Source organism: Petaurus breviceps, unplaced genomic scaffold (genome assembly GCF_028583685.1).
Source record: "Petaurus breviceps papuanus isolate PSGF00001 unplaced genomic scaffold, PetGlider_PUasm1.0 90977, whole genome shotgun sequence".
Classification (NCBI taxonomy): domain Eukaryota; kingdom Metazoa; phylum Chordata; class Mammalia; order Diprotodontia; family Petauridae; genus Petaurus; species Petaurus breviceps.
The window spans coordinates 60,006,616-60,078,704 of record NW_027187391.1 but is presented as its reverse complement, the minus strand read 5'-3'; the positions used below and the strand labels follow the sequence as shown (position 1 = coordinate 60,078,704).

Here is a 72,089-nt window from a genome sequence, read left to right as displayed (position 1 = left end):
CTGAAATGTTGTATGATCGAATACTACTTCAACACTTGGTAAATACATTGTTTTCTCAAATCCAATATTTGTCAACACACTTGTTTTGGCAGGTGGGGGGACATTTGGGTGAATATTTGTTGTTAACAGAAGGATAAATTAGTTTCTCAGCATGAGCTGGCATTCCATAAAATTCATTCACAAAATAATTGCTTACTGGAGGTTTTCATCATTGTAGCTCAGAATGAGAAGCTACATCTGTGTGCTCTACAAGGCAAGGCGCTCATCTTTCAAGAAAATGATACATACCAGGAAAGATTTGTATATAGGGATAAAAAAGAAACACAGCAACCATGCTTGAAAAGTCCCTGCAATCTCAGACATTGGATACAGAATTGAAAGTTAGCTATATAAAAAATACCATAATTCTACCATATAAACCATTTGAAGAACATATACTCCCCTGTACTGAGTCCTTATGCTTGTTTTAATATTCATAAGGTTAAAACGGTAACAAAGAATAAATATGTGAAGATATCTTCTTTGAAGAGGTAGGAAAACATAGGTTTTAAATACTGCACATGTCAGACATTTTTGCTAAGCTACTTCTTTTTGTTGAATTTTTTCATCTTTCTAAAAATACTTTATTATGATAGATGATTGGAGAAGAAAATGAAGTGATGTGGTGGGAAATGTAGGTGAAATAAAAACAAATAATATCAATAAAATGTACTTAATTTTGAAAATTCATTTGATTACTTAGGTGAAGAAAAAATATTTTTAAAACTTGGCGTATTTCAAGCCTTGAGAATTATTTGGAGAAAATTAACCTTAATGTATTGATTTTTTCCCATATTAGCAAAGGTAAGTGTTATTTCTCTATTGTGTAATCATTTTCCCCTCGCGTTGCTTTACTAGGCCCAAGATTTTTTTTCTTGATTATTTTTGTTCATCTCCATAACAAGAAAAAGGAGAATAAAGAGGAAAATCTTTGTCAAGAGATCATTCGTGTAAGGTTAGGATTAGGGTTAGGAAGGACCCAGGGTTGGAGCAATCTAAGAAACCTAGAAAACAGCTCCCAGGAGTATCCCTATTACTTCTCATGGTCTATCACCCCTACATATATATACATATATATATACACACACACATACACTGTGGCCTAATGCAGACATAGAGATATGGGACTCACTTATATGGGAAGCAATACGGAAAGAACAGTGGCTTTGGTGTCAAAGGAACTGGATTCAAATTTGAGTTGTTTGATTGGTTACTATCCTTGTAACCATGGGTAGGTCTTTTAACCTCTTTGGGCCTCAGGTTCCTTATAAGTAAATCTCAGAGCTAGATGACAGAGTATCTCTTGTGGCTCTAGATCTATGAGCCTATCATCCTAACTTCCATTTATTCTTCCTTCATAATGTCTTACACATCTTACCCTACTGCCTTATATTTTTTTAGCATTTTATTTTCCCTAATTACATGTAAAAACTATTTTCAACATTTGTTTTAAAATTTTCATTCCAAATTCTCTTCCTTCCTCCCCACCCCCCCGAAGCAATTTGATATAGGTTATACATATGTAGTTATTCAAAACATTTCCATATTAGTCATATTGTAAAAGAAAAACATAGACCAACATAAAAACCCAAGAAAAAATTTAAAAGTTTTAAAAAAGCATGCTATCTGTATTCAGACTCCATCAATTCATTCTCTGAGTATGGATAGCATTTTTCATCATGAGTCCTTCAGAGTTATCTAGGATGATTGTATAGCTGAGAATAGCTAAGTCATTTACAGTTGATCATTATGCACACACACATATATGTAAATATATATATACTGTGTACAGTGTGTAGCACCAACGCGATATTCACAGCACCAACAGTGACTATGACTTGCCAGCATAGTTCTCAGTTGCAAAATATAACAGATTCTCCCTATAGAAGAGAGAAGCAAAATATTTATTCAGACACCAGAAAGCCAAATCCCAACACCAGGAAACCAAATTCATCATAGCAACAAAGAAGTTAACAAACCATAACATAGCAGGGAGCCACACTAAACTTTAACCTTCCCACAAAAAAACACTCGGAAGCCTAGCTGTCATAGCAGGGGGCAAACAAACACTCACAAGCCTAGTTGTTTCTTTGGATGCATCCTCTCCTCCTTAAAGCAAAATTGTTAACCCATTTTGAATTGCTTTCCTTTAGAAAAGCATATCTAAGAACCTGTGTTGGCAGCCACCCTGGGGATGCTGGGGTGCTTGCTGCTACACTGCTCCACAATTTGTTTTAGAGCATTATTTAAAGATGTTCAGAGGGATTTGGAGGAGAGCTCAGGGGAGTGCCTGCCCTTTCTCTGCCATCTTAACTATACCACCAGTCCCCACCGCTGCCTTATTTTCACTCCTACCATCCAGTTCAAGCTGCAATCATCTCACATTTCAACTATTTATCGTTATCTGTCTATAGACTCCCTCCCCCCTCATTCTGATCAGTCCTAGTCAGTACTACCAAATGAATGATTCTAAAACAACATTTGGTCATGGGATTCCTCAGCTCAAAACTTTCAGTGGTTCCCCTGCACACTTCATAGCCTACTAGTCAAGTTCCTCTATAATATGGTCATTATTTATTTGTGCTCACTCCTCTATGTATTTTTTTTTTGTTCCATCAAGATTGATCTACTCTCTTATCACCCCTACATGCTTTGTATATTCTCAGACTTGGTTTGTAAAGTTCTTCTTCCCAGTGCCCCTTCCTTATTCCTCTATGTTTACTGAATTAAATCTATTTCAAGACAGTTCAAGACCCAGCTCTTCTATACAGCTTTCTTTGTTCACACTACTGAACATGAACTGCCCTGAAATTTGGTTAGCTTGTCATATGTGAATATATATCTACATAACACATACACACACATACACAAATACAAAATACAAAAAAAATCTTATTTCCTCAACTAGATTACAAACTCTTTGATAATAGAGACCTTGCTTCTTACTTTTTAATGCATTGTACAAAGTAGTTGCTAAATAAATATTTGTAGCTTTCTTGATTAATTTATTCAGCCCTACTGTCTGTCAGTGCAATCACCAGCCTTACCCCCTTCCCAACAGATGTGAAACATTTTTGTTTGTTTATATTTAGTTGCTTGCAACAGCCACAAATATGTTACTTTGTCTTATCGAACACATTTTCATTGCCAACATTATACCAGATAGAGAATGAGACACAACTCCCTCAGTCTAAAAATGTAAATGTAAATTTGGCAAGCAAAGCACAAACTTAGAAAAGTAAGAAAAATCAAGAATATGCTTAAAGGAAGAAAAACATTTCTTAAAAATGTCTTTAAAATGCTCAAAATGATGTGATATTGTTGTATTTCTTTCAGTTGCTCTTAAAGGCCTAGATTGCATCCATAATTCTCAAAGCAGGTCTGAATAACCAAGACAGAGTGAAGAGATGGACAATTTTCCTATAAATTACTAAGAAAAGTCTTCTTTTTTTGAGGGCAGTTGAGGTTAAGTGATTTGCCCAAGGTCACACGGCTAGTAAGTATTAAGTGTCTGAAGCTGGATCTGAAATCAGGTCCTCCCAACTCCAGGGCCAGTGCTCTCTTCACTATACCACCTAGCCACCCCATTCCATCCAATTCCTGATTGTAGTTGAGCATCACAGAGCCAGGCTTATCCTTTATTCACTGTGCTAGACATCTTGCTTCAAGTTGACACTCACTAATGATTACATTTTTGGTCTATTCATTCCAAAAGTTCAAAATCTACTTACCTAACTGTATTAACATCTAAATCATATCTCTCCATCTCATCCACAAGCATAGGATGAACAACTTTGTCAAGTGTCCTGTGGATATCTAAATAAACTCTACCCACTGAATTCCATTTATTGACCTATTTATTAATACTTACAACAACAACAAAATAGTGAAAAAGAAGTTAGTCCTACACAACCCAATCTTAATGAAGCCATGCAGGCTCCCAGTGATTCACATATGCTACAAATCATCTGTTTAATAATGTCACAAAGTAAAGTCAAGCTCATTGATCTGTAATTTGGTTATTTCACTCTATTTTTTCCTAGCACATTTGCTTGACTCTAATCCTGCAGCACCTTCTCTCTTTACTAGTGATTTTTCAAAGGTCACTGATGGAGATTTGGCAGTCATATCCAGCACATCTTTCTGTATTAGGAGAAGGAGTTAATCCAGGACTTGTACCTTAAACTTATTTCCACAGCTTGTTAACCACTATCCCTGCCCCCCACTTGCTGTCTAAAGAGTATTCTCCATGAGGGGTGTATAGGGTCTTCCAGGAGGACTAGAACCTCTGATGTAAGGGCTTTCTAGCCTTTTCCAGAGCTGCTTTTGGTGTCTACATTCACCCAACTCTCACCTATGGCTCCAAGAAGCTGTAGCATGTACAGTGGCCACACCCTGGTATAATGGTCTCAGCAGATGGGCTAAACCAGGTTGAGGGTTGCCAACAGGCCTCAAACCAATTGCTAATTTAGGGAGATATCTACCCAAAACATGTGAAGACTTCCCCTAGCAGAATGGGTGATTGAGAACAGTTTATTCCAATGTTCATGAAGGAAGCTAAAGCAAGCACTGTGGAGCACTTAGAACTTGGTCAGACATGGAAGAAACCAAGGTCATCCACTGCATCCTGGTCCTGACTTTTGACTTTCCACTGGACTTTAATGACTGGAAAAGAAAATAAAGCTGATGACTTTGTGTAACCCTGCCTCACTTAAATCCAATTCACCCTCAAGTCAAAACATCACCCTGAGTTGTCATCAGTCATCTCCAAAATGAAAGACAAACAACAGATTCTCCATGTCAAAAAAAATGGAGTCAAATGAAAAGATGGAAAGTTTTGATTTGTTTCTATAGTGCTTTACCATTAACCCAGAGCAGTGGTCTACTTCATCTTTAAAGTTCTTTTTACCCCCAAAATAACTAAAAATAATCGCATTTTGTTAAAGACAGAAATTGAGATTCTTATATTTTTGAAGTTAGTGCAGTAGTTAGAGAGCTAGACCTTGGAGTCAGGAAGACCTAAGCTCAAATCCAGCTTCAGACACTAACTGTGTGACCCTATGCAAGTCACTTTTACTCTCTGTGTCTTAGTTTCTTCAACTGTAAAATTTAATATGCTTTGCAGAATTATTGTGAAGATCAAATGGGATTATATTGTAAAGTGCTTAGCACAGGTACATAGTACATAGTACACATAGTAGGTACTTAATAAATGCTTATTTCCTTCCCCTTCACTTGTTCTTAGAATTTACCACCAGTCTAGACTCAGTTTGAGATTTAGCAATCCTGATACTAGTTTTACAATTCTGATGCTTATTTTAATCTATCCTACATTATGTACTTTTGTTCCTATCTTCTTCCATATCTTTAAAATTTTTTTTTCTTGTTTATAACAAACTTCATTTCCCAATATATCAGTGTTCTTCCTCCTCTCCTTCTTTAACCTGGGAGGCTTCCCTCATGACAAAGATTTACAAAGGCAGCCCAGGTAAGCTAAAAAATAACAATCAAGTCCACAAAAATATACAGTATACACACCCACGATCATATAAACAGAAAGAACAGCAACAATATTAGAAACTAAATGTAGTTTAATGTCCAAATTTAGCACCAAAGAAAAGATATAAAAATATACCTCTTTCTCTCTCTTCATAGGACTGTAGTTGTGGAATTCCATATATCTTAAATACTGAAATTGATTGATGAATTCACTGCACAGCTATTGGACTGATTTTTTCCATTTACTTCTTCACAGAAAGTCTTCCCAAACCCCACAATCCCCATGCCAGCATGGGGTCTTTGCCTTTCTTTCTGAATCAGGACAGTGCTAAGCATATAGGTCCTGAAGATTTCCAGGTCACTGAGGATTTCTAGATTCCAGGGTAGGTCCTATGTGAATTAAAAGTCATTTACAGGATGTAGTGAGATGCTACCCCAAGGATCCACTTCATAACACTCACTTCTGTCAAGCTCAAAGCATCAAATTGCTTTGGTTTACCTTGAGCCTCAGTCTACACTTGTCTACTTTCTCCATAGGTGCCCTGCCACCAGAACCTCTGATCTCCTCCAGATCAGCCCTCCTGAGCTCCTCCAGGCAAATCCTTCTGGGTTTTCCTAATTCTATTAATGTATTAAAATAATAAAATAAACTATTTCCTAGAAAGTGTTTTTTTTTTATTTCTGCTTCAGAATTTTAGTCTTGAGAACTTCCCTTCATCCTGGGCTGACTTACCTATGAAATTTTAATTTTTTTTTAAATTTATGGACCAAAACAGACATTTCCATAATATAGTATAATAATAAAAAATTGCATATGAAACTGCAAATCTATTACATAAAACTTGCTATTCCTTTTAAATATATAATAAAATTATTATGTAAATTTATTTTTCTTCTTCCCTCCCTTTCCCCCTCCCTGCCCTAGAGATGGCTACCATTACACACACACACACACACAATCATTCTATGTACTTCAATTTATCAGTTCTTTCTCTGGATGCAGACAGCATCTTCATATGTCCTTTGTAGTTAATTTGTGTATTTTTAATAGTCAAAACGATTTACTCACTCAAAGTTGTTCTTAAAACATTATTGCTATTACTGCATACAATGCTCTCTTGCTTCTGTTCTTTTCTCTTGCAATTTTAAACTACAGTAGTATTCCATCACAATCATATACCACAACTAAGATGGAGGGGAAATTCACCTACAGAATTTTAAGCAGAATTCTCCAGGATCTGTGTTTTTTATGGACAGTTTGAAATCGACTTCTTACAAATCTGGGGTGGACATTAGATTATTCCTAGATTTCCTCTTCTCTGTCTCAGATTCTAAGATGGAAGAGATAATTTCCTCCCGTAGTTCTCATCACTTCTGTTTCAGCAGTCAGTCCCTACTTGCTGGCCAGAATCAGGCCCAAAATAAGAGTACCCTTTCTTTTTCTATCTACCTTTTGAACAATGAAACGAAGAATTATCAGCTGTTTGGTTTCGGACAGTGAAACACAGCTCCAGAAAATGATTAAGTAACTGAAGACTGACATCAATTCTACACCATGCATCTGTTTACTTCTTCTGACTTTTTGTTCTGTACTATATTCCTATGGCAATATTTTTTTTCCTTTCAATTATTCTTCACTCAACTGCCTCCCAACTCACGTTCCTGGATTTTTCTCACATGAGTAAATCTTCTTAATATACAACACTAATCTACTTACCATTTTTTTCTCTTTTCTGCTACTTTTGAATACAGTATTACTAGCTATGTGACCCTGAGTAAGTTACAACCTCTCTCAGGCCCAGTTTTATTAACTGCATAATGTGAGTAGTAATAGCACCTAACCTGTATCTATTCTGTTTTTATCTCGGATTTTCTGATTTTGAAATTTTGCTTCCCTCATTAGTCTTTAAGCTCCTTAAGGGCTGTGATTGGTTTTGCTTTATCTTTTTATCCATAACACTTAGCACATTGCCTGGTACATTTTAAATACTTAATAAATACTTGTTGATTATTGATTAAAAGAGAATATACGTTCAGTGCTATGAAGACTTTAAGACATTATATAAATGTTATCTATTATTATTATCATTCCCTTTCTACCAGTTTGTTACAGTAATGAGTCTTATCCTATTAAATCTCAGTAATATCTTTGAAATCAAATTTGCCTCCTTACCTTAGAATCTCTAGTTCAGCTTATTTGTTGCCTGTATGCTCTTTATATGTTGAATGAAAAGCACAGAAACCTGGTCTATTAAAACATGTATGTTGAAATGGAAAGAATAATGAAAGAAAAGTCAACACTGTAATTAGAATGATTAAGTTTTGACCTAAGAGTTATGAAAAAGCACCTCCTTCCCTTCATTGCAGAGGTGAAGGATATTTCATTCTTCAATTTTTCACATAGCGTCAGATGCAGTCAATGTTATGTTTGGTTTTTTTTTTAACTGTTTTCCCCCTTCTCTTTCATTTTTAATCTGTGCTACGAAGTAGGGCTCACCAGGTGGGAGAGAGGGAGGGATATATGCAGAGATTAATGTTATACAAAAACAAAAGGCATCAATTGTAATTTTAAAAAAGGACATTAATCTTAGCTAGACATTGAACATGGATGGTCAAGCAACTGAGCCCAGAATTGAATAGCAGGGAGAGACTCAGCTGGATTGCATTTGGGAAATTATGCAGTGCTTTTTTATTGACCCTGTTGCAATCTGTGTCACTGAAGAACTACCCCTTTCAATAAGATAACAAATCCATCAAAGTTTTGCTGTATGTTCTGTCTTTACCTATAGAGATTTGAGGCCATGAGTTTATTGCTAATTTTTTTTTATATTGTATCCCATAAATTATTGGTCTTCTCCACTGCTATACTTCTTATTACTTTGTATCTACTATTCTCCATGGTATCTAGCATGGCAGATCTATGTGGGAAGTTTTCTCCCTCTCCCTCCCTTTTTACTTTAAAGCCCTCTTGATAAGATTCACAAAACTCCAGAAAAAAAATTTATTTTTAACAATCCTTTTTAGATGTTGGACAAGCTTATGTTTTAATCCATTGTCTACAAACAAAAATCTTATTCTCAGATACTTACCAGTTGTTCATTTCTTAAACCTGCCTTTCTCTTCTTACTCCCACATGACCAATCTATATTAGCAAGTAAAATACAATTTGTTCTCCTAAGATCATCAGTTTCTCACCCAGGACTCCCTAAACTCTAATACTGCTTTCTAAATTCCTTCTGAAGGTATCATTCGCCTTCAAGTAATGAACCAGTTATAGTCATGAGGCTTAATGTATCTTGGGTGATTCTCCATCACATTCTGTATATGGGCCCAGAGAAGAAAAGAAGCCTATATGTAATTAACAAATAGCCTTAGTTTCTCTCACTGAGTAGTAACCAACCATCACTCCAAAGGATCACGGGCCTAGCTCTGGAAGGGTCCTCAGGTCATTTGATCAAAACTTCCCCATTGCCTAAAGACATACACATTTTATAAATAAGGAAGCTGAGGCCCAGGAATTTTGTGATTTGCTCAAGGTCACACATATAATAAGTGTCAGAGGTGGGATATAAACCCAGGTTCTCTGCCTCCTAAACTAGCATTTTTCCACTACTTTCCTATTCTTCCTGGGGCTAGAAATAGATGACCTTTCTCTTAATGATACCTATGGAAGTTGTGTCATCATTTCTTAAAGCACAAGAGTCTTATTTCTTCTAAGAGTATCTTTCCCCCTCTCTAAGGAAAAGTCCTCTACTATTTCTTAGCTCTATATGTTCAGTGATCCTTCTTATCTTTTTTTCCATATCAGATTCTCTTATTTTCTAGCCTCCTGAGAGACATTGTATATGATAATCTTTTCCCACGTTAGATATGTTTTCTTCATAACTTTCTCCTTGAAATATCTCTTCCATTCTCCATAGAATGTTTGATTTCCCTCTTGATAACTTGGGAAGTGGTGCAGGTAGGTGGCACAGTGTATAGAGTGCTGGGACTGGAGGCAGGAAAATGAATCTGACTTCAAATCTGGCCTCAGACACTTACTAGCTGTGTGAGCCTGGGCAAGTCACTTAACCCTGTTTACCTCAGCTTCTCGTTTGCAAAATGAGATGAAGAAGGAAATGGCAAACCAATTGAAAAATGACTCGGCAACAACTACTTGGGAAGTAAGTAAACATTTCTCCAACCTTTTCACCTCCTTTAGAAGGGAAAATAACCTTCTTTCTGTGCATATATTATGTTACTAGACACAAGAAGAGACACAGAAATAATATGCTCTCTTCAGATCATTGCAAAATTCTCCTCGCTCTCCAGACATTCTGGGCATGAGTGATATATAACACATCATTCTTCTTGGCAACTAATTTCTCTGGTTACTCTGTCATTCTTGTTGATTCTCTCCCATGCCTTACTCTTGTAGTAAATTGGTAGGACAAACTGTATGTTTTCCATACCTGTTGGATAAACTGGGGATTTTAATCATGGAGATTCTCAGTCACTGGGAGCTCAAGAAGGAGACCTTTCTTTAAAAAGTTTTTTTTAATCATAGGCTTTCCATCTTTTCCTTTGATACAGTGCTAACTAACACTGAGCTGCCTTTGATTAGTAATTAGCAGAATCCTGCCAATATGTAAAGCAAACAGAAACTGCCCCTAACTATCCTCTGTGTATTGACATCAAGAAGAAATACAATTACCAGTGAGGTTTTGAATTTTTTTAATTGGTATGGGGAATTCTTACTGATACAATGCAGATTCCACAAATTAAAGTCTTGAAATGTTATCTTGGGCTCTGAGAAGTTAAGATATTTTTCCAGGATACCAATCCATGTATCAAAAGGAGATTAAACTGATTAAACTGATAGCTCCAAGGCCTACTTGTTATCCACTTTTTCCTATGCCTATGCTAAGCTACTTCTCAGCAAGAATTTAATTAAATCTAATTACCCATGTCTTCTCTTCATCTTGGTTGTCTCTTTGGACATCACTTTGCCCTTCCTTGGTCTCTGACAAAAGAAAATGCTGATATACACAAAGTTGACCAAAAAGACACTTAAGCAAGCAGACTCTGCACTGTTTTGCCATAAAATATCTCATCTGGCTCTCTTGTTCCTCCTCTTGCTAACATTTTTAGGTCTGTAGCACCAAGGCCAATTTAAGAATGCTAGCCCTAGGTAGATTTTTATAAGCTGCCTATGTTTACTTCAGAGAGTAACCTCATTAACGTTTTTGACAGTAGTTGCTGCATCCCCACCTCAGAGATCAATTGCCCTGCCTTGACTCACTTTGTTTCTCTGGACCTCAGTTTCCTTAAATGTAAAATGAGAAAGTTGGATTATATATAGATAAATGTATGTATGAATTATGCATGTATATGTATATTCTCTCTCTATATATATAACATATATATGTGTGTGTGTATATATATATATATATTTAGGTTCCTTCTAGACCATGACTACTGTGATCATAGGTGATAAGAAGTCATAAACTATATCAACATTCCAAACTACTATCTTCTGGGTCCTATGCTAATGCATTAAATACTTTCCTCAATGAACTGAGTACCAGTTCATTTTCTTCCATGTTTTGAGTTTGGTTTGTTGTTTGAACATTCTCTTCCCCCAGTTACACTGACAACTTGCCTGTCTTTCTCTTTCTGTTTCTTTTTAGTCACTCTCTGATTTATAGCAAATTAGCATTTATAACTATCTCCTTTTCCAATTAAATATATAACATGGTCCTAGCCTACAGCAAGAAGCATCTTGTCTATAATAAATATACAATTGAAGGAGGGGAACTACTCTAGACATATTGAAATCAATTAGTTTTCAAAAGCCTCAATAAAGAAATGATTCCTTACTTTGAAGTAGAAGAAGTATCCTAGGCATTGGAGTTAAAAGATTATGGGATTTGGGCATAGAAATAACCTTTCATGGAACTTCCTGATCAATGCAGATTTTTATTCTCTACTCTCCATCCACTTACATTACCTTGTGTTTACTTTTTTATACTTGGACTCAATGGCTTCTAAGGTCTCTTACAGATTGAAATCTGCACACTTAAGATCCCATCATCTCTTTTAATTAATTAATTAACTAATTAATTAATAATTCTGTCATTCAACAAGCATGTATTAAACACAAATATAAAGTTAATAAATTATTGTTGTTGTTGCTTAGTCATTTTCAGTTGTGTCTAACTCTTCATGACCCCTTTTAAGATTTTCTTGGCAAAGCTACTGGAGTGATTTGCCATTTCCTTCTCCAGTTCATTTTACAGATAAGGAAATTGAGTTAAGTAACTTGCCCAGGGTCAGTATCTGAGGACATATTTGAACTCACATCTTCCTTACTACTGATCCAGTGATCTATCTAAATCTGAGGCCAGACTTGAACTCAGACTCGCTGATTCCAGGCCTGGAGCTCTATGTACTTATACCATGTAGCTTCCCCCAGTGTTAATAATAGTAATTGAATGAATTAGTCAAAACAAGGTAGTTTGGGAGGGAGAACACTTAAGTAGTTTGGGGAATTAGGAAAGGCCTCATGAAAAAGATGGTACCTGAGATCTTTCCTAAATGAAGAGAGGGATACTTTGAGACAGATGTAAGGGAGAAGAGCTTTTCAGGCATGAAAGACAGCCAGTACAAATGCCCAGAGACAGAATGAAAACTCTAAAGAGGTCCTGTTTGACTACATTACAAAATGGGAACAGGGAATAATATTCAATGAAGCTGGAAAGGCAATTGGGCCCACTTTGTGTAGGGCTTTAAAAGCTGAACAAAGAAGTTTATATTTTATCCTGGAAGTAATAGGAAGCCACTAGAGTTAGCTGGGTAGGGGAATGACATGGTTAGATTTGGTATTGTATATAGGATAAACAGGAATGGAGACTCGAGGCAAGGAGACAAATCAGGAGGTTGTTGTAATAATCTAGGTGAGTGGTGAGGAGGGCCTGAACTAAGATGGTAGCTTTGAGTGAAAGAGTAAGATGAAAGAGATGTTGTGAATGTAGAAACATCAAGATTTTGCAATATATTGGACATGTGGGTAAGGAGAATGAGGAGCAGAAGATAATCTTGAGGTTATAGACAAGAGAATGGAAGGATAGTGGTGAGACAGAAATAGAGAAGTCTGGAATAGGAGAGGGTTTAGGGGAAAAGACACTGAATTCTTTTTTAGATATATTAAGTTTAAAATATCTCTAGGACATCCATTTTGAAATGTCTGATAGGCAATTGGTAATATAAGACATGAAGCTCAGGAGAAAGACTCGTGCTGGATATATAGATCGAGGAGTCATCTGCATAGAGATAATAGTTAAACCCATGGGAATTAATGAATTTACCAAGAGACAAAGGCCATGTCTGAATCTTGGGGAAAACCCACAGTTAGGGGATATGATGAGGATGATGAAGCAGCAAAGGAGACTTAGAAGGAGCAGACAGATAAGAAGAGAAGCAGGAGAGGGAGTATCCCATTAGACTGCAAGTTCCTTGAGAGCAGGAACTATTTCATTTTTATCTTTTTATCCCTAGAACATGGCTTAGGGTCTCAAAATAAATCAACAATTAATAAGCACTTATTAAATACCTACTATGTACCAGGAACTGTGGTGGAAAACAAAGTAAGACAGTCTCTGCTCTCAATGAGCTTTAGACAACATTTACTTATATAAATATTCACAAAATAGATAGAAAATAAACCTAAAGTAGTTAAGGCAGGAGGAACACTAGTAATTGGAGGGAATCAGAAAAAGTCTATGTAGAAGATAGAGCTTGAGTTAAATATCAAAGGAAGTAGGAGATTCTATGAGGTGGATGTTGTCAAACCCTGAAAATAAATGACCAAAGAGCCGCAGTAGTTGTACATCAACTATTAACTCTAAAAAATAGAATGAAATAAACCCAAAGAGCTCACAGAGATTATAGGCAAAAAATACTTTTTTTCTGTTGGAGCAGACATACTTACTGAGGTTTCCTCTAAGACCTAGAAGACCCAAGTCCAGGAGGCTAATTCTTGATATATATATATAGCTGTGTCTGGACAAAGAATCAAGCAGAGTTGTAACATAGCAGTGAGATGTAACAGCAACAATGAGGCAAGTTTGTCTACTGACAATAAATCTATTCATTGTAGGGTTTCATGACCAGAACATGGCTCCTGTAGGTACTTGTCCAAGTTCAGGGACCACCTGGGGTTGGTTTGAACCAATTCTGTGACTTGACTACAGTAGAGTTCATCCAGAGGGTGAATGAAAGGATTGTTGTTATGCCAAGCTCAGGGCACAGCTTGTTTGCTGGGCCTTAGCTCTGGAAAGCAATGTGTCTCCTTATAGTAAGAAAAGAGAGGAGTAGTCTTGGCATGTCCTGTCAAGGTGATAAGAGAATTTCAAGGCATGGGGGCAAGGCCAATGTAGATGCACTTATATAGAAGATGGACTGCTCTGTGTAATGAACAGAGAAACCCAGTTTGACTAGACAACAGAATATGGTGAGGTTGAGTAATGTGTAATGATACTGGAAAGGTGAGTTAGGGTCAAGATATAAAAGACTTTAAAAGCCAAACAGAGAAGTTTATCTTTTTCTCTAGAGGCAATAGGGAGCCACTGAAGTTTATTGAATAGATCAGAGAAGCACTTAGTAAATGCTAATTAAATTGATTCTGGCTCAAGCCCCTCATTTTGTAGATGAGGAAAATGAGACCAGAGGTTAAGTGACTTGTAATATATACAGCTAATAAGTAGCTGAGCTAAATTTCAAGCCTTTGACTCTAAATCCCATGTTACTGCCACCATGCTTCCTGGTTCTGCCACCAACTATCTAAATCACCTAAACCGAATTATTTAATATCTCTATGCCAATTTTATTCTATAAAATGGAAGCAATAGAACCTATATACTGAGGGAGGGAAGAAGTAGGGTGTTGTTATGATCAGATGAACTAATAGACACAACAATGAATTGAAAAATCAAAAGCAATTACTGTTATATTCTATGAAAAAATTAAAAATCCTGGTTATTATGTCTTTGTAATAATTATTATGACAAAGTAGTACATTCCTGTACTTGACATCTAGATAACCCACCATTTTAATACCAGAGGCCAATATCTCATCAGGTTTCTCTCTTTTAGATATGAATGTTATACAATAATGATTTCTTAGGTCTTATATCACCCCATGCCCCCATGTGTGGAACTTCTGAGGTGGAGATAGTGGGTCTTACACAATTATTCATCCTCTGAACTTTTTCCTTTTACTTAGATCTGAATAAAAATGTCTGTGAGATATTTCAAACTGGATATCCCAATGACAACTGAAATTAAACATGTTGGGGGAATGGTGGATAAAATGTGGACAAAGATATAAAAAAAAAATACTAGTGTACCTTAAGAAAGAAGTGTGAAACATTCAGAGACATGAAGCAACTTGTATGAACTGAAACAGAGTAAAGAAAGCAGACATGGAAAACGATAAACACAATACTTAAATAATGTGAATGAAAACACTAAACAACAGCAGAAATTCTGATTACACATCTGACTAGTCTTCATACTAGAGAACAGATGATGATACACACATCTCACACGTACAGAGATTTAGGGCTATGGGCATGAAATATTGTATATGTTGCCCAAAACAGTTTTGGTGGCAGTCACTTTTGTTTAACTGCATTTCTTTCCTATAAGGACAAGTTCTATTAGGGAGGAGGAGTAGAGGAAGGATTAAATCCATAAATTATTATGATATAATGACAAAGGGATTCAATAAAACTTTTTTCAAAGATAAAATACACTTGAGAACTCCTCTAATAACTCAAACTGCGCTATACTAAGATAGATAACTCAAATTGTGCCTGCTCAGGGTCTCCTTTTTTATATCATTGCTAATAATGACAGTGATGGTAGTTGAATAGCTTTGCATGCTCAAAAAAGCAAACTGCCTTCCTAGATTAAACTTGATGCAGGCACTAGTTTTTATCTTTCTTTGTATGCCCAGAGCTTAGCACGAAATCTGACCCATAATACTCACTTAACAAATGTTTATTGATTGACTGTGATGCATTTTATCTAGAAAAAGAAAAGTCACAGAATCTTAAAATTTTCAAGATCATCTAGTCTAGCGTCCAAAAGAACTCTCAGGCCCTTGACTCTTCTTGCCTTCACAAACAATTATTAGGCAAGAGGAATGAGGCAGATCTTAAATATCTTGCATGTAAACAAATCAGTCAAATGAAAGTCTGGACATACATTTTAGAGTACAATCGAATCTCCTGCGTTGAAGCAAAGATAAGACCAAAAGGATGGCTGTTGAAGTACAACTGACCCTGCATTAGACTGTGAGCTCTTTGAGAGAACAGACTGTTTTTTTTTCTTTCTTTGTATCCCCAGAAATTAGCATTGTGCCTGGAACAGGATAGGTGCTTAAAAATGATTGTTGACTTCACTTTCACATCTGTAACTTCAAAGATACTTTTGCCTTTCAAATAGACTAAAGAAGAGGCTACCTACCCTTAATTTTAACATTAAAATCTCCTCAGAATGAAATCTAGGAGGATGGATTTGGGGGTGCCAGATGTGTCCTGACAACTCCCAGATGCTATCATGGCTACTGCTATTAATATAACATCTGTGGCAAGCTCTGTGTTCCTTTAAGACAAATAATCTCGGTGTGTTTAATAGTAAATTTAGTAAAGAAAGCAAGATTCAAGTTGGTACTAAAGATATTGATCATTTTGTTATATTTTCCCCTTCATTTGGCAGGTAGTATATTTCTTGAGAATATATTGTATTCCTTTGATGAAGAGGACCTCAGCAACACACCATTGCCTCTGCAGTGATAGGAGTTGGCAGCACTTTCCTTTAAATCACATTTAATTGATGAAATAGAAGAACTTGAGGTCCTGTGGGAACAGACCCACAGCACTGACTAAGAACATTAACTTGTTCCTCTGTGATACTGCTTTTTGTCATTTTGCCGGAGAGGAGGAGAAGGATACATAGGAATACAAGTGGTGCCTGGAGCTAAATAGGTCTGGCTCTTGTTGCAACACTGGAGAGAGCTGGAGAAAAAATAAAACCAGTGGCAGAGGATTTTGCTCCCTTGGAAACACAAGAATACTTAGGAAGCTTCAGGAACAAAGAATGCTAAATTTATTTGCAACCCAATTCTCAAACACTGTGTTGCTAACACACACACACACATACAACACACTACTCCATACAAAATGAACATAATCATAAGAGATCTAGGTTTGATAAAAAAGAGGGTGGTAGCTGAAGAAATTCAAATAACAGTTCACTAATAAGCTCAGATTTAAAAAAAAAAAAGACAGGATAAAAGATGAAAACAGTAGCACTTAACCTGAAACAAAGCAAAAGAATATTCTAGACTTATAAAAATAACAGTAGAAAGGCCTAAGCCTAGAATTAGCTAACACATGTGAAAAACAACAGAGAGTTTGGAAGAACAAAGAAAGGATGGATCATTCCTTGTATATTTAGTATAATGCCAAAAGATAAAGGAGTCAAAGCAGAAATACTGAGACAGCTAGGTGGCGAGGTGAATAGATCACTGGCCCTGGAGTCAGGAGGACCTGAGTTCAAACCCAACCTCACATACTTCACACTTAACTAGCTGTGTGACCTTAAGCAAGTCACTTAACCCCAATTGCCCTGCCTTCCCCCCAACAACAACAAAAAAAAAAGCAGAAATACACAGCTCCTATTCTGTTTCAGTCTTCTCCATCATGATACATGATCTTCAAAACAGAAAAGGTAAATAAAACCAGCACCACCATGGGGGAGAAGAAAAGGAGAGGTAGAGAATATGGAACTGAGAATAAAATAAAACTGAATTTTAAAAACGATTTAATTAAAGCTCAGGTTAGTTATAGAGATAGTAAAAAGAACATTAGCTCAAATGTACAAATGAATTTGTGACCTTATTAGTGAATGTCACTTCTAACGATGCAGGAAACAACCCATAGACAATTGCCCATCCTGGACAACTACTGTCCACATCCTCCCATAAATTCATGATGGGGGTGAGGGATTGGGGGATGGAACAAACCCACATTCTAGGAATCTTCTTTGTTTTCTTGCCATAGCACGAGGATGCCAGTGGAGTACATGGGCAATCTACTGGTGGTTATCCCTCATTCTTGCTGCAGAATTAAGAATTAATTTAATCTCAGACCAAGTAAATTTCATACCAAGGTACAGAAAGAACTTTTAGATGTCATTAATCTTTGAGGAACCCTAGCATTTGAGAAAGATTCCAGAATGTGGGAAATGGGTAAATATTATCCTGATTTTCAAAATGTCAGGTTAAGTAGATTCCAGAAATTAAAGATCAGTCAATTTAGCATGGATCCCTAGTAAAATTCTATAATTGATTATTAAACAGATAAGTGAACACTCAGGAAAAGAAAGGAATTATTAGGAGCCAATGAGGGTTAGCATATTTTTATAGGATTATGGGTAGATCAAGGAATCCCATAGGGATTTTTACTTCATTGATTTGGCAAGACATTTGACACAGTCATCCTTGTGGACAAGAGGAAGAAGCATGGACTCAAGAACTGTAAAAATGATGAATTAACTGAACAAGAATTCAACCAGATAGCTCATTATACTCTCTTCAGGGATGATGGAGTTAATATATGGGGAAAAAGTTTCATTCAATCATTACAATGTAGAGCAAAGCAATCATCTATCTATACTAGCTGTGCCCCAAACTTCTTACCTTGAATTTGGCCCCAGTTTTCTATTGCTTTTATAATACCAAAGACTTTGCCACTTCCAATATTATCCTACTCTGCTCCCATGTTTGCAAAAGAAATGTTATTAAAACAAGACAGAAAAATACTTAACTATGTAAATGAGGCAACCAGATTATTTTGAAAGCATTCTTACTAGGAATCATTTGTTGTTATTCTTACCATGGTTAGAATTTTAAATGACCACAACTACATAAAAATCCTGTTCAATTTTTGTGGCTATGATGCTTTTTTAAAATGAAGTTTATGTTACTATCCTATTTAAAGTATTATGATTTCTAAAAGGAAATTATATTGGAGATTTTTCTAGTGGGATTAGCCCTTGACCTAAATTCTGTTTACTCATGCTGTTCTTTGATATCTGTTTTCATTAAATTGTTTTATCGTCCTGTGTGCTGCAGCTTTTGATGATTTCCTATTCGGCTTGCCTTAGAACTACATTTCCCAGAATGCCTCCTGCTGATTTCTGGCACAAGGATTCAACTTGAGTTCATATACCTACCTCTAGGCGGGACGTCCTGCCTTATTACTTTAGCCAATAGTTACAGAGCATGCGGTGGCTTAATTTACGTGCAATGGAAGTTGAAACAGATTCCAAGAAACTCCAAGAGGGGCCACTCAAACCTGCAGGCTGGTCTTTTCCAGCTACACCACAAGGATGGTAACCCTGCAAAGTCACTTAGCAACCCTCTGAAATAAATCTAGCTCCAGGAGCAACAAGAAGAGACTTCTTTTCCTCAGCCTATCTCATCAGATCATATGAGAAATTCTCCTGGCATGCCAAAAAATCAGTGCAGTCCAGAAGCACATAATCAGAAACAAATGCCGTTCAAATCCTGTATCTAATTTTTCCTAGAACTCAGATCCCAATAACCAGCTCAAAGTGCCATTTGTTTTCTCATGGTTTTCTGGGCAGTTGACCAATAGGTCACCCCATACATGACATAAAACAGCCTACTTCAGGAAGACCTTGAAGGTTTTTTTCTGTAAGGTCCAATCAACATTTGGCCACATCCTATGAAGAAGAGTATCCCTATACTCAGTAACAGTGGTGAAACTCATTGATTCATGGATGACAGCCCTTCTCAATAAGGCTAAGTATGAGGAAGGCATGGTCGTTGTAGATCCAGGTAAGAAACCAGCTCTTTGTCTTTCTCATTGCTATCAACATCTCATTGGCTGGCATTTCAAGTTCCTATCTTGCCTAGATCATTTGGGGTATTATGTGATGTTTTCTCTTCTGTTTCTAAAAATGCTTTGGATCACTCTTTACAAGAGGAACAGTTACCAGACTAGAACTCTCCAGAAAATACAGTGAGTTCTGAGTTTTCTGCTCATGATTATATAATAGACATGGTCCGTGAGTCTTCCCATTCCAGCCTGCCACCTGTACTGCTAGATGAACCAGAAATCTGGGTTATCAGATCAGTGCTAGCCAACATTCTGCTAAAGGAGTTTGTCTATATATTTTCCTTGGGAGGACACTAGTAGTCTCCATTAGGGAGAAAAATAAAAGAGAGCTTCTTGTGGTACATTAACAGGCTCTTAAGATGATTACTTTATAGGACAGGTGTCTTAAACCAGTTGTGGGAGGCCAGGGTATAAAGCTGAAACTCTAGGAAGTATACAGCTTGAACCCCTTCACAGGAGTAACTAATGGAAGAGTGTCTCCCAATCTCACTAAGGAAAACTGAGCGCCCTCCAGGCTTGGTAATGGTCTGGCCAACTTACACAGTTTCATTAATTTCATTTCCCCAAACCTGCTGGATTGGGGTTCAGTTGAAGGGATATTTGGACAATATTTTAATATATTTTCAAAGCCTTTAACCTCTTATGTAGTAGAAACCTACCTCACAGAGTGGTTATGAGGACAACACTTTGCAAACTTTACAATGTTGTGTGAATGTCAGCTATTACAATTGTTTTTCTCTAATGCAGCAATTAAGAGTTCTCTTCTCTCAGCTTGATTTGAAATATACCCTGTGACGTCCACAGCAAATTTACAACTACTACCTCAATGGAGTCATTTGACTATTGGTACCATTTGGTGACCAAAAAATATACATTACATTTCCCTGAAATGCTAGACTAAGGACTTTGGAGCTTATTTTAGTAAGAAATAGAGAGCTATGGAAGGTTTTTGAGCAGTATAATTACATGATCATATTTGTGTTTAAGGAATATTAATCTGATAGCAATTTGATAAAAGGAGGAGAGTCAGAATGAGGTCAGGATAGCCAAACAGGAGATCGCCGCAATAGTCCAAGGGAATGACAATGAAGGACTATACTAAAATGGTGACAATAGGAATAGAAAGGGGAAGATTATTTCAACGTGTATTGTGGAGATTGGATTTTAGGGAAGAGAGTGACAGGACACACCATTTTCAAACTATGAAACATCGGAAAAGCAAAGAAGAGTATTGCCAGAGGAGAGTTTAGAAAAATAACCTCCCTCCTCTCTTTGAAAAGGTAGGGCACATGAGTATAGAATACACAGGTGAGGTGTTGGTTGAACTTTTTTTTCTCTTTCTTTTTTAGATCTTTGTTTCAGAATCACTGAATCACAGAACACGAGAATTGAAAAGTTTCACCAGCCTTCTCATACATTCCATAAAAGAAAGGACTCCCTACAATAACACACCTGTCCAGTTTCTTCTTGAAGACTTCGTAGAGTGGGAACCAATAACCTCTTGAGGCAGCCCATTCTGCTTTTGGACAGCATTTGGGCAGGTTTTGTTTTTGCTGTTTGTTTTGTTCCATGAGGTTATTCCTTGATCTTATTTATTCCTCTAAGACTGAACTATTTAAATTGTTTTGTTTCTTTCAGTAATTTACATATTTTCTTGTGGTCAATCATTGTAGTGGCAAGCACCCCAGCTTCCCCAGGGTGTCTGCCAACACAGGTTTTTAGATCTGCTTTGATAAAGGAAAGCAACTCAAAATGGGTTAACAAGCTTACTTTAATCAGTCAAATATGTATCATTTACCTAGTTCAGGGGGAAAAGGTCAGCACCCCGAACTTCAGAATACACAGACAGAATTATCAAGACAGAGAAACAGATCAAGTAGACAGATTTCCAAACTGTCAAACCATTACACCCATACCAAACAACATCTGGGTTGCAAAGTGCGGGGGGGGGGGGCCCCTCTGGACAACAGCTTTCCAGAGTTTTATCTCATCATATCACAGAACCCTTCTCAAAGTGAGCCCCGAAACAAAGCTACACATCAGGGCTTATATAGCCTTCTCCTGGCTCAGAGAATGTAACAACCTTATTGACTCACTGGCCAATCAAGAAGTATCTACTGAAAAACAAGCCTCCCACCCCAGACTCCAGGTGCACTTTAGCCTAGGGGCAGGTAAGATCTTAAAAATTTACATTCCCATTACAATCATCTATTTCTTTTAAGATCTATAATCATTAGCATATACCTGCCCATTCTATTCCATATGTAACAGGGAACTGGAAATAGAGATTTTAGTCCTGGGAGTGTGGGCTAAAGACCCATACTGATGCTTGGTGGCTTTCTTCTGGACACGTTTGATATTCTCTATTTCCCGTTGGCTTTTCATGATGACAGTCTTTTGATGGACTTCTGAGCTGGGAGTGATTGTGCATAATTAAAGCACTAAGTGGTGAAATTTAGCCCTGGTTGTCAAACAGGGCAAGAATTGATGTGGGCCTCCTGGTGGGGTAGGAATCTCTCCCTCCCCAAGCACAATGTGGGCTGAAACATGTAGTGACTATGCTGGTTCTTTCCCTGTTGTGTTTATTTTTCCTGTTGTTAGAAGAAGGAAGATTGTAAGCATAATAGGGACTTTGTGAGCTTCAAAAGGTTGAAAGAGCTAAGATGGCTCGCCAGAAGCTGTAGTCACTACATTCCTAAGGGGCAACCTGCTTAACCAAGCCCAGCAGTAGATAGACCTGGAAGCCAAGATCCCTTGTCCTACAAGCAAGGAGACAAGTTATCCAACAGCAATATTGTTCCTGTAAGTGAATTTAGTGGGGAAATGATTTAAATGATTTAAAGCAAATGCTTTAAGTTTGAGCCCAAACTTCAAAGGGACTGAGGTTTTGAGGTATACTTCACCTACCCCACCCCAGTTCATGGAAGTGTGTTTATAACTTCTGTTCGTGCTCTGTCTTCTAGGTAGATATCCCTTTTGTAAAATATAATTGATTATCATTGGTTATTCAAAATTGAGGAGATATTGTTGCGGGCGTTTGCCTTCACAACAGATCTAGACGACTAGCCCCACGGCCCTCTCACTTACCCATCCCGGGTCTTCGGTCGTCACCGGCCCCTCACGGGGAAAAAACACCAGACAGAAGGCGGAGGAGTGAAGCGGGGTGGTTTATTCTTCAACAGTTACATGGCGGAGGGAGAGAGAGAGAGAGAGCGCCCTCTCACACAAGAAAATATATAGCGAATCCGAGCCAATCACATCGCAGTTTTACATTTATGGCCTCATATGGTGATCACCCCCATGGCCTTATATGGAGATCACCCCATCAAACTTATACATATTCATTTAAGCAACCATGGCACTGCCCATAAACCCCTCCCCCTCCCCCATCAAGATATGAACAGGTTAAATTAGTAGTGGTATGCTAATCAATATTATCAATGAAATTGTGAAGATATTAAGTGGTGATTGATATTGGGGTGGGGGATACTAGAATGGGGACCCAAACTAAAAGTATTAGAATAATGCTTCTACCCTTAAGGGATACCCCCAGAAGTCTAGGGAGTGAATGTAGCTATCCACATTCTGAGCACTGGTCAGGTTGAGAGAATAGGCCCATAGCCTACATGGACCACATCTAGTATCCTTCATTTCTTTTGTATATATTATAGTTTTTCCTTTTTCACTTAGAATTTTGTTATTGTATATCTTTTGCTCTTGCAACACACAAGAAATTTTTTTTCTCCTCCTGTGCATGCATCAGCCTTTATCCTTTCCTTTTCAGCATGATGGGGAAAAGGCCACCCAAATCTTATCAATATAAACCTTCATTATTATTAGCATTAAATGAAAAAGGCCATTTTTCATAGAGAGTGAAATAAAGAGAGATGGCAGATAACATGAGCAAACATTTCAAAGAATTCTGTTTTGTACTTGTATCCAGATTATTCAACCATGTATAAATAACTTACCAGTAAGATAGTTTTAGGTAATTTCTATCTTCATTGACAATGATCCATTTGACCAAAAAGGCTGTACTAACTCTCTGAGGCTCGACACTCTACACTGGTATGCTACCATTATTCTGTAAGCAGTATATATGTGCATTCCACTGTAGTCCAAAAATAGGGATCTGTGATACTTTATGAAATTTCTTCTGTTGTTGAACCTCCTATAGTTTCAGATACATTTTAGACATGGAGCAGTCTTAAGTTCTGATAATAGTGTCTTGCACATTCTGGGACACTGAAAGGGTAGCTGTTGATTAATTATTGCAGTTTTTCATTATTGAGGGTATCAATCTAGAAAGCATTTATTAAATGCCCACTATGTTTCAGGCACTGTGCTAGGCACTTTGGATACAAAGAAAATAATTTGCAAAGAGGTAATATTCATTCTGATGGGGAAGCATGTTAAGCATATAAACCAATTCCAAATATATATCTAAGAAATACAAAATAATTTTGGCAAGCCATGGTCAGTCCTGTGCTTTCAAAATACCATTTGTAAGCTCTATCAAGAATAATTGGAATGTGAGAGAACCTTAAGCCAGGGAAACCAAGTAGGAGATTATTACAATAATCCTAGCAAATAGAACCTAAACTAGGCTTGTAGCCTTGTCCCTGGAGAAAAGGCAGACAGATGGGAGGTAGAATCCACAAGACTTAACAACTGATTGGATGGGAGGGGTGAGAGAGAGTGAAGACTTGAAAATCCTCCCTCCCTCCCTCCCTTCCTTCCTTCCTTCCTTCCTTCCTTTTCTCAAATGATCCTCTTGATCTTTGTATAAGCATTAAGGCTTCTGGGCCATGCAAAACTGAATAGTACAGTGGACAGAGAGCAGGAAGATCTGAGTTGAAATTCTTGGCCTCAGACATTTACTAGCTGTGTGTGACCTTGGGCAAGTCACTTAACCTGTTTGCCTCAGTTTTCTGATCTGTAAAATGGGGATAATAATGGCATCTACCTCCCTGGGGTGGTGTAAGGATCAAATGAGATAATAATTGTAAAGAGCTTAGCACGGTGCCTGGCACATATTATAAATATATATATATATATATATTTATATTACATATATATATTTATATAAAAGCTATTATTATTGTTGCTGTCGGGTCTTTTTTATATAAAACCTAAGATTTTTGTGACAAGCAAAGCTAGATGGTGCAGTGGATAGAAAGCTGGGCCTGAAGTCTGGAAGACCTCAGTTCAAAATCCGAGAGGCAGACATTACTAGCTGTGTGACCCTGGACAAGTCAATTAACCTGTTTACCTATTTCTGGATCCTTAAAGTAGGGATAATAATAGTACCTACCTCTTTGGGTTGTTGTGAGGATCAAATGAGGTAGTACTTGTAAAGCACCTGGCACATAGTTAAGGCAGTATGAGTGCTTATTATTAATTATGTTGCCTTACTTTTTTTAAGACAGCCTGAACAAATTCCAGCCCCTGATAATTATCCAAAAAGAGGAAAAAAAATTTTCATTCTTGAATGTTTGGTTTTTTATAAGTTCACCAAAAAATAAAATTAAATTAAAAGAAAAAAAAGCTTTAAAGATGACGCCTAGATTGCCCACGTGGGTGACAGGTGTGGTCTTTTCAACAGAAATAAGAAAGTTGGGAAAGAAGAAGTTAGGGTTTGGTGCCGAGGGGGTGGATAAGTTCTGTTTCGGATATTTTGAGTTTGAAAGCCTACAGCACAGCATTAAAATTCGCTTCTTCCAAAACCATACCCCGACGTTTTAAGCGACCCACAAATACTCAGCGGCGCCCGGACGCCTCCTTCCCAGCGCCGGGGAGGGGCGGGCCGAGCCGTGCACACGTGAGATCCGGCCCGCCCTCTCTCCAGGCCCTCCCTCCAGGCCCTCCCCGCGCCTTTCCTTCCCTCCCCGCCTTCTTCCCCACTAGACTGCGCGCGCTTGTTAGAGCGGAAGTGTTTGTCCCTCGGCGCGGTCTGTCCTGCTCGGCGGCTGTAGAATTGGGCTGACGTGTCAGCGGTTGCTGCGGTGGGTCGGGCAGAGCCGAACCGGGCGGGACCAGCGCCGCGGCCGCTATGGCGGAGGCGTGGGATGAAATCCGGCGGTTGGCAGCCGACTTCCAGAGGGCGCAGTTCGCAGAGACCACGCAGAGGTGCACACTCTGACCCTGACCCTCATCCCCGCTCTCCTATTACAGGAAGCTCCCCAAATTCGGCTCGCGTCAACGTCTGGGCCGCCGGGGTCCCACCTCCCCCGACCCTGCCTCTGGGACCCCGCTGGCCCTCGGTACGGCCCGGTCTCAGGCCGTCCGCTAGTGGGTCTGGAGGCCGCTTTGGGGCCCTTCTCTCCCCTTTACTCCCCTACCCCGCCACGTTCACACCTGTCATTTCACCTGGGGTGGGGGGAGGGTCCAGTTACGTCATTGACTGTTGTCTCTGCGCGCTCGAGTACTGTAAAAGTTTCCTTCCAGACCTGTGTGTGTAATGGACAAAATGACACAATAATAAATAGCCATAATAGTAATAGTAGTAATTCATCTGCACTGGGGCAGTGGGTAAAGTGCATCTTCCTGGATTCATCTTCCTGAATACAAATCTGGCCTCAGACATTTACTTACTAGCTGTGTGACCCTGGGCAAGTCACTTAATCTTTTTTGCTTCAAGTTTCCTTCATTTGTAAAATGAGCTGGAGAAGATGACAAACCTTTCTAGTATCTTTGCCAAGAAAACCCCAGATGGGGTCATGGAGAGTCACAGGAGTAAAACAACTCAACAACAAGAAGTACTTTCCCTAAAGCAGTCTTACGAATATAATTGCTTTTGCCCTTATGTTAGAATTAAAGAGACCAACTGTCAGAAAGGCTTGAGTATCCAAGCCCAGCCTCCAGTCTATGCCTTTTGTCTCTTACAACCGTCCCTCTTTTCACCACTCCAACCGAGCTGCTTCAAAGAAAAGCATCATGGGACTGGGCACTGGAAGCAGTGGCCTTGTAGGAGATTTAGGCTCTCTTAACTGTACAGATAAGGAAACTGAGGCCCGGAGGGGCCATTAAGGGGAAAAAGGATGACGTTTGTTCTGCTTGTCTCCAGATAGCAAAAGTAGGAGCAATGCTGGTGGAATTGACTGAGGCAAATTTAGATTTGGTGTGAAGGGGGCACCTAAGTGGGCTTGGCTCAGAAGCCTCACAGTGGGGGGTCTTCAACCAGAGGTCGGATGCCTGCTTTCCAGATTTTTGTCATGGGTTCTTTTGTCCTTCTGTTGAAGCCTGTGAGCCTCTTCTCAGAATGATGTTTTAAAAATATATTTTTGTTAATATTATTAATAACAGATAAACATAGATATCTAAATACATTAATGTAGAATATATTAAAATGTATCCTTTTTATATATATGATATATATAAAACATCACCAAGGAAATAAATTTTTTGAAATATAGTTATCAAAATATTTTTGTAACAAAAGTTCAATATTCCCAAGCTAAAAACCTTTGATGTAATAGAATCAAATTTACTTTTCTGTTTTTATGAACTCAAAAAATTGAGTCACAGATGATTAAATAATTTTACCAAGCTCACGTAGCTAGTTAGTAATAATATTGAAGGTGGAAAGCCTATAGCCCTAAATAATCTACTTAGCAATGCTGTAAATACCTAAGGACTCAGAAATTGCTTAGGTAATTAAAACATGAACAGTATTATTAGACTTGAGTTTTCTACATACTGGGTGACATAAAATATAAGAACATATAATGTACACTTTTAATTTTGGGGACAATTTGTATTTTCAGATAAACTGAACAGAAATTCCTTTTCCCCTACAATTATCCAAAATATTTGGAAAAATAAAAATATCTTTTTTTATTCTTGAATTGTTTTATCTTGATTTGACATTCTACTTTGAATGAAGGGAACAGAGGTAAACATCAGGTTATGGAGAGAATTAATTTGAAATGTATGGTAGAATTGACAGGTACAAATGGATCAAGTAAATGATAAAACATTTCAACTAGCTTACTTGAAAGAATTAAAAATTTTGAATTAGCTATTTTTGAGGGTTACTAGTTACTTTTTTTAAAAAACCTTATTGGTAGAAATAAGAATGTAAAAATAATGAAATATTCAAATTGTAAAATTAGACTAATAGCTATTATCTAGAACAGGATTGTTAGTATTTGTTATTATAAGTACATCTTAACAAAAGTAATTTCTATTCAAGACATGGTATCAAAGTTATTGAGGACAAGTATGCAAATATAGTATAGAGTAAGGGCCCAATGATGAAAAGCCCAAATAATTGTACTTGAATCAATGAAATGTAAAACTTAGAGGAAGGCTTCCCTAGTATGTTGGGTGTAGAGCCTCTTAAAGAAGATTTATGGAAGGCCATGGACAAGAATCCTCCAGGATGAGAATACATGGATAGCCTGTGATTTGCATTGGACAATATAGTACCAACACCAATGAGATTATAGGTCCATCAAAATATCTTTTTTAAATGGACATCTTTGCCTCTTTTTCACAGGTTATCAGAACGGAACTGCATTGAAATTGTAACTAAATTGATTGCTCAGAAACAGTTAGATGTGGTTCACACACTTGATGGTAAAGAATATATTACTCCTGCTCAGATAGCTAGAGAAATGAGGGATGAGCTTCATGTTCGTGGTGGTAAGTGTCCTTAAATTTTACTTTCTTCTCTCTTTTAAAATTATTTCAAAAGTAATTATGAAATAGTCATTTAGATCTTATAATAAATTTTCCTCAATATTTGCTAATGTGATAGTTACATGATTTGAAAAAAACCTTATTGGTAGAAATAAAAATGTGAAAATAATGAAAGTATTTTAAATAATCATTACAGAAGTACAAAATAACATCTACTTGGTAAATATAGTTGTGTATTTTAAAAGCTAAGTTTTAATTTACTTTGCTTTTTTTTTCTTATTTCACTAATTTGTTTTGTAGCTGAAAGTCATTCAACTACATTCTATCACTGTATTATCTATAAGACAGATCTTACTTGTAAGTTACTTGATAATTGTGAGAAAACCAATGATTTAAGTAATATTGGAAAAATAGTCTACTAAACATGTCAAGAACATGATAATAACTTTTTTTCACCTGTGAATTATATGTCTGCAGATAAATGTACTGGGAGGTAATATAGTAGAAAGAACATTGAATTTTGGAGTCTAAAGTTCATAACCTTTGTTATGTACTATGAGTTTGGACAAGTCACAGCCTCCCTGAACCTGGTTTAACTTTTTTTGTGAATCAAGGGGGTTTGAATAGATGAATGGTCTCTGATGTTTTTTGCATCTCCAAGCTTTATTTCCTTATAAATTCACTGGCAAAGTATTTTATTCTAAGAATATCACAATATCTGTGCAAAAGAACTTACATTTCAAGGATTGAAAAATGTTGCCTTTTCCCTTTGCTTTTCATTTTAATTTCAGCCAAACAGTGGTAAAAAATTTAAAAAAGAAACCCTTTTCTCAGCTACTTTTTTAGCCTTGGACTTATACTTTTCACAATTCTAAGAAAAGGCCAAAGTGTGCCCTTCAGATTTTTATTGCCCTTTTATTAGTAGTAGTGATAGCCAAGGCTTTTTCTCCTTCCCAAAAAACTGAATTTCCTACTGTCACAAAGAAGTTAAAATAATATTTAATATAAACACAGTATTAGTCATACATATTTGTTGTAATTTCTTGAAATTTCTTCTTGAAGAGAACTAGAGGAATATTTACATTCTGAAAACTGAATTCACTGTTCCCTCCCCTACTTGCTGCTTTTCCTTACTTCCCTATTTCATTTAAAAGTACTATCATCCTCACTTTCCAGTTGCCCAGTCAGTCATTATTGACTTTTCCCTCTCCCTCATTAGCTTCTTAGTTTCTAAATTAAATTAGTTATTAAATTATTTTGCTTTTTCCTGCACAATATAATAATAAAAGCTATCATATACCACTTAGAGGTTTGCAGAGTGCTTTACAAATGTTTTGTTTTATCTTCACAACAACCCTGAGAGGTAGATGTTTTTATTATCCCTGTTTTACAGAGGAAGAAACTGAGGTAGACAGAGGTTAAGTGACTTAAACATTTGTGGCTGGGTTTGAACTCATGTATTCTTTACTTCAGTTCTTTTGCTCTATCCAGTATGCATCCTGGTTGCTCTCAATATGTTTCATATCCTTCCTCTCCTTTCTACTCTTTCTGCTACTGCTCTGATTTAAGTTCTCATCACTTCTCACCCGGACAATTACCTTAGTCTTAACTGCTCTCGCTACTTCCCCATTGCCAATATTTCCTTTTTGTAGCTGCCAAAATAGTTATTTCTAATGCACAGGCCTGACCATACTATTCCCCTGCTGAAAAACCTTCAGTAGAGCTTCATTGCCTAGTCTTGTCCTAGGTCTTGGAGTCAGAAGCCCTGGGGTCAAATTCAAGCTGACACTTCCAAGTTGTGTAGTCACTTCATTTATTTAGACCTTAGTTTATTTATCTGTAAAATGATGAAGCTGGCCTAGATCAGTGGTGTCAAACTCAAATAGAAACATTACTGCTGGCTGCACATTGACTTAGAAAATCACAAATTAACATTACTTATATTGTATTTTTATTTATTTTGTTTAATTTCTCACTTAAACGACAAGTTTCACTCCTCTCACCTAGATGAGCTTTGAGGTTCATTTGCCTCTAATGTGATTCTGTGAATGCCAAACTAAAATAGTTAATCCTTATTTTATTGTTTTATTGGTTCAATCTAACCTCTTCATATTAGGTGCATTAATATTGTCAGTGCAGAAACTTCAGTTTTATATAATCTTAGTTATCTATTTTATAAGGGCAGCTAGGTGGTACAGTGGGTAGAGCAACAAGCCTGGAAGTCAAGCAAACCTTAGTTCAAATCTGACTTCAGACACTGACTACCTGTGTGACCTTGGCAAGTCACTTAACCCTGTTTGCCTCAATTTCTCATCTGTAAAATGAGCTAGAGAAAGAAATAGCAAACCGCTTCAGTGTCTGTGCCAAGAAAACCCCAAGAAGGGCTTACAATGAGTTGGACCCTACTGAAACAACTAAATGACAGCAGTCTATTTTATCTTTCATAATTGACTCTTTCTCTATTTTGGTTAAGAATATGACTCCTACCCATACCTTTGAGAGGGAGATAATCTGCTTCTCTTCTAATTCTTTTTAATAATATGATCTTAAATATTAAAATCCCTTATCTATTTAGAATATATTGTGGAATATGGTGTATGATTTCAGTCTAAGCCTAATTTCTGCTAAAACACTTTCCAGTTTTCCCAGAAACATTTTCTTTTTGTCTTTCTGTTTTTTATCAAATAGGACATTCTTTCCTAGGTATTTTTTTTTCTGCTTTATCAGACATTAGATGATTGCATTCCATTGTTTCTGATTCTCCCATGTCTAGTCTAAACCTTTGATCTACCTATTTCTAATACTGGATGGTTTTGATAACTGCTGCTTTATAGTTTGAGGTTTGAAATTGCTATTCCCCCTTCATCCCTGTTTTTTTTCATCATTTACCATGATATTCAAGATCTTTTGTTTTTCTGAATGAATTTTGTTATACTATCAAGTTTTATGAAGTATCCCCTTAATAATTTGATTGGTGCAGCATTAAAAATGTAAATTAACTTTAGTAGTGAAGAAGTTTGGGGGTGGTAGGACCCCAAGAATGTCAAGGCAGAGTTGCCTGGAATGAATTCACACACTCAAGCCTTCTCTTAGTCAAGTGACAAAACGTTTATTGCAACACTTCAGCAAAAGCACACAAGGGTCCTTATGGAACCTTCCAGAGACTGAGGATAGTGCTGGGGTTTATATGGAAAAGGGGCATGGGAAAGGAATGCCAGGGATGCTAATTAGGTAATCTAAGGGTCCCGGTGTCTTTGGGAGATGCGGATGGGAAAGTTTTGAATGTACCATACATTGATTGAGTTGTCAGAGGCAGAGACCTTGGGAATCTGGCTCAAGGGAGAGTCCTTGGGCTAGCCAGGGACAAAAATCCTTGGGCCAGGCACCCCTCTGTCTGTTCTGATAAGAGAATGTATTCTGCAACAAGAGAAAGTTTTCTCATAGAACAGGGGCCTGCTGAGAAATTGGGAGGCTTCCAGAGACATGATCTTAGGACTGGAGCTGGAGCACACCATCAGTAGTACTGTTATATTTATTATGTTAGTATGGCCCAGCCATGAGCACTGTTTTCCTTTGGCTATTTAAGTTGTTCCCTATTTCTTTATGGAGAACTTTGTAATTGCATGTATGTCTGTGCTTTGTATGCTTTGGCAGATTGGTCCTCAGGATACTTTTTGCACTTTGAAGTGATTTAGAATGGAATTTTCCTTTCTATTATTGATTTTTGGATTTTATATATGATAATATAAATATTAGAAATGCAGTTGATTTTTGAGGGTTTATTTTGTAGAATGCAACTTTGCTGAAACTATTATCACAAATAGCATCTTTGCTGATTCCTGAGAATTTCCTGAATATACTATCATATCAGTAAATAGGGGTGGTTTTATCTCCTCTTTACCTATCATTATGCCTTTAATTTCTTTCTCCTGTTTGATCGCTCTTGCTAGTGTTCCTAGAAGGCTATCAGATAATAGTAGGAAGACTTACTATGCTTGCTTGTACTCTTGTATTTTTTGGGAAAAGGTTCTACTGTACACTCATTGTATATAATGTCTACATTTTATAGAATTTATAGCAAATATGATTGTTGTACTTTGATGTTTTGGCTTTAAATATGATCAATTATGTTAATTGTTTTTCTGGTATAAGCCCTACTTGGTCATAAAGAAGGATTTCTAAGATAAGTCATTGTAGTCAGTTTGTCCGGATTTTGTTAAAATTTTTTAATCAATATTCACTAATGATATTGGCCTGTAGTTTTCCATCTGGGTTTTGCCCTCCCCTGGTTTCAATATCAGGATTAAATTTGTCTCATAGAAAGATTTTGGCAGGCTGCTTTCTCAGTTTTTGAGAATAATCTATTTATTATTGGTACTAATTTATCAGTGTTGTCTGTAGAGGTTATATGAGATGAAAGTTCTATGAAATAAACAGTTGACTGACTTTTTTAAGTGTCCCATTTAAAAGTAACTGCTACTTTGCTTTCTTCTAACCATTCTGCATTTTCATTGAGAGAGGGAACTCAAGTTGATGATTTAATATTAGATTAGAATGTGGTCTCTAGTGAGTGCCTCAGATATCTATGCTTGACCCTGGGCTGTTTATGTGACTCAGATAAAGGCAGAGTTGGTATGTGATGTCCATTTCATCAGTTTAGGGGTCTTAAAAGACCTTTTACAAAAGTATCAGACCATCTAATACTTAAAGCACAAAGCCTTTATTAAGTGAATTTTAGTTCAGAATAGCTGACGCATGGGAACAAAGAAACTAGGGTTCAGGATAGAAAGTACAAAGGAGTTTCAATCAATTTAAGGGAATGCTACAATTGAGTCTCAGGTGCCAGAGGGGGATGGATGGTTGTAACCAGCTCTCCTTTTGCTTGAGTTCGGCTCACCTCAAGTACAGTGGTTTTGAGGTTATAGTTAGTGGAAGAAGGGAGTTCAGCACTGAAATAGTAGGCTGCCCTTAGATTTAGCTCACTCAAGTTAGGGTAGGCTTTCACTGTTCCTTATAATCAGTGAGTGTAATGCCTGGATTATTTATCCCCTCTTTATCAAGGCCAGGAAAGGTTACAGCTGGGACATTTGATGACACAGGCTATGGCCATTGGTTTCATAGGGACAAGTTGAATCTCACTCAAGTAGATGGCACTTTTAATTTATTTCTCCTCTCTAATTTAGGAAGTACTAGGTATTGATTATCTAGAGGAAGGCCTCCTCTAAACCACTACAAAAGCAGGGAACATTTCTAGCATGTGGAATGACAGTTTTTAGAACCTTTTTGAAAAAGGAAGATGGAAAGATATTTCTGGAGCAGAGGTAGCCTATCATAAGAGAGGCTATCCCTGGAAGACAGGTTTTTGGATTACCAAAATATGTTTATCACCTGTGTGGATTATACTACCCTTTAAATGACAGGTTCAGGGTTTAAACAGTATTGATAAGCTAGAGCATCAGGCCAGATTTAATAAAATGAAATTTAGTGAAGTTAAAAGTCTTATCCTCTGTTAAAAAAAAAAATTTACAGAAACCAGATGGCAAGTGATCTGGCTTTGACTTGCCCACAGGTCATGTAGCTAGTAATTGTATGAGACTAGATTTCAATTCAGATCTTTTAACTCTAGGCAGAATACTTTATCCACTGTGCCATATGGGAAAAGACAGGCTAACAGAGCTCTCCACAATCGAAGTGTATTGCCTTAGGAGCAGTTGTGGGTTCTCCCTTTGTGGTAGATGTTGGGGTTTTTTGTTTGTTTGTTTGTTTGCTTTTTTACAGAGGATATTATTATATATTATCTTTTTCAAGGTAAGGATTGAATCAAATAGCTTTTGAAGTCCCTTCCAACTCAGATTCTATGATAATTTGATATGATAATTTGGATACTATGATACTTTGGATAACTTCTTGACTGATTAACACCAAATATCTGGGGAGATTTTGAAAAGTTAAAATGTACTACTTTCTCAGTGACCTAGTATGTACCATTTGATCTCATGAATTGGTCGTATAGCATAATCAAAGTCTTGAAAATATATTTATTGTTTATCTCCCTGACTTCATTGCAGAGTGTGGGACAGTGGGTGTAGAATATCTCATAGTGTCAGAAATAATTGTTATGTTGATTGGTTTTGCTGAACTTTGAGAGTTTTCTCCCCTTCCTTTAAAATCTTTGTTACAAAGGATGGCCTACTGGGGCAATTAATGGGGGAGTAATATAGGGAAATAAATGTGATTATAAAAAATGGGATAAATATAAAGTAAACTTTTATCTGCATGTAAGTATATGTATATGTAATTGTGTGTATATATTTAATTTTTTTTATACTTTGAGTAAGAGGATTTATTGATATAGTTGAGCAGTAGTGAAACAGATAATTATTAATACTGCCTCTGTGTGTGGAAATAAGACAGTGCTGAAATTAGGTGGGAAAAAATGTTTCCTATTTTACTACCAATTTTTTTCTAATTTTTTAGAATGTGGATTTAAAAGTGACATTTAAACTTTGTGCTTTTTTTAAAGGTCGAGTAAACATTGTTGACCTACAGCAGGTAACTTTAAAATTTCTAAAGTATTTGATCTTGACAGTTAATTGTTTTTGTTATTGTAGATAATGTAGATGCTATTATCTTAATTTTTTTAAAGTGGTCTTTGATACCAAGTAGCAAAAAATTTTGCATAATATATTTAAGTCAACAGCTGTGCAAATTGTATTTAATAATTATGTTTAAGTTGACTAGTGCATGCAAATTTAGTTTCCCTTTCCCATAAATTTTGTTTAATTGCTTCTGCAAAGTTAAGAAGACTTTTCATTTCTGCCTGCATGAAAGTTAGACAGTTAAAAATTTTGAAGTATTTTGAAAATGATTGAATGTGCATGGTATGAAATTCTTTACACTTGAGGAAAAAACTTAAGTCTTTCTAAAGAAAACCAGTGTTTGTTTTTGTAAATCATTTGTTTATAAAAATTTCACACTCTTTCTGATGAAATTACCATTTCTGTTTAACATATGGGGAAATTGGCATGAGGCGGGGAAGAGTTTTGAAACTTACACAGTCATAAAATTAGTGACAGGCCTGAGATAGAGCTTAGATTTTTTTTTTAAAGCCCATGACAGTGCTTTTTTAGCTAGATCACAAAATGCAAATTGAGTATTTTGTATCATTTTGAAAAATTAAATTGTTTAATAGAAGAAATATGGCCAAAACAGGAAAGAGAAATAAATATTTGAGAGATCAAGTCATTCATCAGATTCAGTCATCTCTAAAGTATTTTAGTCTGGTTCTCACGTTATCCTTTAAACGATACTATAGGGAAGGGGGGGGGGGGTATACTATCCAGGGTCTACTACCATATATGCAGAGACCATTGGTTTTCAGTTTGATTTGGGGAGTGTTTATTTGCACGGTACTCTTGTTTTTATTTAGAAATAAGGGTTTTTTTTTCTTTTCTAGCAGTTGGAATGTATAAAATAATGGGATAAACTTGCAATTCAACTCTAGGTTTTAAAGAAATATTATTTTAAGTTAGATATGTGAGGAGGTTTAAACATAAAATAAAATCTAAGTATGTAAGACTGTATATATATAAAATATATGCTATATATATTATATATGTATATATATATAATATATACTATATTTTAGCATACATTTTAGAACCTAAGAAATAATGCAAATTTAATAATAATGGAATGTCTGTATGTTTTCCAGGTAATTAATGTGGATCTGACTCATATTGAAAACAGAATTAGTGACATTATTAAGTCAGAGAAAAATGTTCAAGTAGTGTTAGGACAACTGATAGATGAGTAAGTAAACATTTCAGAGTGGTGTGTTGTTTTTATGATAGAATTTCAACTAAAATTTGATATGATTATTTGTGGTTACTTTGACATTTGGTACCTAACACTGTTCTTATGTTACTGTCAACTGTGAGCTTTTTTTCTGTTCATTCTGTTATTTAAATAGCATTTTGGTGACATGACTCTGATATTGCTGTCTGTATGACCTTGGACAAGTCATTTAACCTTTCTGGTCTTTATTTTCCTCATCTGTAAAATGAAGGGGTTGAACTAGATTACTTCTGAACTGCCTTCCAGTTTTAAATCTATGATCATAATTTTCATTTAGATTACAATATTTAACCTAGTATTTGAATTGAGCATCTTATTTTTTTTAAAAAAAGGTGATTTTAAAATGTTGATAATTCCCTACATATTGTAGTGCAAAAGTTAAGTATATAATGGTATGAAGTGCTGTGCTTATCTACTGTGAAATTTCATAGACTGTGAATTTTCTTTGACTGCTCTTAATTGGAGAAAATGGAAAACATGGTTTTCTTCAGTAGTCCATCCTGTATGATCCCACTTTTTATGCAGTTTTCCCCTGCTTTGGTAGAAATAGGAGTTATTTACTAAAGAAAAAAATTGTGTCATTTTTCCCATCTGCCTGCCCTCACCAAAAAATAAAATAGCTTAAGACTTGTTTGAATATCTTTATGGTTAGAAAAGTAATAGTAAGAAAAATGGCGATATTTTTTTGGATTATTGGTAGAAATTTGTGCTTTCCAAAATAGCTTTGATTTATATTATGAGGTTTGGGAAATGTATGTGTCCTTTTTGTCAATAATACTTTTACCTGAAAACATAAGTAAGTACAAAAAGCAATTTGATTATTCATTTTTATTAATTTCATATTAGGAACTATTTGGATCACTTAGCTGAAGAAGTAAATGACAAACTACAGGAAACAGGACAAGTGCCCATATCAGAACTTTGTAAAACCTATGATCTTCCAGGAAACTTTTTGACACAGGTAATTTCCTTATTAATATAAATTGTTTTTCTTTAAAAAAAAATGTTTTTATATCTTTTGTCTTTCACAGTTATCTCCCCTCTCCCCATTGAACCCTCTCTTGTGACAATGAAAACAATTAAGCAAAATCATGAGATTCAGATACCTTGTCAGACAGTACCGTATTTTGTCCTTGTAATTTCCCACCTCTCTACTGTCAGGTAGGAGGTATGTTTTGTTATTTCTTCTTATCCAACTTCATTGCTTTTTTTCCCCATTATTACACTTCAACTTCCTCTTCGATCTTTTTGTCTAAATTATTGTATTCATCGTATATATTGTTGTCTTGGTCTTCATTTCATCCTTCATCTGTTCACACAGGTCTTTCCATGTATCTTTGATTCCCTTATATTTATCACTTCCTTTGGTACAATAATTCATTTACCATAAGTTCAAATACCACGTTTTTTTCTCCAGCCATTTCCCAGATAATAGGTATCATAAATTGTCTTTTCACATGTAAATCACTAACTGGGGGCAAGGAGACTTTTTTAAAAATTTAATTTTCAATATTTTGGTGGTAGTGTAAGTAGAATAAAACATAAGGAAACTTTGAAATTTAATGACCAGAGACTGTTTCATTACAGTGAAGTGAGTATAGTTAATTTAATGCTTTTAATCACTTAGCATAATTTCATAAAAACACATCAAATTAGCATTATTATTCTGATATTTGTGGTATTTCAAATATTATCCAGTGTAGGCTATGATTTTATCTTGAACTTCTGGTTCTGTATCAGCCAATTCTGCGCTTAATAACTGAAAGAATAAGAACTTTTACATTCCTTATTCTTCAAGTATCTGTTAGTATTTCCAGCAAACAATAAAAAAAATATATTTTTAATGACAAACACAGGAGACATTTTGCTAAAAAAAATAGGGCATTGTATCTTCGTCTTCAGATGTATTGTATATAATTTTGGTGTGTCCAGTTGAAGAAAGTCCAACATAAAAAACTCTAGTCTGAAAATTGGATGTGGATATTTTAGTATAATTCTTATCGTAGTCCTGCCACAAGATCGCTAAGCTACCAAGTCTCTTAATCATTGGTCTCCTTCAGCTTACTCATTTGTGATATTTCTGGTTCTCATTACAAATACAAAATAAAATGGATTCTAGTGTGTCTGTGTATATTGCTGTAAACTATACTTGAATTTGCTATAACTTTAAATCTTGTTTACATTTAGGCATTGTCCCAGCGTCTGGGTAAAATTATCAATGGGCAAATAGACCTTGACAACAGGGGAGTGATTTTTACTGAGGCATTTGTGGCTCGACATAAGGCACGCATACGTGGTCTCTTTAGTGCTATTACCCGGTAAGAATTGCACAAGAAGTATATATCTTTTTATGTAGATTAGATGTAGTCCCTCAGATTTTAAACCAACTGAACTTTCTTTTTAGTCAAAGGAATTCTGAATCCTTTTTGTTTATTTTATTTTACTTTTTAATAGTCAATCAATAAAGATTTATTAAGTACTTGATATGTGCCATGACGCTGTGCTAACTGCTGGGGAAAAGCATGGCTCCTGCCCTCAGAGAGCTTACATTCTTTTTTTTTTTTTATCAAATGCTGTATTAACTTCTAGTTTACATCATTCATTTCCGCAAGATTTTGAGTTACAAAATTTCTCCCCTTTTTTCCCCTTACCCACCACCCCAAAATAGCGATCCCCCTGGGTATCCCCTCCTCCACTCTGCTCTCTCCCATATCTTATCCCATACCCCCTCCAATTTTCCAGTAGGGCATGGTGGATCTCTATGCCCCAGTGCCTGTATATCTTATTTCCCATTTACATGTAAAATAATATTTATAATAGTATACACACATATTTATGTATATTTTAAACATTTGATTTTAAAACTTTGAATTCCAGATTCATTCCCTTCCTCCAGATTCATTCCCTTCCTTCCTTGTCACCCACCCTTACTGGGAAGATAAGCAATTCAGTATAGGTTGTACATGTGTAGCTATGCAAAACATTTCCATAGTAGATATATTGTAACAGACTGACTATATTTCCCTCCCTCCTATCCCACCTCCCACCAGCCTGTCCTCTCTTCCATCATCCCCCATCTCATCCCCTTCCCTAGATACCGTATTTAGTGTGTATGTCATTCCATCCCTAAGCCAAATTCAATGAGAATAAGGTTGACCCATTCCCTTTGGACTTCCTGTTCTTTTCCCTCCATTGTAACTATTTTCCCTTACCTCTTCTATATGAGATAGTTTGCCCCAATCTATCTCTCCCCATCTCCTGTCATTATATTCCTCTCTCACCTCTTAATTTTACCTTTTAAGTATCATCCCTTCCCATTAAACTGGGCCTGTGTCCTCTATGTATACCTGTACACATATATACACACATTCACATATGTATTCATACATCCATATACCCTCTGATATAGACATATATATGTATGTGTATACATACATATATATATACACACATTTATATTCCCTTCAATTATTCTTATACTGAGAAAAGTTTCATAAGTTACAATTATCATTTTTCCATGTAGGAATGTAAATAGTTCAACTTTGTTAAGTTCCTTATGATTTCTTTTCCCTGTTTACCTTCTCATGCTTCTCTTGCGTCTTGTATCTGAATGTCAAATTTTCTATTCAATTCTGTTTTTTTCATCAAGAATGCTTGAAAGTCCTCTATTCCACTGAATGACCATATTTTCCCCTGAAACATGATACTCAGTTTTGATTGGTAGGTGATTCTTGGTTTTAATCCCAGATCCTTTGACCTCCAGAATATCATATTCCAGTCTCTTCGATCCCCCAATGTAGAAGCTGCCAGATCTTGTGTTATCCTGATTGTATTTACACAATATTCAAATTGTTTCTTCCTGGCTGCTTGTAATATTTTCTCCTTGATCTGGCAATTCTGGACCTAGCAATAATATTCCTAGGAGTTTTGTTCTTGGAATCTTTTTCAGGAAGTTATCGGTGGATTCTTTCAACCTCTGTTTTGCCCCCTGGTTCTAAAACATCAGGGCAGTTTTCCTTGAGAATTTCTTGAAGGATGATTTCTAGGTTCTTTTTTTGATCATGGCTTTCAGGTAGTCCAATAATTTTAAAATTATCTCTCCTGGACCTATTTTCCAGGTCACTGGTTTTCCCGCATTGCCTTCTATTTTCTCATTTGTTTGGATCTGTTTAATAGTATCTTGATTTCTCATAAAGTCACTAGCTTCCATTTGCTCCAGTCTAATTCTGAAGGAATGATTCTCTTCAGTGACCTTTTGAGTTTCTTTTTCCATCTGGCAAATTCAGCTTTTTAAGGCATTCTTCTCCTCAATGGCTTTTTGAGCCTCCTTTGCCATTTGAGTAAGTATTTTTTAAGGTGTTATTTTCTTCAGTCAAGTTGTTGACTCTCATTTCATAATTTTCTTGCATCGTTCTCATTTCTCTTCCCAATTTTTCTTCTACTTCTCTTATTTGATTTTCAAAATCCTTTTTAAGTTCCTCTTTGGCCTGTAACTAGCTCGTATTTTTCTTGGAAGCTTTTGTTGCAGGAGTTCTGACTTCACTGTCTTCCTCCTGTTCCATGCTTTGATCTTTTTTGTCCCCAAAATAGGAGTCTAATGTTGGATTCCTCTGTTTGCTTTGCTTCCTTTGCCTGCTCATGTTGCCACTCAATTACTTGGCTTTTGGGGCTTTTTGCCACAGTAGGACTCTGCTACCATACAGGGGAGCTTCATACCAAACACTGGGGTTTTCTTAGCTGCTGAAGATATTAGTTGGGTGCCCTCTCTGAAGCCTCCATGTGCTCTGGCAAGCTGGTCACACACACCAGGACCTCCACCCTAGACTGTAATCCAGATCCAAGCAGGTTAAAGCAGGGGTGATTACCCCTCAGACTGTTTCCTTGGTTCCCCTACAAACTGCAGACCAGGAACTGAAGCTGCCATGTGAGGACCAAGGTGCCTCAGCGGTTTCTCCCTCCAGGGGATAAAGGCCGACCACACTCCCAACTACTGGATCCCAAAGTCCATACTGCACTGACCTCTCACTTTTTCCTTAGCATCTATGGGTTGATAATTCTGGGAACCACCACAGCTGCTGGTGATCTGAAGTCCCTCCAGCCGGTGGTTGTCAGGCCTGCCCTGGGGCTAAAACCTCTGGCACCCTGGGACATTTTTTAAAACCTCTAGCTCCCTTGGGGCTGGGCTCTGCCCCCAGAGCTCTGTGCTGGCCTACTGACTGTCCTCAGTGGGTGGTTAGCTTTTCTGTGTCATTTTGTGGGTTCTGTAGCTCCAAAGTTTGTTCAGAGTCACCTTTTACATGAATTGGAGGTGATGGGAGCCAGAGCCCAGCGGAAGCCCTGTTTCTACTCCGCCATCTTCACTCTGCCCCCTTTTTTGTTTATTTTAACAACTTCAGTTTAATGCTGTTGGCAAAATCACTTTAAAGCTTTTTAGTTATTATTTTTTAATAAATAATAGAAATAATTTTAATAAAACAAATTTATTGTTTTATTTATTTAATAAAGTCTATTTGATAAAAATAATATCAATTAATAATTAAACAATAAATATTAATTTTTTATTTAATAAATTAATATTTATTTAATAAATAATTTTTTAATAAAACAATTGGCCACTTGTTTTACAGCCACCTTCCTTCACCCCTCCACCCCTTAGTTCTCCAAATGTTTTCTATTTGGCCTTTCACAATCAAGAAATATTTATTAATCATATGCCAGATACAAAGCACCATACTAGGTGTTATGAAGGATATTATTCTCATCACTATTAATGAAAATGACTTTAGTGACCCATTCTAGCCTTCAGTTTTTGTAGTTGATAGCTTTGTATAGACAAGTTGGGAGACATGTTCTAATCACTATGGCTATTGTAAATATATTTATAGCTTTGATATAAGCAGCATCACTGGAATCATCTCCACAGTGTTGAGTTTGGCTTCCAGGGCAATTCATTACACCCTAGTGATAACATCTGGTTGCAGGTATTCTGCCTTCTTACTCATGAGCGGTTTTTAGATTTCTGACTGAGGTAGCCAGAAATTCAGGATATCCTGAAAGTCTACACTAAGTCTTTTGAGGCATCATATAAGGAATGATTAATAAGTATAGTTAGTTAATGAGCATATATTATGGGCTTACTAGGTAACAAGGACTATGCTAGGTTCTTTGCATACAAAAAAAGCAAAAACAGTCCTTGACCTTAAGGATCTTACATTCTGATGGAGAAGACTAGTTGCAAATAAGCACAAACAAGATATGTACAGAATAGACTGAAGGTTTGCTGAGAAAAGGGAAAATTTTAGCAGCTGGGAAAGACCAAGAAGGGCTTTCTGCAAAAGGTGAGATTTAAGCTGAGTCTTGAAGGAAGTTCAGGAAAATAAGAAGTTGAGAAGAGGAGGCAAATTATTCCAGTGAGCAGAGGGGGATGGTCAGTGGAATGGCAGAGAAATGAGAAATGAGTGTCCTGTTCTGGCACTACAGAGTTGGTCAGTGTAGCTGGATTGTAGAATGTGCAAAGGAGAGTCAAGTATAAGAATATGAGAAAGGTAGAGGTCCTTTTATGAAGAGCTTTAAATTCCCAACAGAGGAATTTATATTTGATCCTGGAAATAAGAGGGAGCCACTTTAGCTCTTTGAGCAGAGAATTGACATGGTCAGATGAGTGGAGTGGAGTGAAGAAAGACTTGAGTCAGAGTGACCAGTTAAACGACCCATTGCTGTGGTCCAGGTGATAATCTGAATTAGATATACCTGTGTGAGTGAAAAAAGGAGAGTTATGAGTGTAGAAATGACAAGCTTTGACCCCAGTCCATCCCAGAACCCACCCGGGATAGCCTATTAGGGGTACCCTATCTTTTTGCCTTCCTTCCTCAGCCTGGGCTGTCCTATAGTCCACCCAGAATGGAGGAGAAGTGACAGTGCTTCCACAGGGGCATTCTATACCAGACTTCCCACTAGCTGGTCTGCTTGATTCCTTTTGGGGACTGAATGAGATGGAAATTAACCCCATTCCTTCTGATGAGATGGAGTCAAACTCAAATAGAAATAGGTGCCACTAAACTGTACATAGGACTGGAATATGTACATGGGACTGGAATGCATCCTGTGAGATGCATATTGGCTTACGTAGCTACATATTAACATCATCTATGTTTTATTGTATTTTTATCTGTTAGATATTTCTGAATTGCATTTTAATCTGGTACAGACCACACTTGGGAGTGTTATGAGCTACAAATGGCCTGTGGATAGTATGTTTTGACATGTATGAGATAGAGAATACAAAGCCTTAACATCTGTCCACTGTTGTGCCCTTAAGAATTCTGGGCTGTAAGAATTCTGTGAAATCTGCTCTGTACCTGAACTTTGTTTTATGTATTGTCTTCTCCATTTAATACAGTGCTTGGGATAATAATATTTATAAATGCTTTTTTATTTCTTGTTCATCCATTCTGGGGATGAGTGAGGAAAAGAGTCCAGGGTAATATCTAGAAGGATGTAGGTGTCCTCGGCAGTAAAAGGGAAGTTTGGAAGAGCAGAAAGTTTGGGGACAAAGTTATGAGTTTCTGTATTGAATATGTCAAATTCAGAGTACCTTGGTACATATAGTTCAAGATGTTCGAAAAAGGCAGTTGGTGATTTGTGACTATTGCTCAGGAGAGAGGCTAGGGCTGGATATATAGGTTTGAGAATCATCTGTACAGAGATAGCAGTTGAACCCAGAAGATAATAGAGTAAAAAGAGAAGAGGTCTCAGGATCAAGGCTATGTGAGAAGCTAAAAATATATTTCAATGTTGAAATAGTTTAATATCTAACATTTTCCCAGAAAAAGAACAGACATCATGCAGAGCAATGATTGACCTTTTTTTCTGTATCTTGATAGGTAATTCTGACTAAGTATGGTAGTGCAGGAAAAAATTTTGAGTGTTTTTCACATTTTCACTTTTACTAGAAAATTTATTGAAATTTCCTTGTGCTTATCTACTTTAAAATAAATTAATTTATTTTGTACTGTGCTTATCAGTAAAGTTTAAGTTTTTCTTTCTTTCTTTCTAGGCCTACCCCAGTAATTTCTTTGATTTCCCGCTATGGATTTCAGGAGCAGTTGCTTTATTGTAGGTTTGGTTCAAATTGTGCTTCATTTGTTAAATAGCTACTCTGTAGCTTTGTGACTGTTATATTTAAAAATGTAATATTGTCTTCCTTGCTTTATAAAGCTTATTTTAGCCAAAAATAATTGCCTACTCAAGAAAAAAGTTTTTAAAATGCATTTTTTCCCAGCAATAAAGTTATTTCTAAAGTTTCACAAATGAAATTATATTTTTAGAACTCAAAGTATATTAAAAAGTCTAAAAACTTAAATCTTAGTTTAATCTGTTTTACTTGAGTGCTTGCCCCTAGGGTTTTATCATTAAGCTTTTCGTGATACTATACATTTCACATAGTTTTGGATTTTACTTATTTCCACTTCTGATTATTAACAGAAATACAACCTTCTCTGTAAATTTGGGAATTAGAATCTTTTTGCCCAGTTTATTAAACACTTATTTATTATATTTACTACAGAAAAAGGAATTCCTTGCAGAGAAGATTTATTTTCCTTCATTTTATTTTTGTAATGTTGGCGTTTTATTTCAGCTAGTATTTGACTTTTATCTCTTTCATAACTTAAAAATGAAACTTAAAATATGAAAAAATATGAAGTAAACTACAGCCTCACTAAGAACAGGGGTCTGAACCACAAAATGGTATACTTTAGTTAACTATTAGTAAGGTAATTAAAGATTAGTAAGTTCCTAGTAATGATAACTCTGGTCACTTAATCTGAGCCTACTATGTTTTGGGGATTTTACTAATATTCTTTATATAAAAAATCACCTTAAAGCAGAGAATATTCCAACTGAATCAAAAATGATGAAGCCTAATATCGCCAGGAATTTAGAGTCTATATTTGAGCTGCTGGATTTCTACTTAGAAACTTGTGGTAATTTAAAAAAAACTATTGAGTGTTTTAGGGCATGACTATTTTGTGTTTAAGAAAATTATTTTTAAAAATTCAGCTTTAATGTGCTGTAGAGTTTATGTAGCAAGACATCTGGAAATAATGGATAACATTGAATTTAGAATCATAATTGTGTAAATAGTGCCCCTTGTAAATTAGTCAAATTGGCATGAAAATTATATTTATTATTATATGTCATTTTATTTTGAAATATAGCAATTATAAGAACTACCTGTTTATGACTTAATTGCAAAAAGCTCAATTTTTTAAAATGAATTTTGCAAACTTTTTAGCATGTAATAGGCATTCCAGGTGCCAGAACATTGATCTTTGTAACACTAGTGAAGGAACAGATTTAATATCATGCAACTACCTACTTTTCAAAAAAAATTTTATTAGTATGATATTCATTTTGAGAATTTGAGGACAATTAATGTTTTAGGTTCAAACAGTGTAAAAAGTAACATTTTTAACTGGTGCATTGATTTCTCAGAATTTCCTTTGCTGGTGGGGAATTTTAAATGGTGGTATGGCAAAGTATTATAAGCTTATCAGAATTGTTTGATTTTTAGTAATCTTATACCCCTATTGATTTTTGTGTACTTTTCCCCCCAAAGCTGTGCTTGAGGAACTTGTTAATAGTGGACGTTTAAAAGGTGCAGTAGTTGGAGGGAGACAAGATAAAGCTGTATTTGTTCCTGATATATATTCGAGAACACAGAGCAACTGGGTGGATTCCTTTTTCAGGCAAAATGGCTATCTAGGTAACTACTTTTTTTATTTTTAGCTTTTTCTAAACTTCCACTTTTTGATTTCTTTCTAAAACTTGATCATACATTTTAAAAGATCCAGATAGTCACATAAACAAATGAACTGAGCTATTAGATGAATGGATTTCATTGATTGCTCTCTTAGAGAATAAATAAATAGTCACAATAAATACACATGCTTATCTTGTTCTTAATTGTGTCACTACCATATCAAAAGTTTTAAAAAGCACAGCATAATTTTTTTTTGCTAAATAAACACCTATTTTTTTTCTTTGAAGGTAGCATTGGGAAAGTACTCATTTTTTTCTCATTCTGATAGAATTACATTTTTCAGTATAGGTTATTTTCAGTATACTGGATAAGTCCCAGAAATTTATTAATGTCTTATTTTTTTTTACATTATCACTAAAAGAGAGGCTTCAAAATGTTAACAGTAAAATTAAGATAATACTTACTACAAGAGCTATCTTGTCTTTTAGATAGTACTCGATTGATTGCACTCACTGAGAGTGATTATCTCGTTTGAATTCATCTTACAGGGTTTTTGGGAAGAGCAAATAATACATGTAAAGAAAGCACTTTGCAAATTTTAAAGGACTATATAAATGTTAGCTATTATTATTATTTTTTTAAAGCAGCTGGGGTTAAGTAACTTGCCCAAGGTTACACGGCCAGTTATTTTGTGTGGGTGTTAAGTGTCTGAGGCTGGAACCGATCCCAGGTCTTCCCTACTCCAGGGCCGGCGCTCTTACTCACTGCACCACTTAGCCACCCCTAACGTTAGCTATTATTAAGATAAAAAAAAAAGTGAGGTCTATTTATTTTGGTCTTCTTAGCAATCAAATAAAATTGACTATGTATCAATCAAGCATTTATTACCTGCCTGCTACATTACAGTCATCTCAGTTTCATTGCTTTCTGGGTAGTTAATCATAATTCTGTACCATATTGTAAAACATATCCTAAACTGAAGGTTCTTAACATTTTGGGGGGCCATGTATCTCTTCTGAGAGTAATTATTTTTGTTAAATACATAAACTATTACAAAGGAAACCGCTTAATATAGTCACCAGAATATTTTGAAAACAAGATTACAGACCTAGGTTAACAACCCCTGGCCTGTTCCAAAGCAGACAAACTACTCTTTAGCTAGTTTGCTGGACTTGTTAGGGAGATTACAGATCCCTTTTCCATCTTTTGTTCCACAACCATGAACTTTAGAGTAGAATTGTACTTTTGAGAGACAGTGTTGTATAGAGGAAGAATGATGGATTTGCTATCAGAAAACATGGGTTTGAGTCTAGGTTTGCTTTTTAGTAGGCATTGACCTCTGTAAAATTTAGCTGTTTTGAACCTCAGTTTTCTCAATCTGTAAAATGAGAGGACTGAATTAGGTCACCTAAGACTCCTAGTTCAGACTACAGTGTGGTCCTGTACACTGTAGACACTTAATGAAATGTTTCAGATTATGTTATTTTAACTATGGTTTATTTTTGTATGATAATTAATTTATCAGTACTAAGTATTATCACAGAAGATTAGACTTCTAAGGGTTTTTTTCAATGTTTTCATTGTACAGTTTTGTTCACTTCAAGTTACATAGGTATACATTAGTGAAATGTGAACTATTTTGAAAAACTACCCTTATATGAACATTAATTCGATTTTAATTAAGTTTAATGGGAAATAAAATGTGATTTACTCTAACTGTAGTTCTGATCTTTCTCTTTGAGCTCTGGATTGCTAGTGTCAATGATTAAAGACAGAAAACTTTAATTGAGTAATATTTGTTCTTCATGTTTTAAAGAATATCAAAAATTTTTTAAAAATGAAATAAATAAGATGCTCTAAGGAATATTCTGCCATTTTTGTTACAAAAGCACTTAAGTTGCCTAAAAATGAATAACACATCACTGTGTAATACCCATAAAGAGGACTAATCATTCTTATGGTAACTGATGCCCAGAGAGAGAAAGGGATTAGTTCAATATCACAGAATCAGTAAGTACTGAGCCAGAATTAGAATTCTGTTTTTTTGAATCTAGCTATAACGCTCTTTCCAAACTATTTTTCCTGGTTTATTTGGATCTTTTCATTGATGTAGATATGCCTTCTGCTGACAACAGATTGTAGCTTCTCATGTTTTCATTCTATCACCCATATTTTTCCAAAAATCTTCAATAGAATATACCTCCCATTTGTTGGAGTCCTTCCTCTGGTTCTTCTTATATTGAGGATTTCATAGTTGATAAGTTTCTTATTTTCTGTTCCACCTATAGCATCTGAACAGTTTATAAGTCTGAAGTTGATTGATTGCCCATCAAGCTACTGAAAAATGTCAGTGTGAGACACTCAATAGAATTAAAGCTCCTTGAGATGGGGGAGAGTTGACCTTTCGTATTTGCAGCAGTACTTGGCACATAGTGTTTAATAACTTCTTGTTGAATGAATGAATGACTAAAATACATTGTGTACACATTACAATAGTAGAAAAGAACATGTTTTAAATGTAGGAAGTAGTAAGAAAAGTATATATTATGCTGGAAAATTTGAATTCTTTGAGTATCCAAAGAAGATATAACTCACACAATTTTTTGTGATGGATATCTAGAATTTGATGCTTTATCAAGACTTGGAATCCCAGATGCTGTGAACTACGTAAAGAAAAGATACAAAACTGCACAGCTCTTGTTTTTGAAAGCTGCTTGTGTTGGTCAAGAAATTGTAGACCAGGTCGAAGCGTCAGTAGAGGAAGCCATCAGTTCTGGCTCCTGGGTGGATATTTTGGTATGTTTTCTATTATTTATGTCCAATAGCAGTCTGTTATTTCTCTTTAATGTTTAACCATTTTATGTGCTTAACAATTTAATTCACATAATCAAGACAATATGCCCGGGCAAGTCATTTAACCTCTCAATGTCCCAGGCAACTCTTTAAAACTTAAGTCATAAGCAAGTTGCCAGTCTGCATCAGTAGCAAGAGTCAATATACCAGAGTTTCTCACACTGATGAAATCGATGATGCAAACAAAAAGGGGAAAAATCAAGAAGAAAAGAATACTTATGCAATTGTGAGAGTTTTATTCTACTGTATTTGCTCTAAGAAGCAGTTTTATCTTCTGGTCTTTTAGTTTTTGAAGGTTTAATGTTGGGTAGGTGTTGATTCTTCAGTCTGTCCTGCTTTACTGATTTGAAACCTAGTTTTTTCACCCTTACCTATCCTACCGGTCAGTTTTCCATGCTCTGGCCACTCTGTTCTCTCTTCTCACTCTGGACTCTCTCACACGCTGCTACTTTCTCACTTCCCACTCTTGACTCTCTTACCATCTCTCTTCTCTTTAGTTACCAACAAATATTGCTAAAACCATTACACATCTCATTCTTTACCTCTCTGTAGCACTATTGGCTGTTCCCTCTTCCTTGATTCTCTGTCTGCCTTTGGTTTTCCTGATATTCTGTTTTGGTTCTCCTACTGTTCTGTTGCTTTTCACTCTTCTTGGCTACGTTGTCACTATTTTCATCCTCTCCGATTTGTTAAGCATATGTGTACCCAAAGCTTTTTCCTGGGCCTTCCTTTCTTTCTACACTCTCTTGGTGAGTTCAGCTTCCGTGGTTTCAGTGATTATCACTATACAGATGGTATCTATATGTATATTCATATCTATATCTACTTGTGTACATATTCATGCATGCATGGACATATACATTTATTTCTCTTTTGAACTTCCAGTTAACCTCATCCATATAGCCATATGGATGCCATATCAGTATCTCAAATCTCAAAAATCTACTCCTTTGCCTAACTTCCTTTTGCTATTGAAGGTAGCACCGTTATTTCCAATCTTGTAGATTCCTAACCTCAGAATAATCCTCAACTCTTCTCCCCTTCATATTTTTCTTATACCTAATTAACTTCATGTGTCTCCCATATATTCCTTTCTTTTTTTTTTTTTTTTAAGCAATTGGGGTTAAGTAACTTGCTCAAGGTTATACAGCCAGTTATTTTCTGTGGGTGCTAAGTATCTGAGGCCGGAACTAATCTCTGGTCTCCTGAAGCTGGGGCCTGTGCTCTTACTCACTGTACCACCTGGCTTCCCCCATACATTCCTTTCTTTACACTCACTGTGCCACATCTGTAGTTCAGACCCCCATCACTTCTTGCTTGGACTACCGTAGTAGCTGCCTAATTGTCTGTTCTTTCTCTAATCTGTTCTCCACAGAATTGCTATGGTAGTTCCTGAAACAAAGGTTTAATCATATCACTCCCATACTCAAAAGCCTTCATTGCCTCCAAGGATAAAATATAAATTCATCATTTAAAGCATTCTGCAGTCTGGACTTATTTCACATTACTTCTCTTTGTCCAATTTATTTTCTGGTCTACTTGGTTAACTGATTTTTCCCCAAACTCATATATCATATCTATCTTTATGCTTTTGTATTTAGTCTGTCTCCCATACCTAAATTGTAGTCTCTTCTGAATTCTCTAGCTTCTTTTAACACTTAGTGTTAGCAACCTCCAATACACAGCCTTCCTTCATTTGTACTCCTCACCCATCTAGTTACCAGTAACCTTTCCTTTGTGAAATTATTTGTGTTTACTTATATGTATTATACCGATTGTATCACCATAGGTAAAATTAGGAAGCTCTCAGAGGGCAGAGACATTTTTATGTTTTGTCACTTTTTCCCTCTGTACCTAGTATAGCAGTTTGCATGTAGTAGGTGCTTAAATGTTTGAACTGGAAATATATTTCTATATATGTAATATTATTTTTGTTTGTTATTTTAGCCACTACTGCCCAGTTCTTTATCAGTGGAAGATGCTGGAATGTTGCTTCAGCAGGTGATGAGAACATTCAACAAACAGCCATCAGCTGTGGTCTTTAATGATACTATTGTAGTTAGTGAAAAGTTTATAAGTGACTGTACAGAGTTGTTCAGTGATTTGATGCACCAGAAAGCTGAAAAGGTATGCCATTTTTTTTCTGTCATATACCAAACATTGAAATGTTTTAAACTTTTGATTCTGGTTTGGGTTTTTTTTTTTTTTTTGAGAGAGAGAGAACTGGCAGTGTAGTCAGAGAGATGAATATTAGAGTATTTACATTTAAATGCGCATTTCCTTTAGTTTATTCCTTTGGGTTTATCTCTCAATCTGTTTCTCTTTAAATGTCTACCCTCTGCCTCCCATTGTTTGATTGTTTAGAAAATCATAATCATCTCAATTGATTCCCCTTAAGGTACAGCAATAAATTTTAAAAATTTAAATGCACAAAAGTTATCCCACATATTTAAAGCAATTTGGATTTGAATAAGAATTTCCATATGATACATAATTTCTCTGTAGCATATTCTTTGTATTCTATATGCACATAAATATTTTATATACTAAAGTATTATTAATTGAATTTAAGTGTGGGGAAGGCAATCCTAAATTTTTGAGAAGACAATTAGAAAAGTTCCTTTTAAAATAGCTCCTTGAGAGAAGGGACTATTTTTTCTCTTTCTGTATCCCCGGTACTTAGTACAGTATGTGGCACATAGTAGACACTTAATAAATGTTTATTGATTGATTAAAATACAATATCAAGAACATGCTGGGAAAAATGTTGGACTAGAAATAAGGAGAAACCTGGACTCACATGCTACTGCTGTTCTTCAGCATGTAACTGTAGGCAAGTCACTTAATTTCTCTGTTATTCAGTTTTTTTATCAGTGGGATAGTTAAAGTAACTGAAGTACTGCCTTGCAGAATTTTATGGAACAGATTATACATGTGCACACATTTTAATAAACTATGCATAAAGTACTTTAATACATTAGGTACATTTGTTTATTATTGTTGCTAATGTTTCATCTAGTTCTACTTTAATAAATAAAGATAGGGTTTGTGATTTCATTGCTATAGGGAACTCTCAGATAAATGGCACCCTTTCTACAATTTATATTATTGGAGATTTTAAGAAATATTTGTATTTAATTAGGTTGGAGGATATCTGTTAGTAAAAATTTTGGTAGCATTGTAGTAGAGGCCTTAAAAGTTTATTTTCTGAAGAAGAGCAGCCATACTTTATATACCTATCCTAGGTACCATAAATGAAGCAGGTTGTTTTATTTTGTTTCCTCTGAATTTAGTATTTCTACCCAGGAGATTGGAACTTCTTCATCTTTTTTATTGGAATTATATTAATAGTTTTGTACATTTAGTAGAACCATTCACTTTTCTAGTAATAATATTAACAGGTATTGATTATACTTACTTGCTGTGTCTTAATATTTCAGACATGTGTCCTTAGAAGAGCACTAAGGGATGAGAAGCAAATGAATGACATATATTCCTTGTAGAAAACTTGCCCATCTTAAGAGGGAACTGGAATTTTTTCTAATATACTTAACAACTGTTAATCAGTCAAAAATGGTTCTAAGGAAATGAACAAAAATTAGGTTAAACAGCTTCCAGTTTGCTTATTTTTATGGATACAGATACATTAGTGCTGTGGTTATTTGGAGTCAGCCTTCTGGAAACCTCGGGTATCCAGAATAGTGAACAAGTGAAAAAGAGTGTCTCAGTGCAAAGAAGCAACCTCTAAAGCACTGGTGAAAATAGGAAACTCCAAAATTACATCTGATGTAATGCAATTGGCTGTTAGACTGCCCAGAAATAAAGAATTTTCATGTTATCTGATGATGGCAAGAAAAACCAGGCTTATTGTCATAGAAGGCAAAAACACAGAAAAAGTTAAAATTGCAACAAAAAAAGAAAAGTAAAAAGGGGATACAGAGAAGGATGGCATGGTATTATACATTAGAAGCAGTGGTGGGGGTGGCCAGTATCAAAGAACTCTGAGAAGAAAAGTGAGATCACACCTGCAGTCCAGAACAATTTATATTGGAAAATAGATCTCAAATTAACAAATAAGTATGACCTAATTATGTAACCAAAGATCATTTTGTTTTGTAGTATGTAGCAGGCATATAATGATGTAGTGAAAGTAAATTCATTTTTTCCCCACAGGAGATAAAAAATAATCCTGTACGTTTAATCACTGAAGAAGATTTGAAGCAGTCTCCTGTCCTGGAAAGTGTTAGTTTAAGTAAAAAGGATAAAAAAGATGAACGACGACGAAAAGCAACAGGTAGCTTATTAGTATTGACAGCTTAGAGGTGTTTTTAATCCAAATATTTTCATGTTATAAAATCTACTTTGTAAAGGTTGAACTTGCATATTATGTCCACTAGAAGTTAAACAAGTTAGAAGATTTATACTTCTTAAGTTTAAATTTTGATCATCAACATAAACCAGTTTGGGTACTGATACATGTTTCACTTGATTTTTCAAATCTCTAGTATATGCTCTGAAAATACTAGGAACATGTTAACGTGGAAATTAAGGCATTTAGGTTGAGAATTAAGAACTCAGGTTTCTAAGACATGGTTGATAATTAGTTTGAATTGGTAAACTTGTCCAACAGAATGACTTAAAATTTTAATGCTAATATGTAGATGCCTTCTATTAATTTTAAAGCACCCCTTACTTGAAAGTTGAGTGGTTTCCCAACAAGATAGACCAGACTTCTTTTAAAGAATGTTTTTGCTTTAGAATTAGTGGAAATTATCTTTTGTTGGTAATGCTGCTAATTATCATTGAAAAATAACAACTGGGGTGGCTAGGTGGCGCAGTGAGTAAAGCGCCAGCCCTGGAGTCAGGAGTACCTGAGTTTGGTTCCAGCCTCAGACACTTAACACCCACACAAAAAAAACTAGCCATGTAACCTTAGGCAAGTTACTTAACCCCAATTGCCCTCCAAAAAGCAAAAAAAAAAAAAATAAAAGATAACAGACCTGTAAATATTTTCTTAATAGCTGAAAGTAAAATATTCAAAATCTTTACATGTAGTCTCAAGTTAGAACAATCAGGATTTCAGGACATTCACAGCTACAGTATTTAGACATAGACATGTAAAAAAATTTTTTAAGTTGTTTGCATACCAATTTATATTCAGTTTTTGCTATCCAATTTATATTTCTTTTCTTTGTTCTGTCAGATATCACAGTACTTTTAAGTCTCTCTTTCTCACCACTTTGGCGAAATTGAACCAAGGATATACTACTTAAAGTAGTAAAGCGTCATAGTGTTCAAAAGTCATGCCTTCTGTTTTATTTTAAAGGGATGAGATTGTTGTAAATTGAGCATAATAAGTTTGTCCCCTGGTATATCAGTATAACTAATCTATTCTGTTTCTTTCCAATAATTAAGGAATCTTTTGGGTTTTATGCAGTTAAATATGATTCCTTAACATCCTTCAAATTGAAAAAAAAACTTCAGGCAAGAAAGCAATTGTAAATAACAAATTTGTAATCATGTTCTTTTTATTACTGTGCTTTGGAAGATAAAGTCACTTTTCATCCTAAAAGTCAAGAGAAAATAAAATAGTAGTTCCCTAAATATGGTAAGAATTAATAAAATTCTTAGAACTTTGAAAATAGGGAACTTAGATTTTATGTAAATTTGTGTAGTTTAAAAGACAAACGTTGTGACATAAAGATGGCTGTATTTTAAACATAATTAGGTAATGGATTCTAGGTAAGTGCTCTAGTTTTTTTTTGCTTTTTAAGGACTTTTTCTAAAAACTTAAAATTAAGTATCATTTCCAGGTAACATTAAATAGAGGCATCAGTTATTCACTATGTGGCTTTTAATTCCAGTACTCTAAATGCTAAGTGATTTAAGTGAGCTATATTTGCCAAATTTTTGTTTAGGTAGAAAGGTTGATATTAATGCATTTGCTGCCTACCTGAGAAATCTTGTTTCACAAGTCTGTTGGTTTTCAGATTTTATTGGTTTCACATTTTTATAAAGTTTAGTGTATTTCTGAGATAGGAGCTAAAATCACTTTTTATAAGAAATAATTTTTTCTTTTAAATATATCTAACAAAATCTCTACCTCTGGTTGAGAGGTTACATGTTTATAATCTTATTAAGAAAATCCCAAGTGGTTAGAAAAAGACAAATAAACAAGTAAAACATTGCTTTTGATTTAGTCTGACAAACTTGGGCCATGTAACAATATATTATCAATTTTTCCTCTGTAAGGTATTTTGGATGGATTGTAGTAAATAATGTCATTTTCCACCAGAGGGCAGTGGAAGTGTACGAGGAGGTGGCGGTGGAAATTCCAGAGAGATCAAAATTAAAAAGACCAAGAAGAAAGGAAGGAAAGATGATGATAGTGATGATGAGACTCAGTCAGCAAACACTGGTTTGTGGCATTTTTATTTTATTAAATATTGTAATCTATAGGTTTTTCTTGAGTATATACTTAGGCAAGTACTATGAAATTATAAAATTTTAAGTTATGGAATCTTGAAAAACAAAAGAGAAATACAAATATTTCAGCATTGTTATTGCAGTACTTCAGTTTGTTTCTGTGTATGACAATTAAATGTGTGTTTGGTTTTATGACGGGTTAGTTCTTGGTTTCAAACTCTACAAAAGAACTATTTTGAAATTCAATTTTAAATAAGAATTTTCTGCTTTTGAGTTTAGTTAATATGAAATTAATCAAGCTACTGAAACTTGGTTTCACCCTTAATGGAAGAAAATGTAAGATAATTATTATTTTAACCTGGATTTCAACTGAATTCCATGTAAATTTCAAGTGTTATTTCACTGTAGTGGACCAATCAGACTGATAAGTCTTACAGAGATACTGATGACAATCAATAAGGAATACACATAAAGTCATACCAGCTTTGAATTTGCTGTGACCTTTTAGTACCCACTGCCTTTTGCCATAGTAGTTTTGGGTTATTATGCGCTTTTTCTTATTGGAACAGGTAAAAATATTATGATTTGTTGTTTTACCAACAAAAATTTAGAATTATAGTAAATGGCAGGAAACTATGGTATTCATAAAAATTATATCCCTCTTCACTAGTTATAACAATATTGAGCCCTTAACTAGATTCACATTTTAGGTAAAGTTGAATTATTAAGGCATAGGAAAATATATCCTAAATTAATCAGTCGATATGCACTAAGTGTCCACTATGGCCAAGGTACTGAGGATACAAAGCCAAAAATGAAATAGACCCTGTCCTCCCAAAAGCTTATTTGTACAGGAAAGACAACATTTACAAGATAATCAAGGATAGGGGAGATACTAGCAGCTGGAAAGATCAGCAAAGCCTTATATAGTAGGTAGTGTTAAGCTAAATTTTAGCAGAAACCAGCAAGGTTGTACTGATGTGACTCAGCCTTCTCTGTCAATATAACTATGATAGAAAAGTTTAAATGGCTCCATTTTTAAACTCTTTTTTTTTTTTTAAAGCCATCGGGGTTAAGTAACTTGCTCAAGGTTACATGGCCAGTAATTTTTGTGTGGGTGCCAAGTAACTGAGGCCGGAACCGATCCCAGATCTCCCAGTGCTGGGGCCAGCGCTCTTACTGCGCCACCTGGCCACCCCACGGCCAGTTATTTTTATGTGGGAAGGTTTTGGGGTTTGTTTTTTTTTTTGGAGGGCATTTGGGGTTAAAGTGACTTGCCCAAGGTCACATGGCTAGTAAGTGTTAAGTGTCTGAGGCCGGACTTGAACTCAGGTCCTCCTGACTCCAGGGCTGGTACTCTATTCACTGCGCCACCTAGCCGCCCCTATTTTAATCTCTTAACACCATATCAAATACAATAATACTATTGAATGAAGTAAAAATTAACCATTACTGACTAGGACCTGGACCTATGATTTCATTTAATTGTTATGAGGAGCTCTGCCTAATGAGAAAAATTCCTCTGTCACTATTAAGTGACTAGTCCAGGGACAGATAGGAGTATGTGTTAGAGATTGTTGTCTAGCTAACACTATGCTACCCTACCTCTCTGTTCTTGAGAACTTTAAAATAGTAATTCATTCAGTGAGATCTAGTTTTATGATAAGCGTTATATAAGAGGAAAAAAGTAGTAGAGCATAAAATTTTAGAAAAGACTTTAAAGATTATATATTTCTAGCACCCACATTTTTAGCAAAATGTGAATGGTTTTACATATTAAAATATGTTGTCATTTCAGTCATTTAAAAGGGGCTTTCTAGTAGCTACTATAGAAATGTTAGCTGTTATTGCAGATTAAAAAGCTTCATTATTGCTATTCTTAAATTATTACTCTAATTCTTTGCATTTATTTTTCTTTCTAAATATGAATGCCAAAGTAATATAATGGATAAGTGCCTGATTAGGCATTAGAATAACTTTAGGTTAAGGCCCACCTCTCATTCATATTGAACTGTGATATTCTGAAGAAGTCACATAACCTTTTAGCATTTGATTTTAAAGACCATGAAATATAGAAGGTATTAGAATCCTGTAATGGTAATGAAATTTGAAGATCCCTCTGTATTGCTAAGCTGATAGGTACTTACCACCTAGTTTCAAATTAAGCCGCTGTTAAAGAAACAGAAGGTATGAGCCCCTGTTGCTGACAACAGGAAGGGGCTAAACAGGGAGGAGCAATACTCTATATAAGGAAAAACCCCAGCTGGGAAAGTCAGAATTTCCTGGGAACTTGTGGTGGCAGAGCTTCTTCTGAGGGCCACCTGGAGCTGCCAGAGGAGGCATGACTGTGGTGTTGGTACTTTGTAGCTTGGTTAAGCCTTGACTTCCCAGGAATAGAGACTGTGAAGAATTTAAGGTGGACTGGATACTGTGAGCTTCATTATGGAACAGGAACTGCACAGAGAGCTGGACAAGGAGCTGGAAGCTGTCTCCCTTTGAACCCAGGTGACAGTTTGGTGAATTCAGGTAGGAGATGGGACCATGGAAGGGAAACCACGAAAGCCGAAAGTCTGCCCTAAGTCAAGATGAAAAGACCTCTCTGTGAATACTGAGTAGTGACTGACCCTGATGTGAGGTTTTGCTTTGGAACTCACTTTGGGAAGAGTTGTGTGATTTGACCAGATGAGACTCTGGGTAGCCATTGATGCTCCCCTCTCTGTTAACAAACTAGGTATGGATGTAATGGTGAGACAGCTGGAAGCCCTGTCTGCTGAATTGTGTTATTTTCTATTGAGTAGTAACTGATGGAATTGTAATTTATTTGTGATTGTACTTTGTGATTGAATTAAGGACTCTGTGATTGACTAAATGAATATAGTATCCAGGGGTGGAGTACTTTGATTTTTGTATTTTGCAAGCCTTAAGGATGATTGAATGATTGAGTTACTAAGTGATTGATTACAATTTGTTCAAAACTATGTGACCATTGTGGTGAAAACTATATTGCCATTTTAGTGATAAGTTGTTGTGAATGCTATATTTTGATTTTCTGTGATAAGTTGTAATATTCTGAATGCTGTATCTTGATTTTCTGTGAATGTTTTGTTCTGATTTGTTATTGAATAAATAGAGTGTTCATTAGACCATGTAATCAGAACCTTGAAAGCTGTTCATAGCAGCAGTCCTCTGGAAAGCTTCTCGTGCTTGGCTTTACAAATCCCAACACACAAATGCCCCCCCCCCCCAATAATTCAAAACACTTAAGAAATTTCATAACCAGATGTTATGGGAATGGGAATTTAAGATTTCATTTAATTTAATTTCCCTGCTCCTAGGCCCTTTGATAGGCTTAAGTGACTCTGAGAACCTTCCTTGATTTGAAAATATACTCTGTCCCCTAACAGGCTGAATGTGGTCACCTGGAGCCTATAGCAGGAGGCTGGTTTTCAGGAATGCCCACACCTTGTTGCTTTTTGATTGGGCAGTGAGTCAAGAGGGTTGTTACATTCTCTGAGCCAGGAGAAGGCTATATATACCGTGATGTGAGATTTTGTTTTGGGGCTCACTTTGAGAAGAGTTGTGTAATTTGACCAGAGGAGACTCTGGGCAGCTGTTGAGCCCCCTGGCTTTGAAAACCTAGATGTTGGTGTTTCCCTCTCTGGTAACTGTGACTAGGTATGGATGTAATGGTCAGACATTTGGAAGCCTGTCTGCTGCTTGTAATTTGTTTGTATTTTGTTTGTATTCTCTGAAGTTCGGGGTGCTGACCTTTTTCCCCTGAACTAGGTAAATGGCACATGTTTGATTAAAGCAAGATTGTTAACCCATTTTGAGTTGCTTTTCTTTAGAAAAGCAGATCTAAGAACCTGTGTTGGCAGCCACCCTGGGTATGCTAGGGTGCTTGCTGCTATACCAGACACAATAAATGTATGTTGTACCACTCTCACATCTGTTTAGAGAGAAAACTATAAATATGCTATTCCCTCCACTTTGATGACTGTCTTGTCACTAATTTGTAGAAGAAAATTTTAGGAGAGTTAACAATTCAATGATTTTTAATATCTATTCCTTTAGTAACTATTGGTAAGTTTTGTTGATATAAGAGTTTGTATTGCTGTCTTTGTTCTCGGCAGATAAAATGAATTTTCGTGTTTTTCTGGGTTATGTTGTTTTTTAAAACTGTTAATGTCTGTCATAGGTAGGAAAAAACCTGAAATCACATTCATGTCATTGGAGGAAATTGAAGATGTTTTAAAGAAGCACATACAGGATGGCCCTGAAGAATTTGTTACAGAACTTGCTGAACATTTAATAAGGCAAGTATAGAAATATACTTTGGATTCTTAATTTTTAGTCATCAAAATAACATTCTGATATGTCCATAGAAATTCACTAATTATTGTTAACTTTAGGAAAAATAATTTAATCAAAAGTTTGGAGATTAAGAGCTCAGAATGTAAAATATAAATAAGTTTTCCAAGTTTCGCTTTTCTACTGATTCATTGAGTTTCTTTTCTCTTATATTCTAATACGTTTGTGGATCCACAAGATCACAGAATTTCAGAGATGGAAGGGAACTTTTAGGTCACTTAAGCAATCTCATTCCCCACAATGAATCATTACCACATAGGCAACAAGCTGAAATTCAATTTAAAAACTTTTAATGAGGCCTTCCCAAAACAGACCATTCTACTTAAGGGTAATTAATTATAAGGACATTTTTCCTCACTTCAAGCTTATATTTGCCTCTTTGAAACATCTAATTATTGTTCCTAGGTGTATCCTTTTGATCCAAACAGAATAAGTCTAATCTTTCCTTTATGTGATAGCTCACATGCTTCACATGCTTGAATTTTCTCCAGTGTAAGCATTCTCTTTTTTTTTGAGCTGGTCTTTGTCTGTCATGTCCTCAAAGCCCTTCACTGTTCTAGTTATTCTCCATCTCATGAAGTTGTTTCTGAATTCTTGGACTCAGAACTGAATATGCCACTCCAGTTGTAGTCTATTTAGGGCAAACTACAGTGGGGCAGTTGTTTCTGTAAGCCATGCCTTTCAGTGCAGCCCAAGATCATATTGAGCCTTGTTGGCTACCATATTGGTCTATCAGTAAACATTTATTAAGTGCCTACTGTGTGCTAGAAGAGGCAAAAAGACAGTCCCTCAAGGAACTTACAGAGTAATGGGGGAAACAGCCTGCAAGCTATACAAAATAAATAGAAAATAATTAAAAGAAGATAGTGGAATTAAGAAGGATTGGGAAGGACTTCCTGTAGAAAGCAGGATTTTAGTCAGGGCTTGACTCTATTGAACTTACAGTCCACTACTAAAACCCCAAGATTTTTTTTAGACAAGTCTAATCATGCTTCCCCCTTCTTGTATTTGTGAAGTTACTTTTTTGAATTCAAGTGCAAATTTTCACATTTATCTCTGTTAAATTTCATTTTATCAGATTCAGCCTAACATTCTAGCTTATCAGGATCCTGACTTTGTCATCCCCAAATATTAAGTATCACTTCAGCTTTGTATCACCTGAAAGTATCTTTTATCCAAGTCATTGATCAAAATGTTAATGAATATAGAACAAATGACAGATCCCTTAGGCATAACACTGGATGCCTGTGTTGACATTAAATCGTTAATGATTACTCTCTGACTCTGACCATCCAGTCAGTTGGGTTCATTTAATTTTACTAATGACTAACTTAGAAATGGACATGTGGTACCCAGTTCTTTGCTAAAGGTTAGTATGAGCTACTTTATCAAACACTGCTAAATTTCAGGTAAACTGATCTTCTAATTTTGTAATTCTGTCAGAAGGGCAGTAAGACTAGTCTGTCATCTGAAATCATACCATCTTGTGATCCCTGATTTCTTTTCTAAATGTTTTCTTCAGTAAATGGAAATTTGAATTTTGCCAGGAATCAAAGCCAAGCTCAATGCCCTGTAGACTATTTTTATTACATATTTTATTTATTTCCTATAAACTGTATTTTCTTTCCTTTAAAAAAAAATTGAAATAACATTTGATCTTTCCCCTACTCTTACTTTGTTCTGTTCAATTCTCTGCAGTCTTTCAGATATCATTGACCTTGAATGACTTAGCAGTGACGCCTGTCATTTCTCAGCCACAGGGTGCAGTTTGTTTGGCTGGTGTTCTTTTACTGTTTGCTCATCAACTCTGTTATCCATTCTTATTCTTTTTTTTCCAATCCAAGTTGTTTTTTGTAGCAGGGAAAGCAGAAGCAAAGTAAGAATTGACCAGCCCTTGGGGTGGCCAGGTAGCACAGCGAGTAAGAGCACCGGCCCCAGTGTCAGGATGACCAGGGGATCTAATCAGGGCTCAGACACTTAGCACTCACCCAGAAACACCTGGCTGTGTAACCTTGAGCAAGTTACTTAACCCCAATTGCTTTAAAAAAAAAAAAAAGAATTGACCAGCCCTGCCTTATTGACATTCTCCCTGAGGAGGGGTTCTGTCCTATCTTTGACCTTCCTCCCAAATCAACTTTAAAAAAAAAAAAAACCTTTTTAAGACAGTTATCCTTACAGGACTATACAGTAGGAGGTTTCCAAAGTCATTGTATGAAAAGAATAATACCACACTTTGCTCAGGTAAGACACAGCTCCCTCATCCCATATGAGTATGTATTGGATTAGTATGACAGGGTATTGTGACTCATAGAACCATCTGCCAAGTCTGAAGAGCATCACTCTCAGGGGTGGGCCTTTTGATGACCAGGAAGCCCCATATTCATGACCTGAGGCCACTAAGAAGTTTCACATTAATTATGTGGCTTAAGCTTTAGTTCCTTGGGCTTAGGGATAGCTTTCTTGCTTTTTAAATGAAGAACTAGCCTGAGAGATACTCATTGTTTCATAATGTTGCTCCCTTCAGACAACTCCTGTTTTTCTTCCTCATCTGAATCATTTCCACTTGTGAGTTCAGGATTTCATTCATGAGTATCCTTCCTGGGCTGACTTTATAGAATTTTAATCAGAAAGATATCCGTCCTTTCTCTGAACCCTTTGAAATCTGATCTTCCCAAATTTAGGGTGCATGTCATAATATTGTCATTTTTATTCTCTATCAGATCCTAGAAGAAATGATTAATTTCCTCCAAGGTTTCCATCATTTCCACCCCAGCAATCAGTTTCTCCCTGTTAGTAAGAATCAGAGGCAGAAAAATATTTGCCTTTTGGGGCGGCTAGGTGGCGCAGTAAGTAAAGCGCTGGCCCCGGAGTCGGGAGGTCCCGAGTTTGGTTCTGGCCTCAGACACTTAACAGTCACACTAAAAACTAGCCGTGTAACCTTGGGCAAGTTACTTAACCCCAATTGCCCTCCCAAAAAAAGCAAAAAAAATTTTTTTTGCCTTTTTTGGTTCCTCCACTTTTCAGAGGACACACTTGTTTAAAGTAAGTCAGAAATTTTTTAGCTTTGATTTTGACAAAGAAACTTTAGCAGCTATCTATATGGTTTAAGTCTCCCGTGCCTAATATGTCATTTCTCTGTGCCAAATATAGTAGCATTTGGTTTCCTGAAATCTTCATCTCTCTTCTTTCTGTCCAGGTGGTCTTTACTATACTTTAATGAAAAAAATCACTTCTGTTTTCCTCCATATTGATACTTCCCTATGGTTCTAATGCTACTCTCTCTACGCCAAACATATCTTTAAGAAAAAATTAGAGGTACCTATTCAGTATTCTGTTCCACTAAATCAAAATGATACCTGCTAAGTCCAGTTTGTTTCCTTGCATTCAGACCTATTTGTTTGGACTTAAACTTTGCAATTATAGACATTTGATCTCTTGGGGTTTTTTTTCCTTTTGTTTTGTTTTTTACTAGCTCCTCCTAACTTAGATTTTCCTTCCTGTGAATTTCTGGGCATCTCAACTGTTATTCTTTTTCCTTCATTCTAGTGACTCTAGTATGTAGCCTGATAGATATGGGAAATTTTCTCCATTCTTGTCAGTTGAATGGTTTTTTTGCTAGATTTGCAAGATGGGCAAATACATTAATACCAAGCTTTGTTCGGTATATATACATTATTCCTGGCCAAGGAATTATCAATTATCAATCTTATATTTTAAGCTATACTTCAAAAATCCAACTTCCATTCCCTAAGACCATCACGTTAATCTTTTGTTCACTACCTCAAGTCTGCTTTTCTGAATAATTTTCTGAATAATAATGGACACCAGTGATTAAAATACCACCTGTAACCCTATGATTTTCAGTTTCTTGCTCAAGACTTCTTGATTTTCAATATTCCTTCTTGCAATATAATTTTGCCAACAAAAATTACTAAAGGTGGGCCTTTTAGATAAGTCTTGAGAGTTTCTCACTTATGTCTTGGATACATACCCTGAGAAGACAACATATATTTCTTTTACTATCAGGTTGAAAATTTCTGCCCCAATACCTCTAACTTGGGAGTTATCAACAACCATTACTCTTGTGTTGTTTTTTTGGTCTGACTCTTAATGATTTCATACCAAAAAAAAAAAAGCACTTGTGAATCTACTTTATCATTCCTTGGAGAAGTACCTACTTCTGCCTGAGAGATCCAGCTCCTTCCAAGATTTATTTGATGGAGGGAAGAACTTCACTTTAAAAAAAATTTTTTGGGGCGGCCAGGTGGCTCAGCGAGTAAGAGCACCGGCTCCAGTGTCGGGATGACCTGGATCAAATCCGGGCTCAGATACTCAGCACCACACCCAGAAATAATAACTGGCCGTGTAACCTTGAGCAAGTTACTTAACCCCGATTGCTTTAAAAAAAAAATTTTTTTTAAAGATCCAAATGGATAATAATCCTTGTTCTCATCCTTCTGTGCGACAGTGTTCTACTCTCCAACCTCCTGACATAGCATTCTCTCTTCTGCTTAATTAGATCCTTTTTCTACTTAATTTCTTTGAATTTTGAAGTTGGTTGATGATAATGTGGAAGGTAAAGAAGCATTCCTCAAACATTTTTATCTCTAGAAGGGAGATGAGCCTACATTTTGAATACTGATGGCAGGAACATAACTGTGACACATATAAAACTATACACTTGGTGCATTTCACTGCTGATTTCTTCTGCTTTCATCCTGGTTGATATACTCAGTCTTCATACTTCTTTTTGGTTTTTATAGCTTATCTCCTAAGCTTCTTTATCACCTTTTAAGAACCTGTCATCCATGTTCACTTCCTTTTCCATCACTGGTTAATCTTTTATTTTGTCAGTAATGTTTACTTAAGTTTTCTAGCTTACCTTCCCTCTCATCTCGGTGGGGCAGTTAAACAGCATAGTGGATACAGCCCTGGGCCTGAACTCAGGAAGAGCTAAGTTCACATCTGACCTCAGATACTGCATCCCTGGGGAAGTCACTTAACCCTGTTTGCTTCAGTTTCCTTATCTGTAAAATGAGCTAGAGTAGGAAATGGCAAACCACTCTACTATCTTTGCCAAGAAAACACCAAATGGGGTCATGAAGAGTAGGACACAATTGAAATGACTGAACAAAAACCATCTCCTTGAGTCCTTTTTATATCCTTTCTCTCCAAGCTTGGTCTTATTTCATCTTGAATCCTCCTTTAGATTGAGCCCCCTCCCTTGTTCAACTTGTTCTTCTACTTGTTTACTCAACTTGAGTATTCCTTTCAGCAGTTCAGGTCATAATACATCCACACCTGCCTTTCTGTGCTCTTTAAAGCTTATCTATCCACTATAAATTCACCACTTAGTGGTCCTTCCTTGCTTTTTCTTGAAGTTATGTGAATATCACTGGAGCGCTCAGGCCAAACTACTTTCAAAGTAATCTATCAAGGTAAATTCAACTATATTTAATTGTGCTTAGGTGAACATATTTTTCTTATTCACAGATACCTCAATAGAAGTTATCTGGAAGTGGTACGTTCAGTGTTTTTGTCTTCAACTTCTTCTGCATCCGGAGCTAGTAGGAAACGTACCATCAAAGATTTACAAGATGAGGTGTCAAATTTATACAACAATATTAGATTATTTGAAAAAGGGACAAAGTTCTTTACAGGTACATTTAATATTGTCTTTGATTTAATTCTCATTTCTTTTGGAAGCTATCTTCAGTAAGTATCTTGTTTTACAGATGATGCACAAGCCAACCTTGCCAAGCACTTGCTGAAGACTGTTTGTACAGATATTACTAATTTAATTTTCAACTTCTTAGCTGCTGACTTAATGATGGCAGTAGAAGATCCTACTACCATAACAAGTGAGGTATATTAGTCTTTTTGCTAGAAGAAACAGTGTGTATAGGAAATTATTTGGGGGTAGTATATGCTGGTTTGGTTTTTTTTTTTACATTAATCAAAGATTACCATCATGCTTCTTCCATCTATTAGATTAATAATAACTATGAATTTGGGATTATATACTTTTTATTTCTTCTTTAAAACATATCCTAACCTTCTGTTGTTTGCCCTCTAGGTAAGAAAAAAGATTTTAGTTAAATTGTCAGACGAGACTAAAGGTCCTCTCACAAAGCTCCATAATTCTCTGAATGAAAAAGTAAGTGAAGTTTGAAGTTATTAGTATTATGGGCCTAGAAGTTTTTGTTGACATTAAATTAGTATGATGGTGCTTTATAATTACTTGTTACTATTATTATTATAAGTGAAACTCTACATAACCAAGAACTAAACTGTTAAAATCGTTTCTGATGTTTAGGCAGCTTAAAAGAGACAAAGAGATAGATATAGTGAAAAGTTTTAAACATAAGCCTTAGACCAAATGTCTGATTTAAACAAAAGTTAAAAACAATGCAGGTTTTTTAAAAGAATAATAAGTCATGCTTTCTGACTTGTTCTTTTCTTGAACTCTTATTTTAATGTCTTTCTCTAATAATGTATATATAGAATAATGTGTGGTACTGTGTGTCTTTCTTTAGAGCTTAGAAGACTTTCTTTCTTTTCTGGACTCAGCAGCAGATGCTTGTGATATTATGGTGAAAAAGGGAGACAAGAAAAAAGAAAGGTATTACCTGATTCATCTGTCTGTGGTTAACATTTCTCTAAACTGTGACTTATGATGAGAATGATTTGACCTAATATATATATATTATATATATTAGCCTGATATACCCTTAATTAACTTGATCATCATCATAGTTAAAATCTAGTACTCTTACTGTACCCATATACTTTTCATACACTTTATTAAATGCAATAATGTAGTCAATAAAACCCAGAAATCTTTCTGTCCTGATCTACAGTTTTCTTTATCTACTTTCTAGGATGATTTTTAGCATTAGTCTCTTTATTCAGATGAGCCCCATTCCTCCCTTTGGGAAATACTACAGGATTAAGTTGTTTAGGACTAAAAATTAAAGCCAGAGAAAGCACACATTTTAATTGGGGAGCGGTAAAAACTTTCAGTGCAAAGCAAATAGACCTCATTTCATTGTTTAGTTATTTCAATCATATTGTGACTTCATTTGGGGTTCATCTTGGCAAAGATAGTGGTGTGGTTTGCCATTTACTTGCCCAAGGTCATACAGTTTTGAAGGGTGAAAGATGAAATGACTGGGGAAAACAAAGGTTTGATATGAGTATACTGATTTATAAAGCATGCTAGCCAATTTCCTATTAAGGTGGAACAGACTTCCTCATCTTAAGCCTAGACCCCAAATACAGTCCAAAACAGACTTTTATACCTTAAAAACAATTAAATAAGGACAATTAATGAAAAGTAAACAATACAACATTTCTAATTGGATGAAAGAATAGGGACTTTCCAAATTGGGAAGGGGAAAGTAAACAGATACAATTCCCTGAATTCAGAGTAGGAGTGTCTACTTCCCAAGTACCTGTAAACAATCAAAGGAACATGGAAACAATAATTGGTTAATCGGTATAGGGAGACTTTTCAGATAAAATGTATGGGTTGCTTGAGATGTACAATTTTGAGAAAACTCCTTGTATCAATCTTTGGATCTAAGTATCTGGTCAACATAGCCTAGGTCGTTGGATAAGGGTCTCTAAGCGACCAAGAGAGGTGGTCCAGCTTTCCAGCCACTCAGGGCTAGTTCAAACAATGCAGTAAAGTTTTCTCACAGTATAGAATTGAATAGAAATGGAACTAAGCTAGCCCCAGAATTAAGTCACAAAATAGAATCAGTGTGGTTCACTCAGTTCCAACAATTAACAACATGTTGTCCTAGTCCCCTCAAGAGCTAATAAGTGTCTGAGGCCAGATTTGAGCTCAAGTCCTCCTGATTCCAGGTATTCCATACACTGTGCCATGTAGCTGCCCCCAGGCTTTGTTTTATATATGATAAAATATGGTAATATAACTTAATATTTTTTCCCCTAGGCAGGTGCTATTCCAACACAGACAAGCACTGATTGAACAGCTGAAAGTTACCGAAGACCCAGCTCTTATCTTACACCTTACCTCAGTTCTGTTGTTTCAGTTCTCAACTCATTGTATGCTACATGCACCTGGACGATGTGTACCACAAATCATTGCTTTTCTTAGCAATAAAATGCCAGAGGTAGGTATTCATTTTAGTGTATTTGAAATTTTATTCCACAGTTTTCAGATCTAAACTTATTGACTGATGCTTCTTATTTGCACTACATGTCAAACATACATATTATTAACATATCTTTGCCTAGTTCAACATTTCTGAGAATGTCTTTAGTGACTCTACAGGTTTATTTTTAAAATAGAATTTGGCTGCCTATTTCCTTCTCTGTCAGTCACTTTGGTCAACTTCCCTTACTCTTCCCCACTTAGGATCAACATTCTCTTCTGGTCAGATACCAAGGCCTAGTTGTGAAGCAGCTGGTTAATCAGAGTAAGAAAACTGGACAAGGAGATGACCAGTTGATTAACCAAGTAGATAAAGAAGATGCTAATAATGCCATTCGAAAGGAGCTTCAGGAAATTTCCACTTCTATCAAGGATCTTGTCCTCAAATCCAGAAAATCTTCTGTAACAGAGGAGTAATGATTTTAATTTAATTTGAAATTTTTCATGTAGTCACTTATTTTCTTAAAGAAATGGTTACAAAACACTTCTCAGTTGAGTATTTCAGCATTGCCTTCTGCAACCACTTCTTTTTTGAGAAGCTTTGTGAAATCTCTCCTACCAGCATACCGTATGTTTTTATACCAGTCTTCTGGTTATGAGATGTCCCTGTTTTTGAAATGTGTTATCCAAAGAAAATTTCTCTTTTAACATTATAACCAGCAGTTATGGTTTGCAAGTTTATCATTATCTTTTCAAATTCTAACTGAATAATCCCTTTTCTTTTGTTCCTTGTAAAGTCATAATGCTAGATTACAAGTGACATTTGTAGTTTGCAGTCATTGTAAGTAGTATACCAAAACTTAAAATGTGTTGATTTTATAATGGTTTGTTGTTGGGGGGTTTTTGTGTGCTGGGGGGCAGGTTTAAGCTTTTTGGTGTCAGCAGTGGGTATTTTCTAGTATTTTCATTATTTGGTTAATTAATTGAGAGTGTCTCGGATACAAAAGCCAAAAATACTCTGCTAGATTTTGATTGCATTTTTTTTAGGCCAATGTTATTTGTTTCTGACAATTGCAGGATCTTATGTCTCTCCCACGAATGAAAACTTGAATGTATGGAGGAATAGTAAAGGTGCCCTTGTACTGCTTGCTGTGTTCTGTCTTCAAAGTCAAGCTGCTGCCCTCAAGGTGGAGCAAGAAGCACAGTCAGTGTTGGTAGATTCTGGTCACCAGTCCCCCTTTGTTTCCATTTTAGTCTTGGTGTCATTTAAACTATTACAGTAACAAATCAACACAATTAAAAAAAAAACAGATTGGTGCAGTTTGTATCCACAAATTTCATTTTAAATACTTGAAAGAAGTGTAACTTTTCTTCTTACATTAGAGCTTACTTTGTAGTCTAATGGTTGTCAGGCATTCCTATTAGCCCCACAATTTACTGAGCATCTCTGTCATGGTAGAAAATTGGGAGGAGTTTTTTCTCAAGTGAATTTAATCATTTTGACTTTTATGGAATTCAATGGTAAAACTCAATCACAAACCACAGATACTTTAATGTTTTCTAATCAGCCTGATTTCATCTGTTATGCAGTGTTATGAAAACAATGGCTAGGCTTTCTTCTACTCAATCTTAGCTCAGTTAAAAGGTAGTTGGTAGAGTTACTGACAGAGCCTATAGACTTAAAATCTATTGATACATTGAATAGAAACTATAATTCAAGATAAGGGATATTTTCATATGGCTGATAGAAAAATACCAACTCCTCTGTGCTTACAAACATATTTCATTCATATTTTGGTTTACTCAGCTTCAAGATTATTTAGTTTTAAATTGCATAGTAATCACGAAAAATAATCTTGCCAATAAGCATGTAAGTGCATTGTGAGTATCAAGTGATACAATTATTGTCACTGACAAAGTAAAAGAGTTACAAGCAAAAGGTAAGAATATTTTTACTGTCTAAACTTTCTTCATGTTCAAACTATGGTCTCAACTTGCATCAGAATAGTTCTGATTTTCCCCAAAATAAATACAAATGTCATTTTTATTACATTGAACTGGTTTTTGTAAATAAAATCTGACATTATGTATGCAGATATAATTATTTTAATAAAATTGAAAGGATTAAATGTCTAATCTGTCTCCTGCTGTGAACTAGGAATTTATAGCCTTTCAGTTTTTAAATGGTAATTTCTGTTGGTTCTGCTTATTTTACTTAGAATTGAGTCAGAATGATTATGAGTTTATTATAAATAATATATTAGAATTTTAAAATTATATTTGCATTCTGAAAATGATTAAATCATTTTTAAAGAGCTTAACAGGAAACTAATACTGTCAATGGCAGCCATTTTATAAACACTTTTATAAGTCATAATAGTTCTTTTCAGCTTATCAGACCACATCCAGATAACTCAGACCCAGAGTGTATTCCAAAGGGTTGTGAAGATTTGCTGCTACCTTTTAATGTCATAGTTTAACAGAGAAAAAAGTCCATAAGATGTCTATTGTCCTTTTTCTTCATTTAATTTTGACACATTTGCTTTTTTAAAAATTTAATTTGATGGGAGGCTAGGTGGTTCAGTGAATAGAGTACCAACCCTGGAACCTGAGTTCAAATCCAGCCTCAGACACTTAAGACACACACAAAACCTAGGCGTGTGACCTTCGGCAAGTCACTTAACCCCAATTGCCCTACCTTCCCACTTCCAAAAAGCAAAAAAAAAAAAAATTGATGTTAAAAGTTAAAACTGATTTTTATTTATACATTCTCAGTTCCTAGTTTAAATAACTTTGAGACCACAAACTTTATTGAAGTAAACAACATATGTAGAATTCATCTTTTTCTTATAAGTTTGAATCAGTTGCTTATAGAGTTAGGAAATGAGACTCAGATAAACTTGCAAAGATTTTCCCCCCTTTTGTGCAAAACCTTTTAAAATTTCATGTGAGGTTTTTTTTTTAATTCTTTGATTATGAACTTTTATCGTAGCCAGAGATCTAATACATAATTTTTCCCTATGTTTTGTACACAGTGCCAGATCTCAAAATATACCACACAGTGTTCTTATATTAAACAATTTGGTACACAACTTACAGATTCTTTTGTGATAAAAACTCACTGCTTGACAAAACTATTAAGAAAATTATAAGTTCAAAAGAAATTAGATCACTATTATTAGTTTTACTTAACTGTTTTACTTTGTTACAAAAGACTTTTCATGATGGAGTAGTCTATAAATGTTTTTAATGTAAAAACAAAACATCGATAAAACTTAGAAAGAAGAGCAAATATAGAACTACCCAGAAGTAATTAGTAATGAAACGCAACCAAAACCAAAGCAAATGAATTTTTTTTTTCATAAACTGAGTTCTATTCAGATAACTCACATTGGTTCTGTCAATTACTCTAAAATATAGATTAGTCAGAGCTTAGTAGGGCATTCTGGACCAGGCAGGTCAAACTACCACCTACTTTAACCTGTCTTCCCTTTGCCCTTATTGAGATAGCACATAACCCTGAGGACAAGAGCCTTGGGAAATACAGTTCACCCCAAGCCATCATTGTGAAGAAGCAACCTACTTTCTTCATCCTCAGCAATAACTACTGATCAACTTCTGCCAACAGGTAGATGAGCATAAAGAGCCTTTGGTTCAAAAGAGAAATGAGGATTATGACAGCAGAATTGAAATATTGGAATCTGCAATGGCAAATCTCACCACAGAAACAAAAGAGAACACTAGCTTAGGAATGAAAATACATAGAAGTCAAAGACAATCTAGAAAAGAAGCCAAAAAATCAGTAACATTAAGAGAAAATATTCTCACAATGCAAGCCAAATAGAGTGTTCTCAAAGACAGCATGAGTAGAGACAATCGAAGGATCCCTGAAGAACATGACAGGACAAAAAAACCTTAACACAATGCATGAATTAATAGAAGAGAAATACCGCCCAACTTCTGAACATGGAAAATGAAATACCCACTTAAAGAATTCATAGTTTTCCTTCGGGGCGGGGCAGGGGGGGTATGGAGAGACTTGGCACATGTATTTAATTTGCTTCCTTACTTGCAAATCATTTCCCTTACCTTGAAATTAAACTGTTGTTTGAATTCTGACCCTGTCTGTTTGACTCTGACCATCCACAGGTCAAAGGCCAGTTTGGTCCAATTGACATTAATTGGAGTCAGAAGTGGGAACTTTATACACACACACACAATTTGTTTAGTGGTAGTATTTTTGGGGAGTATTCTGAGGGGGAGAGGGAAAAGGAAAAAAAGTTACATGATAACTTCCATTTAAAAGGAAGAGCAAGTAGTGCATAATAGATTTGCAGTTGCATGTGCAATCTTTTTTTCTATTCTATTTTGTTATGGAAATACTTTTTTAATTTCTCAAGTTTCGAGTTTTAAAAATAATGGGGAATTATTTTTAAAAATAAAAATTAGTAAAATATTTTAAAATCCAAATTACTCTAAAAAAATAGAGAAAACATCCCCACAAAATCCCTTTTATGAGAAAAATACATATTCCTAATATCTAAAC

At 35.7% G+C, this 72,089-nt stretch overlaps 1 protein-coding gene across 2 annotated transcripts; it reads left to right on the top strand.

Moving 5' to 3' along the window:
* Nucleotides 1–25,395: 25,395 nt before the first annotated feature.
* On the top strand, nucleotides 25,396–69,679 carry UFL1 (UFM1 specific ligase 1). Of its 2 annotated transcripts, XM_069077208.1 has the most exons (20): nucleotides 25,396–25,637; nucleotides 28,009–28,154; nucleotides 34,675–34,703; nucleotides 35,866–35,963; nucleotides 36,855–36,969; nucleotides 38,196–38,326; nucleotides 44,065–44,123; nucleotides 45,628–45,774; nucleotides 48,392–48,567; nucleotides 50,572–50,751; nucleotides 52,798–52,918; nucleotides 54,920–55,042; nucleotides 59,249–59,366; nucleotides 64,915–65,081; nucleotides 65,157–65,287; nucleotides 65,498–65,578; nucleotides 65,958–66,043; nucleotides 67,382–67,562; nucleotides 67,808–68,016; nucleotides 68,621–69,679. In XM_069077208.1, the coding sequence occupies exons 1-20, from the start codon at nucleotides 25,561–25,563 to the stop codon at nucleotides 68,643–68,645; spliced, it is 2,400 nt and encodes a 799-aa protein (XP_068933309.1). In that variant the 5' UTR covers nucleotides 25,396–25,560; the 3' UTR covers nucleotides 68,646–69,679. The 2 variants fall into 2 exon arrangements, with proteins under 2 accessions (XP_068933309.1, XP_068933310.1); XM_069077209.1 differs by having other exon boundaries at nucleotides 67,808–69,679.
* The last annotated feature ends 2,410 nt before the right edge of the window (nucleotides 69,680–72,089 follow it).

Bases quoted from the DNA above. Each gene is read 5' to 3' on its own strand.
- UFL1 (XM_069077208.1), top strand. From the start codon at position 25,561: ATGGCGGAGGCGTGGGATGAAATCCGGCGGTTGGCAGCCGACTTCCAG. The intron at 52,919-54,919 runs GTAGCTTATTAG...ATTTTCCACCAG, and splicing joins ACGACGACGAAAAGCAACAG to AGGGCAGTGGAAGTGTACGA. The intron at 66,044-67,381 runs GTATTACCTGAT...TTTTTCCCCTAG, and splicing joins GGAGACAAGAAAAAAGAAAG to GCAGGTGCTATTCCAACACA.